Raw genomic sequence first — 58,842 nt, forward strand, 5'->3', positions numbered from 1 at the left:
CTGATGGAAAACTCACGGGGCTGGCCTAAATTGTCAGAGGTGTGGTTTTTTTCTCTGAAGGATAAAGAAAGCTGCTGTGAGAGAGGCTCCTGTTCTCTGACCCGGCAGTTCCTCTTACAGAGGTTTCCACTGACACACAGTGACAGCCCATTACCTCATCGAATCCTCACTACCAATCCAGCAGTTTCATTCCTTCGTTCAGCGTGTATTTATTGTCTGCGTCTTCCAAAGACCAGACTTTTCTAGACTCAATAGTTACCAAGCCATGGCCAACCCCACCTCTATGGAACTCACATTCTAGTAGGTTCGAATTAGTCTGATGGGATAGATTGTGTGGCAAACAATAAAGTGGAATAAGAAGGGAAAAGAGTGGGAGTCATTGGAGGGGCTCAGGGTGTCACGGGAGAGCAGAAATCCCAATAGAAATGGGGCATATGGGGGGGCTAGAGGGTCACACAAGTGCCAGGATCTGAGGCTAGGAAGTTTTCAGAGAGCCTTGTGCAGAGGGGGACACATGTTTCAAAAGGTCCCGGTGACTATGTTGGGAAAAACAGAGCTGGAAGCCGGGGGAGCAGTTCGGGCTGCTGGAATAATCCAGGCACGAGGTGATGGGGGCTTGGACCAGCCTGGTGATGCAGCTGTTGGCACGCGTGTTGATTTATGCGTGGCTGTGAGGGCAGGTCTGTTTTCAGGTTGGATGTAAGTATGAATGAAAGGAGTCCAGTGAGTCCCCCCTTTGCTGGAGGGAGAGCGGGGCTGCCATCCGCGAGACCAAGGAGGCTGTGGGAGGTCAGGCCAGGGCGTGGATGGTCCAGCGTGGTAAGATGAGGAGCACAGATGGACAGCCACTTGAGTCGGCAGGTGTATATCTAAGGCTCGCTCAGGGCCCCCGGAATCGGGGCTGGGGGCACACTTGTGGGAGCTGCCAGTGCCATGGTTTGGAAAGGTCCAGGGCAGGAGGAGATCACGTGGCAAGAGGGGAGCATGGAGATCGTGGTCTCCTGGGCCCTCCAGTGTTCAGACATCCTCAAGGAATCAAGAGCAGCACGGATGAGGCAGGAAGGGAGCAGAGGGAGAGGATGTTCTGGGCAGGAGGGAGTGGTGGCTTGGACAAGCGCCACTGATGGGTCCAAACAGTGGAGTGAGGGCTGACCGTCAGGCAGAGCCACGTCGGGGTCAGTGGCGGGTGCTTCGGAGGAAGGCCTGCAGAGAGCAGTAGGATTACTGGAGATCGGAGGGAATCCAAGACAGGAAGCAGCAACATCTACTGTAAAGGAGGAGTAGGGATCCAACTAGTCTTGGGTAGTCTCAGACGAGAGCCATGATGTCATGGAATGACCCAGGAAAGTCACACGGCACATGTTGATTCTCGTCCTGTAGACAGAAGGGCCGTGTGGCCAAGTGTTCAGTGGCCAAGCAAGGGCTCCTCCCCTAACCGGTTCTCTGCTACCTCCTCCCAGTGGGTCCATGACCTTCAGGGCAGCTCCGCGTGTGTGGAAAAGCTGGAAAAACCTCTGTTGGCTTCAGTAAGTTCGAGCAGCTCCTCACCTTCAGCGCACATCCAGACCCGGGACTCAGGTCAGGGTGGGCGCCTCTAAACATGAGGCTGCTGGTTGGGATTCGGACAGCACGCACAGAGCACAGGCCCACCACAGAATGCTAGGCAGCTGTGAAAAAGGATGTGGACGCATGCACACAGGGACAGACAGAAAGATGTTCCAGAAACAACCGGTGGAAAGAGCAGGTAAGAAAATATCTATTGCTTGAATTCATTTTATACCAAAAATGAGGATTCACACGAACACATTACCCGTGGTTATTCTGGATGGTTTTGTCTTTTGTGTTTCTCTGTGTTTTCTCCTATTTCCTGAGTTCATATTTTCACTCATGCAGTCAAACCATATTTTATTTTATTTATTTTATTTTTTTAAGATTTTATCTTTTTAAAGTTTTTTTAATTAAGATTTTATTTATTTATTTGAGAGAGAATGAGATAGAGAGAGAGCATGAGAAGGGGGAGGGTCAGAGGGAGAAGCAGACTCCCCGCTGAGCTGGAAACCCGACGCGGGACTCGATCCCAGGACTCCAGGATCATGACCTGAGCCGAAGGCAGTCGTTTGACCAACCGAGCCACCCGGGTGCCCCAAGATTTTATTTATTTATTTGACAGACAGAGACACAGCAAGAGAAGGAACACAAGTAGGAGGAGTGGGAGAGGGAGAAGCAGGCTTCCCGCGGAGCAGGGAGCCCGATGTGGGGCTCGATCCCAGGACCCTGGGATCATGACCTGAGCCGAAGGCAGACACTTAACGACTGAGCCACCCAGGCGCCCTCAAACCATATTTTATTTTATTTTTTTTAAAGACTTTATTTATTTGAGAGAGAGAATGAGAGAGAGAGAGAGAGAGAGCATGAGAGGGGGGAGGGTCAGAGGGAGAAGCAGACTCCCTGCTCAGCAGAGACCCTGATGCGGGACTCGATCCTGGGACTCCAGGATCATGACCTGAGCCAAAGGCAGTTGCTTAACCAACTGAGCCACCCAGGCGTCCTCAAACCATATTTTAAACCAACAAAGCAGGCCCTAAGCCCTGGAGCTGCTGGCTCCAAGCTCCCCCAGCACAGAACTCCCCCGAGAGGAGGCTGGACTAGCCAGCCTCAGACCCTGGTGTGCTGGAGGGGTTGCCCCGCCCGTGGAGGGAGATGGCCAGGAATAAAAGCTCCCAGAGGGCAGGGCTGCGTGGGGCATTCCCCTGCGGCACCTAGAGGAGGGCCTGGCATCTGCGAGTCCCCACTACCACAGTGAGTCGGTCCTCGCAAGCGGCGGTTGAAGAGGCCGTGTCTTGTCGGGGGCAAGGCCTCCTCCAGCCCCTTTGGGCCGGCCCTCCGTGTCACCTGGCAGGCCTGGAACTCAGTCTGTGTCCTGGCTCCTTTTTGAGCACATGATTTGGTGAAACACAGCTTCTCCCCCACAGCAGGCTCTGACTCCTCAGGTCAAGGGTGCCTGGGTGTCCCCTTGGGCAGGGACTGCACGCAGGGCCAGCGCAGAAACGGCCCTAACCATAAGGGGAGGTGGCCTGTGATAAGTGAGGCCAGACAAGCCAGCCCCAGGGTCTGGAAGTTTCCTAAGTGCTCCCTTCTCTGTGCACCCCTGCCTGCCCACTCACCTTTAACCTTCCCCGGGCTATTATTTAACTCGGGAGATTCCCCAGAGAGGTCCCTCCATGGGCCAATCCCAGGATGAGAGCAGGCACCTATCTGGTAAGACTGTCCTCCCTGCACACAGGGGAGGCTCGGGCCGAGGGGCAGGGAGAGGGAATCCCCAATATTCCCCCTCTTCTCTCTGGCCCAGCTGAACCCCAGGCGGAGCAGGCTTGACAGAGGTGCCCTCACCCATGAATCACTTTGTGCCCAGCCCCGCTGGGGTGTGGGAAGCCCGGGGATGAAACGTGCCAGGTCCCTGGCAACCCTCTGGCCGGCGGCTGAGAAGGTGAGGTGGAGAGCAGCCATGGAGCGACCAGGCCCATCTGCGAGTCCTTTGTCAGCTAAAACCGCCTCCTTCCAGGTAGGAGAGCTTCATTACCTTGGGCCTGCCTCTCCAAGCTTCCATTTCTTTCCTCTGTGTAATGTGTGTAAATATCCCTCGGGGCCCAGGGCCAACAACAGTGATAACCCCACACTTGGCAGGGCCCCAGGGGCAAACCTTGTCTTCGCTAAACCTTGCTCTACTGGCTTGGGGTGATCAGGGGCCCTGCTGCGGGCCTCAGTTCCACCTTCAAACCCAGCTGGAGGCTCCAGGGAAACCCCTGCCCACTGTGGTGATGGGGGAGCTCTTGCGGAGCGGTCTCCAGAGCAGAACTGACAGCAGGTCTGGGAGGTGCTGAGGCCCCCTCATGGGGCTTCCTGTGACCCAGGCACTGTGGACATGGTTCCTAGACTGGATTTCCCCGGATTTAACTCTGCTCCCTCAGGAAGGCTTGTTAGCTCCATTTAACTAATAATAATAGTAGAAATAATGGCAACCCTGGTCCCATGCTTCCTACCTGGTTGGCCCCATGCCCATGCTGTCCTCCTTTTATAGATCCGGAAGGTGTGGTTGTGAGCAATTAGGGACCTAGCCCGTTAAAGATTTCTTTTTTTTTTTTTTTTAAGATTTTACTTATTTATTTGACAGAGAGAGACACAGCGAGAGAGGAAACACAAGCAGGGGGAGTGGGAGAGGGAGAAGCAGGCTTCCGGCTGAGCAGGGAGCCCGATGCGGGGCTCGATCCCAGGACCCTGGGATCATGACCTGAGCTGAAGGCAGACGCTTAACGACTGGGCCACTCAGGTGCCCCCTGTTAAAGATTTCTAACCCCCATCTGGAGCTTGCTCTGGGCTCCAGGCCCAGCACCCTCTCATTCGGCCTCACCCCATCCCTCTGAGGTGGGCACGACAGCGACCCCTGCTTTGCAGATGAGGAAATGGGGCTCAGAGAGGTGAGGAGACTGGCCCAGGCCGCCTAGGCTGCCCAGTCTGGCTCCTGCGAACACTAGCAGGAGCTGGGGTAGAACCAGCCAGGCTGCAGGAGTCCAAGCGAGGAGATCAAGGTTCAGGACCCGACAGGCACTAGACCAGTCTCTTGGCCTCATCAAGCCTCAGTTTTCTCCTCTGCTGAATGGGCACACAGCGAGTCAGTGCCTCCCTCCCCCTCGGGGCTGTAGTCTGAAGCCCAGGCCAGCACTGTAAGGCTGCCATCAGCCAGTGTCCCCTGGAGCTGCATGCCAGGCCAGACCAGGCCAGGCCGCTCTTACCCAGACCGTCCTGGCCCACAGAACCTTCTGCCCAGCAGCAGAGGAGGGGTGGCCCCAGATGCCAGAGTTTGAGGTCATCCAGGCCCCCTTACCTGAGAGGCCAGGACCCTAGGGAGGTGAGGTGACTTGCCCAGGGTCACACAGTGTGGGTCCCCTCGCCAGGGGAAAGAGAACTGAGGACACCCCAAGGGCTGTGAGGTATCAGCATTTTGCATGGCTCCTGGAGGCAGTAGGGCCTCCCTCTGAAGTAAGAGCCAGCTCAAGGCCAGAGCCCCATTGTTCAAATGACCAGGTTACCTTGGCAGGACATGGGGGCGGGGAGGGTCCAGGGGGGACCTGGGGTGGAGTCTGAGGCCCAGCATGACAGACACCTGTGAGTGACTGAGCTATTTTCCCTAGAAGGCCTTCCTCTGCCTCCCCTGAGAAATGGGTCCAGGAACAGAAGCAGGGTGTAAAGATCTCTACACAGTGCTGATGTTTAGAAAGAATTCATGTTAACTATTATTTAAGAAAATCCAAGTCACCAACAACAACAACAAAAAAAAGCCAGGGATTCCCGAGCTTGATCAGAGGGTCTGAATCAGAAGCGGCTGGGTGCACCCAGCAGGCTCAGTTGGTGAAGCACGCTACTCTTGATCTTGGGGTTGTAAGTTCTAGCCCCGCACTGGGTGTAGAGAAAAAATTAAATAAATAAATAAATAAATCGGTAGCGGCTGGAATCAAATGGAGCTGGGACTGAGCCGAATCCTTGCTCTGCCACTTGTCAGCTGGTGAGCTTCACACAGGATTCTGCACCTCTGGTCCTCAGTTCCTTCCTGGTCAAAGGCGCTCAGCACAGCACCTGCCAAGGAGGAGGCTCATAAATCTCACACCCCAGGGAGGAGGTACTGAAGATATTTGTGGTTGCAGAGTGAGATAACCAATTGAAAAAAGAAAAAAATTCCAGATACTTTTTCCCCCTCTGAAGGTCAGTGAGATAGCTGTCCGTAGGTTTGAGCAGAGAAGGTGTCAGCCAGTTCAAAGAGCACTCAGACCCCTGGGGAGGAGGCTGGACTGAAACCAGCCCATCTGGGGCCTGGCCTACTGCAAGGCCTCGCGCCACACACCTGGTGCCCTCTGAGGGCTCCTCTTGGCCAGTGAGTGGGGGAATCCCAGGAACACCCCAAGAACATCCGTGGAGCCATGTCTGGTTCCAGGTCAGCTGTGGCCCCTTGCTGGGCCTTGGTGTCCCCAACTGCTGAACAAAAGGACAGATGGTGAGCACAATGTGGCAAGAGGATGACATTTGAGCAGAGACCTGGGATGACAGGGAGTCAGTCATGGGAACTTTTGGGGGAAGAATGTTTCAGGCAGAGGGAACCACCAGTGCAAAGGCCCTGAGGCTCTGTCATGCATTCGCTCTGTGTGACTTTGAGCTGGCTGAGTAACCCCTCTGTGCCTCAGTTTCCCATGTGTATAATGAGGATAATCACAGTGCTGGAAAAGCTGTTGTGAGGATGACATGAGTACCTTTAATGCTAAGGGCTCACTGGGCGTGGACCTTTGCGGGGATGATGGGTTGTGAGCCGGCGTATCTGAGGATCACAGAGAAGGCCAGCAGGGCTGGGGGTGATGGTAAGAGATGTTAAGTTCAAAAGTTTGGATGTCACCCTAAGTGCTATGGGAATTCACTGGAGGGGTTTCAGCAGAAGAGAGACAAGATCTGATCTTTGAAAATGACAAGAGAATGCTTGTTGGGATCAAGAGGAGCAGCAGCAAGACTACAGGGCAGGTCAGCGGTGGTGACATGGAGGGAAGTCTGTGGCTGCTGCAGAGTCTGTGCATTGGCGGGGTTGGGGGGCGACGGAGAGGGCAACCCAAGGTGAGAGCAGCTGGGCAGATGGTGAAGCTGTGTTCCAAGCTGCGGAGGCCCGGCTGGTTTCAGGGCGGAATGCAAGGGAACACCTGCTATGGGTGTGACCGGTTTAAGATGCCTGCTGTGGTCAAGCCTGGGGGAGATGTCAGAACTCCGCTCGTGTCCACAGCTCAGGGAAGAAGGGCATTTGAAAGTCAGACATCATCCCAGACCTGGGACCTTGGAGAGAGAGAAGCATGAGCCCTGGGCCCTCCAATATGAGGATGCTGGGGGTACAGGGGGGACGGTGCAGCCAAGCAAGAAGAAAGAAGTAGAACCAGGGAGGGAGGTGTCGGGGAAGCCCAGAGAGCAAAGGGTTTTGGGAAGGAGGGCATCATGAACCTTGGATTGTAAACCTGCCATCTAAGATGGAGGGTGATCAACACAGCCCGTGGGGCTCTGAGCACAGTTCCAACTGTTTACTTAAGGTCAGTTTTAGAAGTGGAATTGCAGAATCAGAGGGAGGTCTGTTTTTAAGGCCACAGTTGCCCTCCCAATAAACTAAAGCCATGGACACCTTAGTAGCCGGACTCGGGGTAGGGATTTGGTACAAGCCGCACCACTGAGGATATGGAATTCCGTCTAAGGCAAGTTTTCTTCCCCCAATTACAGAAAAGTGTTTTCTTATAGGCCACTGGATGTAAATAGATATTTGGTGGTGGAGGAGTCCTTATGCTTTTCAGAGGGTCAAAACCCTGGGGTGGCTGTCAGGCTTCTGCACAAACCTGCCAATGAGCTTGAACCTCCCTTGGTCTCCACAAGGGGGAAAGGGACATCTGGACCCCTCTAGTCCAGGCTCTCTGGAGTACAGTGGCCTTTGGAGACTCTTGTCCTCAGTGAAATACCCACCCATACATATCCCCAGAAATTATGGGCTGGGGCAAAGCTCATTTCAGCTCTCACGCTACGAAGGAGGAGACCAAGGGGTCAGACAAGATCAGAGAAGGCAAGCAAACTGCTCAGGGTCACATAGCGCATTGACAACAGGTGAACCTCCATTTTTCCACCTATAAAATGGGGCCACCTGCTAGTTCACACAATTTTCAAGAACTTGAAAAGAGATTGCAATGTCAAGTACAGGGATAAATGCTTAATAAATGTTTGCTGAAAGCAACCTGCCTGAAAAAGCAAAGGAGAGCTCTTTTCCGGCTGGAACCATGGAGGGTGCAGAAGAGAAGAAAAAGAAGGTTCCTGCTGTGCCAGAAACCCTTAAGAAGAAGCAAAGGAATTTCGCAGAGTTGAAGATCAAGCGTCTGAGGAAGAAGTTTGCTCAGAAGATGCTTCGAAAGGCAAGAAGGAAGCTCATCTATGAAAAAGCTAAGCACTACCACAAGGAATATAGGCAGATGTACAGAACTGAGATTCGAATGGCAAGGATGGCAAGAAAAGCTGGCAACTTCTACGTACCTGCGGAACCCAAATTGGCATTTGTCATCAGGATCAGAGGTATCAATGGTGTGAGCCCAAAGGTTCGAAAGGTGTTGCAGCTTCTTCGCCTTCGCCAGATCTTCAATGGCACCTTTGTTAAGCTCAACAAGGCTTCAGTTAACATGCTAAGGATTGTGGAACCTTATATAGCATGGGGGTGCCCAAATCTGAAGTCGGTGAATGAATTGATCTACAAGCGTGGTTATGGCAAAATCAACAAGAAGCGAATTGCCCTGACAGATAACACGTTGATTGCCCGATCTCTTGGTAAATATGGCATCATCTGCATGGAGGATCTGATTCACGAGATCTATACTGTTGGAAAACATTTCAAAGAAGCAAACAACTTTTTATGGCCCTTCAAATTATCTTCTCCGCGAAGGGGAATGAAGAAAAAGACCACCCATTTTGTAGAAGGTGGAGATGCTGGTAACAGGGAAGACCAGATCAATAGGCTTATTAGAAGGATGAACTAAGGTATCTGCCATGATTATTTTTGTAATCTGGCCAGTTAATAAATGACTACTCTCATGGAAATGTTCTGTTGTCTTGGTGACTTTTTGCTAGCCTGACTGCTGTCCCTTCACTATTAAAGCAAATCTTGGTGTGTGATAAAAGTCATCAGCCTTTGCGTGCAAAACTAGGGTCTAGTTTGTATCTTGGTGGAAAACATTCCTTGGGTTTATTAAAGACTCTTCTGTACAAAGAATATATCTTAATTTTTCACTTTTGAACTGTGCCACTGAGTTAGCCAAGATGGGTCTGTTCTAAGAAAACCTATTTCATAGGCCTTTGCATGATTTACAAATAAAAATACTGTTGCTGGAAAAAAAAAAAAAAGTAAAGGAGAAAAGCACAGGGGAAATGTATTTCAGGCAAAGGTAAATGTGAACAAAAGCTTGGAGGTGGAAGACACCAAGGCCAATTCCTACAGTCCTTGCCAGCTGCAAGGATGCTGCCCTGAGGGGTGGATGAGGTGGGAGGTGGGTAGAAGCCAGGCAACCGTGAGCTTATGAGCTTTATTAATCTGGAGGGCATGATGGGCCAAGAGAGGGGGCAGTGACTCAGGCAGATCTGAGTTTGGCAAGTCCACCCTGGGGCCCACCTGGGGCCTTTGCTGACTTGCTGTGTGACCCCAAGCTGCCTCTGTCCTTCGCTGGGCCTCAGCCTCCTGGCTCTATAGAAGTGAAGATGGCTCTGATCACGGTTATCAGGGTTTGCAAATATGTATCTTCCTTTCTGAGTTTCCTTCTTTACTGTCTTCCCACCTTGGACAGGGAGCTCTGCAAGCAGGACTTTGTCATCTGTCCCCAGAACCCAGTGTCTCCAGCACCAAGCCAAGGGTCTGGCACAGAGGTGAATGAGTGAATAGATGAATGAATGGATGGATGGATGACATCCTTTCCCTTTGGGAGGGTAGGGGTAAAGTAGAATCCCTGGCTCTTACTCCACACACACCTGCAGATCTGCCTCTAGAGGGTGGACACTGACCCACTTGCCAATTTTCTTGCACCCTTGTTTTCTTTTTTTTTGTTGTTTTTTCTCTCTCCAGACAATGGCTTTCTTTGTATTGTTATTTCTGGAGAGCAAGAACACTTTCATGCTGGCACCAAAAAGCAAACATTTGTCCTCCAGGTGTGTGATGAAGGTGCTTTTGATTTTCTCCTTTACACATTTATCTGTTTCCTTCTATGAACATCTGTGGCTTTCAAAAGAAAAAGCAATGATACAAAAGAGGTTAGAAGATTACACATACAAATGATTTTTAAACATAAGAAAAAGTGCTCAGCATCCTCCAAATAAAATAAATGCAGATGATAACTACCTTGAGAATCCATTTTTCCACCTATGCAATTGGCAAAGATCAAAGTTGGTTAAGGTCTGTGTTGGTGAGGAAATGGCTGGCTTGTGCATGCTTGGGCATGGGGGTGGAAACTAATCCTACCTATCCTTTTGGAAGACAATGTGTATGTGTATGTGGCAATATGTATGAAGGTGTTGAATGCCAATCACCTTTGACCCAGCGATTGCACTTCCTGGAATTCATCCGTCAGATGTGCTCACACATGGAAGAAATGATGAGGGTAAAATATTACCCATTGCAACATTGCTTGTGATGACAAAATACTAGAAACCTAAATGTCCATCAGTAGGAGACTGGCTAAATCCACAGTACTACTTCTACACCAGGGAGTAAATAAATTAGCCAGTGAGGCAGCTCTTATGTACCAACACAGTCCAAAATAAGATCCAGGATATAAAGGTACATGGAAAAAGTACAGTGCAGATTTGTGTATATAGTCTACTACTATCTGCAAGTATAAAAGGGAAATCTCTCTATATTTATATTTGCTTGCACATGCATAACATATCTCTGGAGCGATCATGGGAAACAACTGATTGCATTTTTTTTTTTTTTTAACTGATTGCTTTTGGAGAGGGGAATTAGGATGCTGGGAACTGGAGTGGGAGGGAAGCTTTTCATTGTACCTTTTTTTTGTACTTATATTTGAAGGATATGATGTATTATCCATTCAAAAAATATTAGGATTTATTTGATTTTGATTTTTTAAAATCTTTTTTAGAGAGTGCATGGGGTGGGGGGAGGGGCAGAGGGAGAGAGAGAGAGAGAGAGAGAGAGAGAGAATCTTTAGCAGGCTCCATGCCCAGTGCAGAGCCCGCCGAGGGGCTTGATCTCACAACACTAAGATCATGACTTGAGCTGAAATCAAGAGTCAGACATTTAACCGACTGAGCCACCCAGGCACCCCCCCATCTCCCCCCAAAATATTAGAATTTAAAAACAAAATAAAAATAGGAAAAGTTTTAATAAGGAAAAGAAGATAACTCTATTCTACCCCCACCTCTTAAATGACTCCTACAAATTTCCCAGTGTCAGTGGCTATGATGACCATTGTCCTTGGAGACCATGGAGTAGAGGTCCAGGGGAAAGGTGACATGACCTGCCCAAGGCCCCTGGGTGGCTTTGCCAAGGCCCCAGTCACCACTTATAATTTCCTGCACAACTGGGATGATACCAGGTAGATCCCTGGAATTTTCTGGGCTACTGCTTGCTTTCATGCTTGTGCATCTATTTCTGTTTCAAACTGGAGCTGAAGTCAGTAGCTCAATGATTTTCAAGATTGCAAATTCACCGGGATCTAGAGAACGCCTGAGGGGAAAATTGACACAAACTTTCTGGCTCAGGGCAAAGTGAAAGAGATTAGTTAAGATTCAGGAATGTAGACAAGCCGACCTGGGAGGAGGGAATCTCCCTCCAGGGATCTCATTTTCCCTGCCATCCCATTCTTGGAGGAAGGACCCAGAGCAGGATGTTAATACTAGTACCTCTCGGGGCGCCGGGGTGGCTCAGTCGTTGGGCGTCTGCCTTCGGCCCAGGTCATGATCCCTGGGTCCTGGGATCGAGCCCCGCATCGGGCTCCCTGCTCTGCGGGAAGCCTGCTTCTCCCTCTCCCACTCCCCCTGCTTGTGTGCCCTCTCTCACTATGTCTCTCTGTCAAATAAATAAATAAAATCTTAAAAAAAAAAGGCAGAAAATATTGTTATGTGCGTCGACAAAGTCCTATAGATGTCTAGATGTGTGTCATCTCATGTGCTTAGAAAACTGTGGGATGCATACTTGGATGTCACCAGAGGTGGAAGGTAAGGGGTGAGGGTGAGCAAAACAAAGCCATTTGTTTTTTATTTTTAAGTAATCTCTGCACCCAACATGGGGCTCTAACTTATAACCCCGATATCAAGACTTGCATGCTCTATGAACTGAGCCTGCCAGAATCCCACAAAGAAAAACATTTAAAGCTCCTTTAAAAGATCATTTGTATGCAGTTATTATGCAGTATATGCATTAGCATAGAGAACATTTCAATGATGAAGAAGAAGAGGAGGAGGAGAAGGAGAAGAAAGCCAAGAAAGAAGCACCTTCCTATTTCCCATGGAGCCAGGGTCAGGGTGCCCAGCAGTGATGTGAAGAGCAGAAGTCCAGCCAATGATGGAATCTTTCCAACATGTCATATGTTTATTTCAAAATCAAACAATCTGATAAATATTTATCCCCAATGCTGGCAGGAAAGAGGGAGGGAGGTGCTGGAATCCTATCAGTTGTTTGAAGGATTGTCTTTTGTCCGTGGGGACTTCCCTAGAGGGTTGTCTGTAGCAACCCCCTGCACCCACCCCCCAAAATCTACACACCTTTCTGACACCTGAGATATAAAAAGGGAATCTCCAAGTCAGGTCAGCTGTGGAGAGCATGGGAGCCTTTGCTGCCAGGAGCTGCCCTGCCCCCGTGCCCAGGCTGCCAGCCTTTGGTTGGGGATTCTTCACTGGTGACTGTCGCTTCAGCCTTCCTGGTGTGGCTGATAGATTGCTCTGTTTTGCTCCTTCACCTTCTCCTAAAGATGTATTCTCTTATTTCTACACTTGCACACTGAAGAATGCAACATCTTGATTAGCTTCCTTAAGGAATGTCATAAAAATCGCAGCATTCTGAAACTGCTCATTGCAATGATCTCCATCAGGGAGATGAGAAAATGCTTGAAGAATGAATACAAGGAAGAGAGGACCAAGAGCAGGAAGCATGGCAATGCCACGCGAAAGAGACTTTTTAATCCCGCAGAGGGATCTGAAAAATAAATTACAGGCATATCTTGTTATAAAAGAAAAAAAAAGGAATCTCCATGCTACTTTTTCCATGCTAGCAGTTGGGGCCAAGAAGGTCCAAGACAGGAAAAAGTCCTGGATGAGTCCTCCTCACCCATAGCTAGATTACTGTCTCCTCCCCACGTGGCTCTCCAATTCATTTCCCACACAGTAAGTCTTCCAAAGTGCAAACCTGATCTTGTCATCTTTATTTGTTTAAGATTTTTATTTATTTGAGAGAGAAAGCGAGCGAGCACAAGCAGGGGGAGCGGCAGAGGGGTGGGGCGGGGAGAAGCAGGCTCTCTGCTGAGCAGGGAGCCCGAGGGAAGAGGGCGATAGGTCCCAGGACCCATAGATCATGACCGGAGCGGAAGACAGACGCTTAAACGACTGAGCCACCCAGGCGCCCCTTGTCATTTTTCTTTAAGGCCATTTTATTGTTGTCCAAATTTAATCCAAATTTCTTAGGCTACAAGGTCCCGCTGGATCTGGCATTCTGGGGCAACTAGGCCCCACCCGGTGGAAGTGCAGTTCCCTCCGGCTAGTTAGTTTTCTTTCCCTCCTCCTTCTCTCTCTCTCTCTCCCGACCCTATTCACCCCTCCCTCTCTTCAGTCCTTTGCTTTCCAAACGCGTTCTCTTCCTTTGCCTGGAAACCTCTCCCAACCCCCAACCCGCTCCGCCACCTCGCTGACTCCGCCTCATCCCCAGGCCTCTGCCAGGATGTCGCTTCTTCCAGGACGCCTTCCCAGGCTGCCCAGGGACGGTAGTGACCCCAGTAGCGAAGGTGCTTGGGTTTGGGTCTGTTGCCAAATCGGGTTGTCAGATTCAGAAGTGCAGAGGCCCAATACCCGCAACCTGCGGTCTCTGCATTAAGCCTCGGCATTTCGGGGCTTGAATTCAATGACCTCCATACAAGTGTACGCTAGCTAGCTCCGTCTTCTATCCCGGCTCAGAGTCAGTTCTGGCGGATCACCAGAACGAGGGTTGCAAACTGGGACTATTTTGGGGGTGTGGCCAGGTCCTGGAGAAGCTGAGTGCGTGCACAGAGCGCCACGGGGAGCGTGCCCCTCACAAGCAGGGACGAAGCCCTCCACCCCGCCCCGGGGCCTGCCCCTCACAAATATGGCACCCCGTGGATTCCTATTGGTTCTGGAGGACTCCCTGGGCGGTGCTGATTGGCGGAGGGCGGAGGGCGGAGGGCGGGGGCGGGGCGGGGCGGGGCGTCTCCGGCCCGGGCCTGGCTAGTGGTAACGGGCGCTAGGAATATGTCGCAGGCACGCTGCCACCTGCGCGCCGCTCTCTTCCTGGCAGCAGTTTCTCCGCGCGGTGCAACGACCGGGGTCACGGCGCGGCGAGGGTTGAGCGCGTGGCCCGCGCCGCAGGAGCCCGGCATGGAGTATCAGGTATCCGGCGGGCGGACGGGCGGTCCTGCGACGACACGTGGGCCGGGCCTGAGCCACACAGCGTCCGGGCTCCGCGGCCTGGGGCTGGGGTGGACTGGGAACCTGGCAGTGGGGGATTCGGGGGCGGGGGCGGGGACCAGGAAGTTGGGTCTGGGCCGCCGGGTCTGGGAATGCTGAGGCTCAAGTGTCCCGCCTTAGTGGGAAGGGGCGCCCAGTGATAGGAGGTCCAGAGCCTCAACTAGCGGTTGGGGCGTGGGGGGTGGGAGGGGAAAGAGGTTTAGGAGATCAGACTTGAGAGATCCAAGAGTTGATATATGGGGTTGGAGTCTCCAGGATTCAGGAGATAGAGATCCAAGTGCCAGGAATTGGAGGCAGGCAGGAATCAGGGGTGTTGGTGGGGGTAAGAATCTGGAAAACAAAATTTCCACCTGGCTCTGTTGTAAGGGCCGGGTTTCCATAGACCACACCTGTTGCCTGCCAGGCAGATGACACAGTTTAATGGGTGTGGGGCCTCCGACCAGCTGTTGAGGCCTCTAAGGGAAAATAAATAGCATCTCCACTGTCACCCCCAGTGTAGACTCTCCTGAGGCTGCAGCTACCCACCTTCCTGTCTGGGTGACCCCGGGTATACCCTTCTTCCTTGGAGCCTCCTTCTCTTCCCCATCTGGATGCTTCAAGCAGCTCTTCTTTGGGTCAGAATGTGGAACCCCATCCTCAGGGTTGGGCATGGAAGCCTCCAGGGATACCTAGTTCGAATTCTTCCTGTTCTAAGACCCCAGCCTTCTGTGGTTCTGCTCCTGCACCCCCTCACTCCCCCCTCCCAATTTAGGGCCCAGTATAGCTGTGGACGTCATTGGAGGGAATGAGGGCAAAGGCCCGGGTGTGGGGGGGTAAAGATTGGGAAGCCCAAACTGGGAACAGGAAGCAAGGCTTCTCCTGTTAGTCACTTAACCTGCTTTGTCTGCCACTCCTGGGTGGGGCCGAGCTGCCCCAGGCTCCCATCTCTGCCAGAGCTGGAAAGATGCCACTTCTCTCTCACCAGTGCCTAACCTCAAGGCTGGGGCAACGGGGCTGGCATTGGTAGGCTTGGTGCCCTGGCTTGGCCACTGATGCCCCGGGGTCCCTCTGTTTCTCTGGACTGTTGGTGAGTCTTAACCTGCTTCCTGGGGACTGTGGTTGCCAGGATGCTGTGCGCACACTGAACACCCTGCAGACCAATGCTGGTTACCTGGAGCAGGTAAAGCGCCAGCGGGGTGACCCTCAGACACAGCTGGAAGCCATGAAGCTGTACCTGGCCCGGAGTGGGCTGCAGGTAAGGTGTGCGAGGCCTGGGACCACCCACACCCACACCCGTGAGTCTGTGGCTGAGGCATTTGTCTGTATGTCTCAGGTGGAAGACTTGGACCAGCTGAACATCATTCACGTCACTGGGACCAAGGGGAAGGTGAGGGATAGGACTCGGGTAGAGTATTCACCTGAGGGGGTGGGGGTGGGGCCCGCCCAAACAAGACCTTTTCTTTCTAGGGTTCCACGTGTGCCTTCACCGAACGTGTGCTCCGCAGCTATGGCCTGAAGACAGGATTCTTTAGGTACTGAGGTGTGGAGAAATATGGGATCTCTTAGCTCTCTGGGGGCGCCGTGGAACCAACTAGCTCCTAGGAGCTCAGCTGCCTGTCTCTTTGCCCAATGTTGATTGACTCAATAACCATTCCCTTAGCTTTTAATGTATTGGCCGAAGTTTGTGGCAGTCTTTAATTTTCGTAATGAAACAAATTCGGGAGGGGGGGCAGCAACTTGAATGTGTAAATGAAGTACATAGCTGGAGTCATCAGGTACCTTTTTATTAAATTCCATGTACAGTTTGTTTTTTTTTTTAAGATTTTATTTATTTATTTGACAGAGAGAGAGACAGCGAAAGAGGGAACACCAGCAGGGGGAGTGGGAGAGGGAGAAGCAGGCTTCCCGCCGAGCAGGGAGCCCGATGCGAGGCTCGATCCCAGGACCCTGGGATCACGACCTGAGCCGAAGGCAGACGCTTAACAACTGAGCCACCCAGGCGCCCCCCATGTACAGCTTTTATTAAGATTATTTTATTTTTAAGTAATCTCTAAACCCACTGCGGGCCTTGAACTCACAACCCCACGATCAAGTGTTGCACACTCTACCGACGGAGCTAGCCAGGCGCCCCCACATACAGCTTTAAAATCACAGAGAAATATTTATCACTTCGGATGTCTTTGCAGTAAGGAGCAGAAAATCGGGCTTGTTAGGGCTTAAGCACTGAGGTAGTTTATTATGTCGGTGTGTTGAGGCCTCTCCCACTCTGTCGGCCTCAGGTGCCGCTTTACCCTCCAGGCAGCACCTCCTCGTGCTCGCCCTCAGGCACCCAAACTCACACCAGAGGATGGGGTGTGGACCAGACGTGGGGGCCTCTTCCCTGCGCTGCACATACCTCTCCTTAGCTGGTCACCAGTAAAGCAGTGGGATTATGGTGGTGGTGAAGTGCTCAGGATTTGGTCCTTGCGGTGGAGGGACTTAAGATTTTTGCTTCCTTTTGTTTTACCAGTTCCACCAAGTGACTCATGTAACTGTCTGAAATCAGCTGACTGAGGCCCATTTCGGGCCATATTTTCTCTCAACAGTTCTTTGTTCAAAAGAAGGAAATGTAGGGAAGGACTTGTAATACAAGAGGGGCTTGGAGGATTCAAATATAAGCTGACGGACGGTCTCTCTTCTAAAATAATTTCTGGGGCGGGGCGACCTGGCTAGCTCAGTGGATGGGTGAGGCGTGCGACTCTTGATCTCTGGGGTTGTGAGTTTGAGCCCCACGTTGGGTCTGGAGATGACTAAAAAATAATGAAACCTTAACAAAAATGTTTTTAAAGATATTTTTGGGGTTTAAAAACCCAGCCTTTGACTTCGGCCCATGTAGCCTTGTGGGTCGGCCTGGGGATGCATCTTTTTTTTTTTTTTTTTTTAAGATTTTATTTATTCATTTGACAGAGAGAGACACAGTGAGAGAAGGAACACAAGCAGGGGAAGTGGGAGAGGGAGAAGCAGGCTTCCCGTCTAGCAGGGAGCCCGATGTGGGGCTCGATCCCAGGACCCTGGGATCATGACCTGAGCCAAAGGCAGACGCTTAACGACTGAGCCACCCAGGCGCTCCTGGGGATGCATCTTGAGTACCCAGACGGGGCCTTGCCCTCCAGGGCTGGAAGACACAGTGTGGGGTCAGATGTTGGCAGAGTAACTGATGCGTGTGTGACGGGTAAAGCACAGGGACCTGTTGGAGCCCAGAGCACAGTCCTGATCAGCCTGTTGGGCTACGGGGGGGCGGGACAACGCAGTTGAGACATGTGGAGTGAGCCAGGTGAGGGGGGCAGGCCAGAGGGGCTGGGGCACAGGGAACTGCTGGGATGAAGGAGGGGTGAAGCACAGAGGCCGGCAGCATCAGTCCCACCAGGACCTGGGACGCTGGAGGCCAGAGGGAGATCACAGGACGGTAAGCAGGGCAGTGGCATGGTCAGATCTGGGTTTCTGAAGACAGGTGTGAGGGGCTCGGGAAGGGAGTCCCGATGACCACAGGTCTCCCGGCAGCTCTCCCCACCTGGTGCAGGTGCGGGAGCGGATCCGCATCAACGGGCAGCCCATAAGCCCCGAGCTCTTCACCAAGCACTTCTGGCACCTCTACCACCGGCTGGAGGAGACCAAGGTGAGCGTGCAGGAGGACTGGTGGGTGGGCACGGTAGGGGGTGCTGGAGAGACCCAGAGGGTGCAGTACATCCCAGAACCCCATCTCCCCGGAGCGGAGGTGACAGGGCCCTGGGCTCTGACATGGTCTTGTCCACAGGACGGCAGCAGCTGTGTCTCCATGCCTGCCTACTTCCGCTTCCTCACACTCATGGCCTTCCACATCTTCCTCCAAGAGAAGGTACGTGCCCACTCCCCAGAGTCCCGTGTCCGAGGCCATGGGGAGGAGAATCAGCAGGCTGGGCGCGTGGGGCCCCTGACGTGCCCCCTGGTCCTCTGCAGGTGGACCTGGCAGTGGTGGAAGTGGGCATTGGTGGCGCTTACGACTGCACCAACATCATCAGGTGAGGACCACTGCTTCAGCAGAAGGACGGTGGCCATGAGCCCAGGGCAGTGCCATCATGGCCCTTCTGTCTCCTGCAGGAAGCCTGTGGTATGTGGCGTCTCCTCTCTTGGCATCGACCACACCAGCCTTCTGGGGGACACAGTGGAGGAGATCGCATGGCAGAAAGGGGGCATCTTCAAGGTACCAGGCAGTCCTGGGGAGAGGAGGTACCTGGACGGCCTGGGCCTGGCCCTCAAGGCTCAGGCAAGCAGGGCTGGGACAGGGTCATCTGTAACCTGACTCAGGATAAGATCTTGGGCATCAGCAGGGTCTGGAGCAAGTGGGGTCTGGCGTGGGGAGGCGAAGTGAGCTGCCCAGACCCGGGGATGGAGGACCCTCAGCAGCCCGTCTCCCTCCTTCCCTCCCTTTCCTCCCCAGCATGGCGTCCCTGCCTTCACGGTGCTCCAGCCTGATGGTCCCCTGGCAGTGCTGCGGGACCGTGCCCAGCAGATCTCTGTGAGTCCGGAAGCCCTGGGGCGGGGGTGGCAGCTGACTGGGGAGGCACATCATCCTTTTGGGCCTCAGTTTGCCCATCTGTGCAGTGAGGGGTAACTGCTCGTCCAGCTGGAGCACATTTTGGTTCTCGGATCTGAGTTTGGTGGGTTCTGGTTGATGTGGAAAGATGGAAGGACTAATAGCGTCAGGGAGGGCTCCCTTGACCCAATGTTGCCTGTCTCCTTGGCAGTGTCCTCTCTACCTGTGCCCACCACTGGAAGCCCTGGAGGAAGGGGGGCCACCGCTGACCCTGGGCCTGGACGGAGAGCACCAGCGGTTCAACGCCGCCTTGGCCTTGCAGCTGGCTCGCTGCTGGCTGCAGCAAAAGGGCCACCAGGGTAAGTGGGCGGCCTGTGGGGAAGGGGCACATGGAGCCTGCCTCTGAAGGTCCCCTGCACACTCAGTCCACACAGCAGCCCCTCCCCCCCCCCTTGCTCCTCAGGCCTTGGGGAGCTGAAGGTGTCTCGGCCCAGCGTCTTGCGGCAGATGCCCCTGGCACCCGTGTTCCAGCCCACGCCCCACATGCGGCATGGTGAGGCGGACCTTCCTGCCCAGCCAGGCCCCCTCAGATGGTTCTTTGGGTTTCCTGTTTGAGAGGTGGGGGCGGTTTGAGGTGGTGCCCAGGACAAAGTCCTCTGAAGTCAGTAAGCTTCCCTGGTTCGTGGACTCTGAGCGTTTGTTGTCCCACCTGCCAAATGAGGTGATGAAAGGACCCACTGTGAGGTGACATCACTAAGGGGCTGAGGCCAGGGCCTGGTGGGTTTGGGATATAGCGCCCAGTCAGTGGTTGCTGCTGTTACTGGCATTCTTTTTTTTTTTTTTTTTTTTGAGATTTTTAATTTATTTATTTGACAGAGACACAGCGAGAGAAGGAACACAAGTAGGGGGAGTGGGAGAGGGAGAAGCAGGCTTCCCGCGGAGCAGGGAGCCCGATGTGGACTCGATCCCAGGACCCTGGGATCATGACCTGAGCCAAAGGCAGATGCTTAAGGACTGAGCCCCCCAGGCACCCCTGAAAGACCATGAGATCTGGAGAGAATAGACATATCGTCAGGCTTCTTGCTTCCCCCGAAACTTTCAGCCCATAGTAGGTGCTCAGAGCAGCTAAACCCCTTTCGCCAATGATTCCAGTGCGCCCACTGTGTGCCAGGCCCCAAGTCAGGGCCATGACAGGAGCCAGGCAGATCTTGGATCACATCCGGGCACACTTGGCTCTGTGACCTAATCTCTCTGGGCTAAGGGCTCTCCGCCTACATGTAATATGGGACTAATAGATGATAGGGCTGTGGGGAAGATTCCATCAGAGGAGGCAGCCCAAGAGCTGATCCCAGTGGCTGGCGCCTAAGAGTGAGCGGCAGCTTGGCTGAGAGGGCTCAGGGTGGGCAGCCTCAGCCTCCCAGCAGCGAGCAGCAGGGGGCCCTGCGGGCAGGTTGTGTGTGTGAGTTGAGGACCAGGGTGGGAGCCGGCTGCCTTGCGCCCTGCAGGGCTTCGGGACACGGAGTGGCTGGGCCGGACGCAGGTGCTGCGGCGCGGGCCCCTCACCTGGTACCTGGACGGCGCGCACACCACCAGCAGCGTGCAGGCCTGCGTGCGCTGGTTCCGCCAGGCGCTGCACCGCGGCCAGAGGCCCAGCCGGTGAGCTTCCCGGGCGGGGCTGCGCGGGGCCTGGCTGGGGGGAAGGGGGGTTGGGATAGTGTCGGGGTCAGGACCGGGCCAGGAGGGAGGGACGGGGCCTGGGGGGGGGGCGGGTAGAGGGGCCAGATGCTGGGGGGCGCTGCTGGGACTGGACCAGGGAGGAGGAGGGGAAGCTTCTGGAGGAAGGATGGGGCAGGGCCCACAGAGAAGGGTGGGAGGTACCCCTCTCTCACCACCCCCCCACCTCCCCTCCTCTCCCCCCCCCCCCCCCGCCCCAGCGGCCCTGAGGTACGCATCTTGCTCTTCAACTCCACCGGGGACCGGGATTCCGCGGCCCTGCTGAAGCTGCTGCAGGTGAGGGGCAGCTGGGGGGTGGTCGGGTTCTGGTGGCCCTCGGTTCTGGCCTTGGGATCCCCAGAGGTGCCTTCATCCCTGGGCCTCTGACTTTAAAATGGGGCTCCCCTGAACGGTAGTGAGGATTAAATGTAAAGGCACTGGGCTCGTAGGGAGGTCTAGGCCCAGGTAGGTCACTGCCCTCACCCTGCGGGGTCAGGCTAAAGCCCAGAGTTAAAGGGAGGACCAGGTAGGGGCGTAAGGTATAGGACTCGCTTGGCATGCCCCTTCAACCACTAGCATATGACTCTAGACAAGAGATGGCATTTCAGAGATGGTTTAAGGAGTTTCTGAGTTAATAGAACATGTAGGGGCCTCTCTCTGCTCAGGGAAGTTGAGGTGCCCTTAGCTATCAGGGCCGAAGTGGGTCCTGGGGATCATTTCCTATTTCACAGACCAGGAGGCTGAAGCTGTTCATCTCTCTCATTGTGCAGACAAAGCCTTTCCCCATCCTGGATGGCTGGGTGCTCTTAAGCAAGTCCCCCTTCCCCAGCCTCAGTGTTTTCATCTGTACAGTGGGCCGTGCTGCCCAGGTCATGGGCCTGCAGGGTATACTGAGGTAGATGGGCCGCTGAGGTGCTATGGCTGGGTTTATACAGCTTCACTCCAGTTTAGCTGGGGGGGGGCCTCTCCAGATATGGGGATGGGGGGCACCCGCGGGGGTGCTGTGTGCAAGTCGGGGTGGTGGGGCATCCTCTCGGGATTTCTGACATCAAGTCTTTCCTCTTGGCCTAGCCCTGTCAGTTTGACTATGCTGTTTTCTGCCCTAACTGACAGAGGTGTCGTCTGCTGGCAATGCAGGTGAGAGGTGACAGGCATGTCCTCTGGGCACAAGCAGGGCTGGAAGGCCCTTCAGCGGGCTGCTCTGATGGTGACAGTGGGGGCTTCGGAACCGGAGGTCCAGGGAGGGAGCTAGATTTGTTTTATTGTATAGATAAACGCTCCTTTGGTACGTTTTGGATATTGGGACACGGTACCAGAACAGAATTACTGGGTTGGGGCGTGCGGGGAATGGTTTTCAAACTGCAGGCTGCAACCCACCGATGGTTTTACAATCAATTTAGTGGGTGTAAACCAGCATTTTTAAAAATGAAATAGAAAATATATGTGCCTTGCATGAAGGGTAGATGTTGTTTTATGACGATTCTGTCCCAGACACTGTATACACCTGTGGGAGTACTGAGTTGCCATCATAAAGTGTGTTTTGTGCTGTGGGTCACGTTCAAAAAAATTTGAAATAGTGTAAAAAAAAAAATGCAGATCCCCTGGTCCAACATCAGACCGTTGGGGAGAGTCCAGGAATCCGCATTTCTACTTAGGCCCACCTGTGTGCCGGACTCTGCTTTACAGTTGAAGGCAGTGAGGCTGGGGTGGGGAGATGTGTTCAGTGGGCAAAAGCCCCAGCTTTGGAGCTAAGCTGCCTGGCCCTGCTTCCCACCAGCTCTGGGACCTGCGGCAAGTCACTGTTTGCGTCTCCATTTCCTCCCATCACGGCCCGCTGGGAGGCCCGATGGTGCGGGTAAAGGGCCTGGCTTTGTTTTTGTTTTTGTTTTTTTTAAGATTTTATTCATTTGACCAAAGGACAGCGAGAGAGGGAACACAAGCAGGGGGAGTGGGGGAGGGAGAAGCAGGCTTCCCGCAGAGCAGGGAGTCTGACGCAGGGCGCGATCCCAGGACCCTGGGATCATGACCTGAGCCGAAGGCAGACACTTAACGACTGAGCCATCCAGGCGCCCCCAGGGCCTGGTGCTTTGAGCAGGTGCTCACAACGTGCCTCCCCTGCCCCCGCACCCCTGCGCCGGTCCCTCTGGCTGATGTGCCCATCCTTATGCCCGGCAGACCAGCAGACACTTCATGGTGACCCTGGACCAGGTGCTGCTCCGTTGCCTTGCACATCAACAGTACCTGGAGCCACCTGGCTGAGGCGCAGGCCAGCCCAGACCTCTGGAGCCCCCAGCCCCGGAGCCTGGTGAGCCCACATCCTCGCTGCTGGCTTCCCACCCACGCTGCACCCATAGCACCAGCTCCCTTGTCTTCAGCTGCATCTCCCACGCCCTGCAGTGGATCAGCCAAGGCGGGACCCTGTCCTTCAGCCACCCAGTCCCCCACAGGGCCTCCTTGCCCACCCTGTGGCAGGCAGCGGGGCCAGTGTGCTCCGTGAGGCTGCCGCCATCCATGTACTGGTCACGGGCAGCTTGCACCTGGTGGGCGGCGTCCTGAAGCTGCTGGAGCCTGCCCTGTCCCAGTACCCAGGCAGTGGGGGTGGAAGTGGGGGCTCTCCATGCCTGCCCTGCAGCTCTCCATGAACTCCTGTTAGGTGCCTTTTGTGGCTTTTCTGATGCTGTCCACACTGGCCCAAGGGCCTGGGCTCGGCAGCAAGATCGAGGGCTAGAGCAGGGGAGGCCAAGATAGGACATCCTCCGTCTGAGCCTAGGGTGCCTTTGGCCTCTCCTTCCTCCTGAGGCAACCCGAGGGCTTCCCTGGTTCTCCCACTGTTGTAGCAGGCCAGACTATGCAGCCCACCTCCCTTGCCACCCTTGCCTGCCTCCTGGCTCCGGCCCAGCTTACTATGCGAGCTGCCTGGCCAGGCCTAGAGTCCTGCTGGGTGCTGGTTGATAGATTACCTTAGTGGCCTTCTGGGAAGAGAGGGCTCCTGCCTGGGGCCCACCTAGAGACAGAGGATGGCTGGAGTCAATTAAAGCCTTTAACTTTTTAAAAAAAAAGGAAATGGCAGAATGTTTGAGCGACTCAATCTCTAGCTCTGTTAGCACACAGTAGGGGCATGAGGGCTGCAGTCCAGGAACTGGACAGGGGAGGAACCCCAGGCTGTAGGGCCCTGGGACAAGCCGCTGCTCCCCCCCCACCCCCCCCGGCCCCTGAGCCTCCAGGGGTCTGTCTGCAGCCAGAACACTGGACTTCAGGTCCGTGGGCCACAGGCCCAGACACGGATTTGCAGACCTCCCCCCCAGAGACCTTGTGACAGATGAGGGAATGTGGCTGGCTCAAACAAACCACGGAACCTGGCCACAGTCACATAGCCAATTCAGTGGCAGATTCAGGATTTGACCCCAGAGCTGTCACTTCCCCACCCATTTTAGGCTTCCTGCCCCTTGTCCCTGCCAGCCCAGCCTGGATTTCATGGTCTAATTTATTGGTGGTGAGTATATAGGGGTGGGTCGAGGCCAGACAGTAGGGCCACTTCCCATTAGATGCCTGCCTCGGGGGGGGGGGGGGGGGGGCGGGTGTGTGTGTGTGTGTGTGTGTGTGTGTGTGTGTGTGTGTGTGTGTGTGTGTGTGTGTGTGTGTGTGTGTGTGTGTGTGTGTGTGTGTGTGTGTGTGTGTGTGTGTGTGTGTGGCAGGGGGGGGGGTCTCCATGTGACAGTTGCGGGAGGAGCTAGGTTCCCCTCTGCCTAGGTTGGGCACCCCTAGGCTTCTGTTTCCCTTGCCAGAGTAGTGCCAGGCCAGGTGTGGAGGCCGCTGGGAGCAGATCCAGGTGGCTCTGGGCTGGCCCTCTTCTATTTCCGTGCAGGAGGCCTGGGTGAGGCTGTTTTGAGTTCTTCCCTCCCACCTAGCCCAGGTCACCAGGTGCTGGATCCAGGTGAAAACTACAGGGACTCGGTTTCTACAACAGTGTGGACTTATAGGGCAGTGGTCTCTCTCTCCATGGTCCTGGGCAGCTGTAGTCCGGGCCCACTGGGTTTGAAGGTTCAGTGGGGTGGGGTGGGGGGACCCCAAGGTGTTCCAAGCTGGTGCCTCCGCTGGCAGCAGGCCTCTGAGAGGGAGGCAGGAGGGGTGGGCGCAGAGGGCATGGTCCATCCTTGGTCGAGTGGAGGGGTTGGGGTCCCGGGATAAGTTCATGGCCAGTGGTTCCCAGCTGGTGGCTGCTCAGTCTCTCCTGCTGGGCGAGCGCTGGCTGGGGGGCCCCCAGGTCTCCGGGCCGGGTGCTACGCCATGCTGCTGGTGGAGCAGGGGGTGCTCTGGGTGCTCCCGATGCTGTGGTTGGTGCTACTGCTCTCTGAGGAGGCCGGGGCAGCCACCGCCACCACGGGCTCCCGCTTGCCAGGGGGACCTGGGGGCAGGGGCGGAGGTCAGGGCCCCGGCCAGGGCTCCCCACTCCCCCAGAGGCTCCCCCGGGCTCCCCCCTGGTGATGGTGGCAGAGGGATCCTGAGCACTCATGGTGGGGGCCTGGGATACTCACGCGTGTGCGAGTAGATGTACCAGAGTGCGGCGGTGAGCAGGGCCCCAATGAGGAAGGCGCCAAAGGTGATGCCCAGCACGGCGGGCAGGACAAGGCCTTTGTCTGTGCACGCAAGGGAAGGATGGCTGCAGTCAGTGCTGTGGCCCCCTCCCTAGGCCCCCACTTTGTTGTGCTGGCCAGGGGCACAGGTTTGGGCGTCAGTCCCAGCTCGGCCACTGACCCTGACTTCCCTGGGTCTCAGTCTTCTCATCTAGCAGATGGATTCATCACACCCATGCCTGGCACTGAGCCATGGCTGTTCTGACCATCCACCCAGCCAGGCCTTTGGGCCATGCCTCTGCCTTCCAAGGCTGATGGAGATGCACTTTTAGGGAGAATAGATGGTATAATCTGAGCTAAAAGTAAGTGGGGCCTGGGAGTGGGTAGGTAGGAATTCCTACTATGGTAGGAATGGGCCGGAGTACTTCTGAGGGCTCTTCAGCTCTGCTCTTGGGTTTTCCCAGGCCTCATTCCATCCACACTCCTGACTCCTGGGTGACTGGGGGCTTCCCTTTGGACACTGAGTTCCCATCGATGCAATGGGGTAATTGGCCCTGCTCTCTTGGTCATGGGCTGGGGTCAGGGCTCTATCCTAACCCAGGTACGGTGGCAAGGAAGCAGGTGCCCCTGACCTCTACCCCCAGTATCAGTGACCTTTTCTGTCTGCTGGGGGCCCGGGCCCACAGGGAATACAAAAGGAGGCTGGAGGGTGCTGGGCTGAAGGAGCATCCTCCACACTGGGGGCCTTAAGAAGGTGAGGCCAGCCCTGCTCCAGCGTGCCTTCTGCCTCATTTGATTCCAGGACCTCTACCCCCACCCTAAGCAAGGTAGCTAACAACTGTGGGGATTAAGGAAACCTAAATGCCTGGGATCATCTGGTCCATGAGGTAGTCAAGAGCAAAGGCTTTCTATCTAGAAGATAACAGCATGGATCCTACACTAGGCTGCTGGGGGCCCTCCTGCCCCTCCTCCCAGGGATGCTCTCTCTGGGGTCCTCCCTGCATGTGTCTGTGCTACATCCCTCTGGGCCACCCATCAGGTCCCACATCTGGCCTCAGCCGCTGGAACCCTAGAGAGACTCACCAGGCAGGCCAGGGCTGACGATGTTCAGACGCGTGGAGACAGTCCTATGGGTGTCCTGGTGGAGGAAAAGAGAGTGGTGGATAGCACAGCCTGCAGGAGGCAGTGACTGGGCTCATTCCCTGGCTCTGTGACCATGGCCTGCCACAACCCGCCCTGGGGCCTTGGCTTTGGATCCTATCCCACCACTTTCTAGCTGTGAGCCTTTGGGCAAGTCCTGGGAGATCCATGCTGAGGGAGGGTGTTGGGTGGACAACGCTTGGCTGCTACTAGATTGTTCCCTGGGAGGCTCCTGAATCCCATGAGGGTTGTAGGGGCACTCTGCACTGCATCTGTGACCCTTGTGAACACCTCAGAGAGATGAGTCAGGTTAGCCCAGAGGCCCATGCTGAGGGGGGAAGACCCACTCAGGAGTGGCCCCAAAGGCTTGCCTAGCTTCATACAACCAGAAAAGTTTCTAATCCTGGAGACCCTTGTGTGTGCCAGGACCTGGGGATGTGTGTGTCCAAGGCTGTGTGCCTGAGGACAGGGATTCCCCACTGGATGGTGAAGGAGAAAAATCAGAATTTTGCGTCCTTTATCTTAACCCTCTTTGCGGAGATCTCCTGTTGAATGCGATGACACTGGTGACCGTACCACGTGGAAAGATGGGCGGGTGCATGGATTCCTGGGTGGATGGATCAGTGGATGACTGGCTGGGATGGTAGGAGGCTGGCTGGCTGGGATGGTGGAAGGACTATGGATGAATGACTGGGTGGGATGATGAGAAGTATCAACTAATGAATGGATGACCGGGTGGAAAAGAGGGACGGTGGATAGATGGCTGGGTGGGATGGTAGAAGGCAGGGTGGATGGAGGGGGATGAATGGAAGGGTAAACGGATGGAAGGATGGATAGATGGACGAAAAGGAGGACAGATGGAAGGGGGATGAGATAAGGGTGGATGGAAGGCAGGCAGGCATGACAGATGGAAGGATGGTAGAAGGATGCATGATTGGAAGGAAGAAAGGGTGGGTGGGTGGAAGGAGGGAGGGATGGATGGATGGAAGAAACGCATGAAGGATGGAAGGATGGATGGATAGTGGAATGAAGGATGGACGGGAGGACTGATGAAAGCAAGGAAGGATGGAGAGTAGAAGGGTGGGTGGACACAGCTGCAAATCCTTCTAATGTCCGATACCCAGCAAAGCCATCAGAAGGCTGGAGGGTGGCAGAAGGAGCAGCCATGGTAACCAGAAGCCACACACCAGTCTGGTTCTGCCCCTTACCAGCTGGTCCCACATCATGGGCTGTCGCATCCCTTCCCGGAAACCCTAGACCCGAAGCCACCCTCGAAGCTGCTGCCCCACTCACCGGGGACAAACTCCTCGAACGCAAGGCTATGGTGCAGCTGAGGGTGCCAGTCGTGGGTGTGGGCACCATGTAGCCACGGAGGAGGAAGCTGAAGCGCACATCCCCACCAGGGCCTGGGGACAGCAGGCTTACACAGCTGCCCTTGGTGGTCTGGCTCTGGATGAGTTCCACGGTGTCCGTGTCAGGCCCCAAATCCAGGTGGCAGCTGTCCAGCTGGAGCATGAGCTCCGGGATTGATGGGGACATGCTCACCTACATGGGTAGGTAAGAGTGATGGGGCATGGTCAGTTACTCAATGCTGCCCTCGTGAAATACGCTAGATTCATTCTGAGGCTCCACCCTGGCGGTGGAAGGAGAGTCCTGGGTCCGCCTAGAGCAAACGAGGAGGGGACGTTCCACCCAGTGTCTCTGTGCTGTCCCTCCCCTCTGCCATGTACCCTGCCGGCTCCCTCCTTTGGGGAGTTCGGTGCACACCTCCCCTCTACTGAGGGTACAGTGAAAGGCTGAGAATCCCAAGAGTGGGCAGGCCTGAGAGGTCAAGTCCAGTACCTGCACAAAGCCCTGTTGCCCCAGCTCGATGGTGTGGGAGACCTGGAGGAAGTGTGGGCTGAGGTACAGGCCCAGCTGGAAGGAGAGGCTCTCCATGTTGATGCAGTGCACCTTCTTCTGTGGGAGATAAGGGGGCAGGGTCAGTCTGGGAGGCACCCGGCTAGAAAGGTAAGGAGTTGGGGTGGGAGCGTGAGCCATGGTCCCGAGTTGCTGCCTGACCCTCCTTTAAAACAAAGCTAATCTTTATCAAGAACTTGCTCTGTGCCAGGCCTGGGTGAATGCTTTCCCATGTGTCCTATCAGTGACTGCTCATAAGCACCCCCATGGGGGAGATCCTTTTTTAGGCCCCTGTTTACAGATACAGCCTTTGGGTCCAGAAAGCTTAACTGATTTGCACAAGGCCACACAGCCAGTATGTACTAGAACATTCTGGCTTGAGAGGCTGAGAATGGAACCCGGAACAGTGCTGCTTCCCTTGTACAAAAGGGGAGGCTGAGGCACCCTGCAGATAACATGGCCTGCCAGGATCGGGGCCTGAGTTTCCTGAGGCCTGCTTCCCTCCCAGGCCGGGAAGGGGCACCAGGACCCTGAACCAGGTGGGTTAGCATGGTAACCATCCATCTCACCCACTGTGATGATGAGCTTGACAAGAGGTTGACGACCACCTGCAGAAAAAGAGCCAAGGAACAGGTCTGAGCCAGGAAGTACCCCAGAGGGTATCCCACCCAACACACCCATTTTATGGATGGGGGCACTGAGGCAGCCAATGGCTAGTAAGCTTGTCTTCCTACTGAGCACCACAGCCCCCTCTCCCAAAGCCCCACTGGCCTGGAAGGTCAAGGAGGCACCAGCTAAGCTGGCCGATACCGTTCCCTCCCGCCCTTTTTCTTACCTCATTCCTGACCACATTTTCTGTCACTTTCATGCCACAGTTGGAGTAGGTGCTGCGCAAGACAAACTGGTCATCTCTGTCCTCAGCCTGGCAGCTGGGGTCCGAGAAGGTCAGGCTTGTGATGGTGCACCTCAGAGTCTGGGCCAGGGTTGGAGTGGAGGGGCACCGTCAGGAAGTGTGGGGCTTTCTGGAGCCTGTCCCTCACACCCCAGCACCAAGGACTGACGGAACTCAGGGCTCCCGAGTCACAGCCATTCCTCTCCTCCCCTCTTCATTTTTGTGAGATCTTATCAGACCACACCATTTAAGACAATACTTTTCCTGAACTACACTCACTTTTGTACTTAGCCTTGTCCTAAGCAATAATATCTGTGACATCATGAGCTTGATTTGCTACTTTTCTCCTAATGTGTGTAATTAGAATAAATGCAGACATACTAAAAACACTCATTTGAGTTCTACATATAATCATTGCCCACAGCCCCAGGGGCATGGAGATCCCACCAGCATAATCCAGTCTCAGAACCCTAGACTCGGGGGCGCCTGGGTGGCTCAGTCGGTTGTGTGACTGCCTTTGGCTCAGGTCACAATGCTGGAGTCCCGGGATGGAGCCCTGCATTGGGCTCCCTACTTAGCGAGGAGTCTACTTCTCCCTCTGCCCCTCAACCCACTCTCTCCCTCTCTCTCAAATAAACTAAAAAAAAAAAAAGAGCCCTAGACTCTTAGATCCAGAGTTGGCAAATTTTTCCAATAAAGGGCTGGATGGTGAATCTGTTAGGTCTTGTGGATTATGTGGTCTCTGTTGTAATTACCCAACTTTGCCACCAGAGCCTGAAAGCAGCTACAGAACATACGTAAATGAATGGGTGTGGCTGTATGCTAATAAAACTTTATTTACAAAAACACGCAGAGGGCCACAGTTTGTTATCTCCTGTCCAAGTAGAATCAATCCTAGAATTTTTCAGTCATGCTCTTAGGATCAAAGAATCTTGGCGTCTTTGAGTTGAGTGAGCTGTTGGAGTTCCCACTTGAATCCAGCTAACTCACATCTCCAGAATGCCACCCTGACTGCACTCCTCCTCAGGTAGATAACACCTTAGGAGATAACAGCCCACCAAATAAAAATGACTCTGGGTGAAGCCCCAGTGACACATACCCTGGGATCCAAATTCTGCACACTGACCCCATCTCTTAAGTCAATGAGAGGGCAGAATGTTCCGTGTTGGGGTGATTCTGTTCAGACCCTTTTCTTTTGTATTTTCTTCTATACGGATGCTGTACTCAGAGAAAATGGCAGGGTTTTGTTGTTGTTGTTGTTGTTGTTGTTTTTTAATTTGGACTGGGCAGCAGTCATGCCGACTAATGCTGCCCCTGCACTGTCTCCTCCACTTCCTGGCACCTGCCGGGCCAGAGGGAGGTAGAGGGGGAGAAGAGATGGGTAGCAGACAGGTGATATTTCATATCGCCCCTGTACCCCACAGCCCCCAAAAACGTCCATGTGCACTTAACTACAGATTTAAGTGTCATTCTAAAGATCCCTGAGGTCATGGGTGATTTGTCAAGGTTCTGGCTGAGATTTCCTGCCTCAGGCCAGGAGAAATCACACAGGGGAAGATGGGCACCTAGGATGGCCCAGTGTTTTAAAATGTCCCTAAACACAAAAATCACTGTAGCCCAACTTTAGAATTACAATAAGGATAAATTATTTCAAATTAGAATGGTGGACAAACGGTCCCAAATTTTTTTTCTTTATGTAAAATGCTTATAAAAATCATCAAGAAAAATACTGAGCTACGTTGATAAAGAGCCTTAGGTTACTATAAGTCACATGGAGTCATGCCCACACTCACTACTAATCAAAGAATTATAAACTGAAACAAGAATGGAACACCATGTCCCACCTCTCACGTTGGCAAAGGTTTTTTTAATTTTTAAAATTCTATTTTTTTTTTATTTTTATTTTTTTAAGCATGCTCTGCCGCCCAACGTGGGGCTTGAACTTCATGATCCCAAGATCAAGAGTCGCATGTTCCACCCACTGAGCCAGTCAGGCGTCCCGGCAAAGATTTTTTTTTTTTTTAAACAAAAATAATAGTCTGGAGAGAGAAATCAAAGTGCTCTCCTAAACTGGCAGTGAAAATTGGAATCCTCTTTTGGAAAGTGGGGTGGAAACATGTATCAAAACTTACAGAATATTCATGCATTCTGACCCAGCAATCTCACTAATGTGGAAATCTAGCCTAAGAAAACAATCCTACATAAAGAATGCATGATGATATTTTCTGTGTATTTATAATGTCGCACAATTGGAAGCAACCTAAATGTCTAACAAGGGAGCCAGCTGTGTACCTTCAGTACAAGTCTTTATAGCATGCCAATACCATGAAATAATTTGTGCTTATTAAAGTGACATTAAGTACTTATGTCAAAGTTCTAAAAATACAGTAGGTGAATATAGCAGGAGACAAGTGCATTGGAGATGATGACACCATATAAGAAATACACAGAGGACACATTCCAGAAAGAAAAACTAAAATATTGGTAGCCACGGTCTTTGGGCAGGAAGGTTGAGATTTTCTTTTCTAATTTTTCACATTAAAAAAAAAAACCAGCATTGGGGCATGTGGGTGGGGGTGGCTCAGTCGTTAAGTGTCTGCCTTCGGCTCAGGTCATGATCCCTGGGTCCTGGGATTGAGCCCCTCATCGGGCTCCCTGCTCTGCAGGAAGCCTGCTTCTCCCTCTCCTACTCCCCCTGCTTGTGTTCCCTCTCTCGCTGTCCCTCTCTCTGTCAAATAAGTAAAATCTTTAAAAAAAAAAACACACAGTAAGATATGAGTGGTTGGGGCGCCTGGGTGGCGCAATCAGTTGAGGGAGTGACTCTCGGTTTCGACTGAGGTCGTGATCTCAGGGTCATGAGATCAAGCCCTGTGTCAGGCTCCATGCTCAGCGTAGAGTCTGCTTGAGATTCTCTCTCCCTCTACCCCTCCTGCTTGTGCTCTCTCTCTCAAATAAATAAATCTTAAAAAAAATGAGTGGTGGATTAAATAAAACTATTAAATCAACATTAATTCCACCAAAGTTGCTAACTGTACTGTTGTTATGTAGGAGAATATCCTTATGCTTAGGAAATACACACTGGAGTCTTTATGTATAAAGAACCATGAGGTATAAAGTCGATGCTTAAATCGTTCAGAACAAGTTATATACAAGCATATATACATACCCCTGCATGTGTGAATGTTATAACATACAACACACACACATATATAACCCTACGTGACGTGTTTCTATCTATACATTCTTGCGATCTGCGTGCAAATGGATGTGTATATCTAGGGATATATATCTCCCCATGATATGAAATAATTTTATCTGAGCAAAGGGTGTACAAGTGGGCTGTTTGTACTGTTCTCATTCTTACAACTTTTCTGTGAGCTTAAAATCATTTCCAAATAAAAAGTTCAAAAAAATTGCTCTCGTTTCCTACATGACGAGTGGACTGGGGATTGCTTGGTCTGTCTGCTCCCCGAAATTATTTGGCTAAACCTCTGCCTGCCCAGCGACCCGGCAGCTCCACCTCTGGGCATGTACCTAGTTGATATGAGTGTTTATGTCAACCTAAGACTTGTACTGGAAGGTACACAGCCGTTCATTCTTAGTCGCCTCAAATGGGAAACAACCCCAATGCTCCTCAACAGTAGAATGGATAAATGAACGGTAGCTCAGTAACTCAATGGAATAAATAAAACACCACAGTTAAACCTCAAAGCTATAACACTGAGTGTAACAAGCAAGACACAGAAGAGTGCCCATTATATGGTGACTGTCTGTCAAATAAATAAATAAAACCTTTTATTTATTTGACAGAGAGAGACAGCAAGAGAGGAAACACAAGCAGGGGGACTGCGAGAGAGAGAGGCAGGCTTCCCGCTGAGCAGGGAGCCCGATGCGGGGTCGATCCCAGGACCTCAGGATCGTGACCTGAGATGAAGGCAGACGCTTAACATCTGAGCCACCCAGGCACTCCATAAATAAAATCCTTAAAAAAAATAAAAATTCAAAAAATCCAGTGTTATTCTTATAGTAAATACCCTTGTTCTTCAGTCGGGCAGAGATCATACTGTATAGATATTGTGTTGAGTGCCCAGCGGGCTCAGCCTGCATTTAGGATGAATTAATGATGACCAGTACCTGTTTGCTGAGCACTTACTGTGCACCACATCTGGCTCAGCGTGTCAGACCTCATTTAATTCTTCCTGCACGGCAGTTACCATTATCAAGCCCATTTCACAGGTGGAAAAACTGAGGCTTGTAGAGGGATGGGATTTGTCTCCCTGCCTGAGTCAGGACCCCAAGACTCTTGGCCTAAAGGAAGGACCAGCTACCCATGTCCCCAGGGGTTCCCTTACCGAGATGAGATCTTTCTTGAGCACCACAGTCATGACATCTTTGGAGCAGTTGGGCTGGATCAGGGACAGGAGCAGCTCCTGGTTGCAGCTTTCTTTGGGAGGGGTGGTCCGGACGGGTGGGGGAGAGGTCTGCGGCCCACCACCTGCCGGGCAGCAGAGGCCAGCGGGCAAGTCACTGAGTGCTCCCTGGGCACTGGGCACCAAGTGCTTCCCTAACTAACGACTTTCACTGTCCTCGCCTGCGGCTGCCGCAACAACCCTGCTCACACAGCAGTCCCAAGGCCACTGATCCCAGGAGAGGGCAAAGGAGGGGAAGAGGGTGCTCACCGCAGCTGTGGGCCTGCAGTGAGACGACACTGGCCAGAGGGAGCTCCACAAAGGATGCTACCATGCTGGCGTTGAGTCTCCGGGCCTCCCCCAGCAGGCCTTGGGGTGTATCCGGGAGCACAAAGCCACGGATGTTCTTCTCTGGAAATATCTTGAAGGAGTATTCACCAGTGGTCTAATGACAGAGCAGGGAGCCACAGACACAGTCAGGGGGGCATGCAGGCTGGCAGGGGCGCCACCAGGGCCAGCCAGGGTTATGCCAGGCCTCGGTGCCACTCTATCCTTTGCTCCTACTTGCTTCCTCCCCCTGGGCCACCTTCCGTCATCTACCGACTCCTGCTTGTCCTTCAAACCAGCTTGCAGTTCGCTTCTCCAGGAATCTTCCCTGGCCCTGTGGGTTGGGGTAGGGGCCTTCCTAGGGGATGATGGAAGGCTTCGTGAAGGAGGCACCATCTGGGTGAAGGTTTGAAGAATGGCTAGTGCACAGAGGAAGGGAGTGGGTGTGTAAGGGCTCAGGGCTGGGGGGGCTGATGCCAGGAGTTTGGGTTTTCTCTCCGGAGAGCCTTGGCAAGGCCTGCGCCCGGCTGTCTGGGTTGCAGAGCAAGACTCACCCAGATCTGCATGTTGTGGTTGGCGTCGATGAGCCAGGACACGTAGGATGGACCTTGCAGGATAAGCACAGCGTCGGGATCCCCTGAAGCACAACGCAGCTCCACCTTGACGGTCACTGTCCGGGGCCTGCGGGGAGACAGACCCTGGCGTCAGCCCGGGGCAGGAATGTGGGGTTGAGCGGGGCCTGATGGAGACTGGTCGGGAGGGGACTAGGCCTGGGTCAGGTGGGCAGCAGCTGAGCGCCTTCACCTGGTCACTGTAGGCCAGCGGGAGGGGCGCGGAAGTGGGCGGGGCTTGGCCCGCAGGGGCAGGCCCCAGAGCTAAGGTGGCGGCAACTACACTCTTACCCAGCCAGGGATGGGCCGGGCTTGATGTGGGCGGGGCTTGATGTGGGCGGGGGCGGGCACCCTTACCCGGCTTCGGTGCCCGGCAGGACCCTCACGATGTGCGCTTCCTTGTGGCCAGGCACACCTTCCAAACGGCAGCCCCGGACAGAGGCGCGAGTGAGCGGGCTCCATTCGAGAGTGTGGCCCATGTCCGTGAGGGGTTCCAGATTGCAGGAGGATGGTACCCTCTGGGCTGTGGGGACAAGCGCACCTCAGTTCCCTCCCTGAAAAGCCTGGCACTAATACAGAGGCCCACCCTCACCCACAGTAAAGGGGGGGTGGGCAGGATGGAGCAGCAAAGAAGTGGGGTGCCTGGGAGGACCTGAATTCAAATCTCCCCTCCATCACTTACTGCCATGTGACTGGGGGCAAGCCCCCTGGCCTGTTTCCTCATCTGTGGACACAGGGTTAATAAAGGCACGAACCCATGGCACGTGTTAGGTGTGCAACCCTGCGACCACCAGCACCTCACCTCACTTTTCTCTTTCCTATGGCATTTACCATGACCGGAAATTATGGAATTTTTGAAATTATGGAATTACTTTGGAATTATTATATGGAATTGCAGTTATTCAATTATTATTCAATTATGGAATTATTCATCTGTGTACATATTTACTGTCATCTCCTCACCAGTGTTGGCTCCAGAATGGCAGGATCTGGGTCTGTCTGCACAGAGTCCCCAAATACCTAGCATAGGACTGAGCACATAGTAGGGGCGCAATAAATAAAAGTGCTGCTTTCTAGGCCAAAAATTACTCTCCCCATAGAGCACTGACTTGTTATATGTGACCTGGGGCAAATCACATCCCATTTTGGAGCCTTAGTGTCCACATCTGAGAATGGGCCAGGAGAGTTCACATTTCTTCAGAGCTGAGTCCTGAGCTCAGAGAAGCTGCGGGCAAAGCTGACCTTGGTCCAGACGGAGGAGGATGCTTTGAGGGTCGTTCAGCTCAGCAATAGATGCAATGGGGCCCTTCGCTTCTGCCCAGTCGAGGAACTGCTTCTGGGTGGTGAAGGGTGGCAGCTGTGTTGTGTTGACTCCTGGGTGCCCTTGGAAGATCAGTTTGGGGTTCTAGGAAGACACAGGGAGGCTCAGGGTGCTGAGGGCCCGAGGGCCATTCAGGAGGTTGGGAGGTAATTTGGGGAGGCAGCCAGTTGGCTGAGAGGAGGCAGGGCTGAGAATGCTGAGGTTGATAGATCTGAAGTCAACCCAGAGCCCTTCCACACCTGGTGCCGGATGGAGACACATCCTTGTTCATCCAGCTGTCCAAACATCACCTCCCCACCCCTCCACAGTCTTACTCATACCACCCACACTTGTGACATCATGTGGCTAGGGTCTGTGAGACACAGCGTCTGCCCTGCCTATCCCTGCATGGTGGCGGACACATAGTAGGCACTGGGAAATACTTGACTTTCCTGACACGTCAGCTTTACCCACATACCTAGCACACAGCGGGTCCTCCCTGCACAAGGGGAGGGAGGAAGGAAGGAAAGAAGAAACAGATGAATAAATGAATGAATGAAAGACTAACGGGGATTGTCTCTGCCCTGGGGAATCTTGCCATCCAGAAACTAGTCCTGCCTCAAGTCACTTGAAACAACAGAAGACAAAGGGTGTTATTTAACAGAAGCAAGGGAACAAGACAGGCCTCTGGATGCACAGGGATGGGAATGTGGATGGCTCTAGCACCTCACCGCCTCTACTGACCCAGCCTCAAGGAGAGACCCTGGTGGAAGGAACAGGGAAGACTTCCTGAAAGAGGTGTTCTACTGGGGCCCCAGACTCAGAGTTCCTTAGCTTTCCGTCTTCAAAGCCAGGGGCATCGCTCTGAAGCAACAGCAATATAAGGGCTTCAGGCTAGATACTAAGGGGGACTGCCTGGTAGTGGCAGTAGACAAGATACCAGACAATGGTCCACCTAGAATGGAGAAGGATTTAAAAGATTTTATTTATTTATTTGACAGAGACAAAGCGAGAGAAGGAACACAAGCAGGGGGAGTGGGAGAGGGAGAAGCAGGCTTCCTGCTGAGCAGGGAGCCCGATATGGGGCTCGATCCCAGGACCCCGGGATCATGACCTGAGCTGAAGGCAGACGCTTAATGACTGAGCCACCCAGGCGCCCCTAGAATGGAGAAGGATTTAAATAAGGGGGCAAAGTGATGAGCGCCTGGGTGAGGAACTCAGACCCCACGAGGGAAGGGCTGGGCAGTGTTTTAGAGCGGGAGGAGGTTAGGGACCTTTACCCAGTCTGACTCCCAGGGTCATCATCTGTAAAATGGGGATGTAACAGGGATTAAAGGCGAGGCGTTTTGTCAGTCACCTGGTGCTGGGTCAGACATAGGCCCAAGCTGCAAACCCAACTGTGACCCCTCTGGTGGAGTCCCCGCCCCCCTTCAGGTAGCTGTAGCCTCCCCTCCTCACCCCCTGCAGCTCCGACAGTGCCCCGCCCCCATTGCCCGACTATTTTTAGCTCTGAGGAGGAGGAAGGCCTGGCCCAGACCAGAGCTGGCAGCTGCTGCGACCTTTCTGCCCTGTGTTTCACATTCCCTGCGTCACCCTGGGCCCCACCAGGGCTCAGATCCCTGCCTGCAGGGCCCAGGAACGGGAAGGGGAAGGGGGGGGCGGGAGAGTTAAGAGGGAGGAGGAGCCCTGGCAAGCCCTGGCTCCCCACGGGGCCTCAATTTATCCCCCTGGGAACAGAGGGAAGTTCCACATGGGGCTGGTCCAGTTCTGCCCTCCTGCTTGGCTTCCGTGGCTCCCTGGCCCTGTTCCTCTGTCTCTGCTGTGCCTGCTTCGAGCCTGGGTTCCTCACCCCAGCCCCAACCTCTCTCTGTCTCTGGGCCTGTCACCCAGGCAGCCCTGGATCTGGGTCTGTCTTTGGTTTCCAGCTTTCCTCCTCCTCTCTCTGTCTCTCTGAGAGTCTGTCTGTCCATCTGTCCCTCCCACAACAAGCTGGCTCTTCCTAGCTCCATTTTTTTTGTTTCTCTCCCCCCTTGTTAGCTTTGCCGTCTGCCCCCACCCCTGCCCTCTGCTTTCTCTGGCTGTAAACAGCAGCTGCTTGCATCTGGGGACCACCTCCCAGGGCCTTCCAGTGGGGAAGGCAGTGCCCACAGGCCACCCCACCTCCTCCAGCCCTGACCCCCACCCCTTGCTGTGGGTCCCAGCCTGTTGACCTCTCTCTGGTGGAACTGCCTGACACTTAAAACTGGAATTTTTGCAAAATATTTTTTCTCCAACGTAGGCTATGTTCATTAGAGCGAATCTTGCAAATTCAACGAAGTGTAAAGCACAAATAAATAAATGCCTCTCCTATTCCCATGTCCCTGCCATAACTACAATTAATACATTGTTAGGTTTCCTTTTCCTTTGTTCTTAAATATTTTCAAACATATCTTGTAACTTTTTCAAAGACAGTGACAAGATTACTTTATGGGAGGTCACTGGATCTGATTCTGCCACTGGGCAGATGGGAAGACAGCTATGCAAGAGGACTGGACTTGGCCAGGGTTGCCCATTAACCTGACTCCCACATCTGGGTTTGGACCCTTCATCCCAGACTCTGCTGCCTGAGTTCGCTCAGGCAGGGCCCCATGGGATTCACCAGGCAGGTGAATAATGTCACAGTGAATAATGTCAGAATGAAAAAGAGAAGCAGGGTTGCTGGGGCAGGAGAGCCTGGCCCACAGAGACAGACAGCAGGAGCCTCCCATGGACAGAACCTCAGCCCACAGTTGGAGGTAACACACTCACGAAGGCCAGGTTGAGTGGGATTCCTGGGGCCTGTAACCGCAGGAGCATGTTCTTGTTCGCACTGAGGACCAGAAGCACCTCTCGGGGCCGACTGTCATTTTGCTTGGACTTCTGGATAGTCAGCTCCAGCTCTGACACCTCCTAGGGTGGGGACAGGAGAAACACACACACAGACCAGTCAGGCCTGCACAGGCTGTGCCACCCGGATCAGTAGTAAAGACTCATTCCTCAGCAGCTTCCCCTCTTCTCTCCCTGCCCCACTGGGCTGCCCCTGCCTCCCAGGGCCCAGCACTGTGCCTGGCCAGCGGGAGATGCTCAAAAAATATTTGCTGAATGGATGAAGGCAATTGGTTTCATCAAATCCAAAGAGATTTTTAAAAATTGCAAGAAGCCTGAACTTTATCCAACAGTAGATCAAAGTTCGCCGGTTCTGTGGTGCACCTGCTGTATGCCAGGCCTGTGAGCATCTGCATGACTTGGACAGTACCCTGTGCCCTTTCTCTGGTCCTCAGCAACGTGTCGAGGCATCAACCCCTTCCCAGTTTCCTGCATTCCTGTTTGCCTTCCTTGTTTAAAGTACTAAAAAGCCCATGTTTTTGTTGATATAATACCATCATTTTGATATAAGACTGTGAACTTGAAATCATTACATCCTGAGAAGTACCTACCGCATGAAAAGTGTTAATTTATCATGGTGTGTGCATTTAGAACTCCTTCATAACCACCACCACCACCGCATCCACAGTAATAATAAAACCTAACACTTGCGTAGTGCTCACTATGTGCCAGGACTCCTCTGAGTGCTTTACATATTGACTCATTTAATCCTCACAACAACCTCAAGAAGCAGGCACCATTATTCTCACTTAACAGATGAGAAAATGAGGCACAGAGAGGTGAAGTCATTTGCCCAGGATCACACAGCAAGTATGCCTACAGCTAGGATGTGGATCAGGCAGGCCTCTGCTCTGACAATATAGCCCCCCAATATTTTTCTACACCTCCTCATTCCCAAGAAGGAAAAGGACACAGTGATCCCCGAGGCAAAGCTCTATTGAAAGAACAACCTCAGGGGCGCCTGGGTGGTGCAGTTGGTTAAGTGTCTAAGTCTTGGTTTGGGCTCAGGTCGCGATCCCAGGGCTGTGACATCAAGCCCTGTGTCGGGCTGTGTGCTCAGCATGGCCTCTGGCTTGAGAGTCTCTCTCTCCCTCTCCCTCTGACCCTCCCGCTGTGCTCTCTCTCAAATAAATAATTTTTTAAAAGATTTTATTTATTTATTTGAGAGACAGAGAGAGGATGCTTAACCAACCAAGCCACCCAGGAGCCCTAATAAATAAATAAATCAAAAGAAAGAAAGAGAGAGAGAGAGAGAGAGAGAGAAAGAAAGAAAGAAAGAAAGAAAGAAAGAAAGAAAGAAAGAAAGAAACAAAAAGAAAGAGAAAGAAAGAGAAAGAAAGAGAAAAAGAAAGAGAAAGAAAGAAAGAAAGAAAGAAAGAAAGAGAAAGAAAGCAAGAAAAGAAAGAAAGAAAAGAGAGAAAGAAAGAAGGAAAGAAAGAAAGAGAAAGAAAGAAAAGAGAGAAAGAGAAAGAACGAACGAACGAACAACCTCAGCTCTACTCAAAGACTTTCTGAACCAGCGGACAGGCAGGGATAGACCTCGGGAGCCCTGCCACAGACTCATGAGGACAAAGATGAATGGAAACACTCCACGGAGAGCAATGAGCTCTAGCCGCTCTCTGAAGCGGGCAGCCTCTACAACAGAGAGAAAACCTGACCCCCCAAGTCTCCTCATACTTATCAAAAAGGAGAGAGGTATTTCAAGATGAAGACATCAGTGGAAAGTTTTAGATTTCACTTCCAATGATCTCCTGGACATTTCCCCAGCTGATGTCACAGAGCCAAGAGAGAGTGTTTCAGCCACTGGAAAAATCTGCCCAGAAATATTTCCGTTAGTCAATAATGACACCGTAGTCACTCTTTGTTTGTAACTTTGCTCTTTAAAACAAAAGAGCGAATAATGTGATTTCATTTTCAATGTTTTACAAGTAACTTTTTTATTTTAGTGAGCTATTGACATTGCCTATCTTCGGATCACTATTTTTATGTGAATTTATAGAACGATAATATAGGTTTCAAATTTATGTTTTGCAAGTTCATATTTTTTATTAATTAGAGTTTTTGATGGGTTTTATAACCTTTTGGTTTTCGAAACATCTTTTTAAATCAATTTTTATCTTTTTTAATTTTTTTAAAGATTTTATTTATTCATTTGACAGAGAGAGACACAGTGAGAGAGGGAACACAAGCAGGGGGAGTGGGAGAGGGAGAAGCAGGCTTCCCGCTGAGCAGGGAGCCCGATGCGGGGCTCGATCCCAGGACCCTGGGATCATGACCTGAGCTGAAGGCAGATGCTTAACGACTAAGCCACCCAGGCGCCCCTTAAATCAATTTTTAATAACATTTATGCATCGTAGGGTTATCTGGCAGTTTGGCCAGAGGAGCGTGCAACTCTTGATCTCAGGGCTGTGAGTTCGAGTCCCATGCTAGGTGTAGAGGTTACTTGAATAAATAAAACTTAAAAAAAAGAAGAAATATTTATGCATTCTAAACACATTAAAAATTAAATACTGGATTTAATATATTTCGGTAAAACATGAAATACAAAGCTAAATGTCAGAACCGACGTTTTCTTCCAGGATTATGATCATTATCTGAAGTTTTCATTTAATTCATTAATTTATTTAAAAATTGAAGTATAGGGGCACCTTGGTGGCACAGTTGGTTAAGCGTCTGCCTTCGGCTCAGGTCATGATCCCAGGATCCTGGGATTGAGTCCCGCATCAGGCTCCTTGCTTAGCAGGGAACCTGCTTCTCCCTCTGCCTGACGCTTCCCCTGTTTGTGTGCTCTCTCTCTCTCTGATAAATAAATAAAAATCTTTAAAAAAATAATAAATAAATAAATAAATAAATAAATAAATAAAAATTGAAGTATAGTTGGCAGACTACCTGAAATTAACCTGAGCAGAGGGAGACCCACGTCCGTGGTGTTGGGAAAGGCCTGGTACAGCCGACCTGCCAGAATCCTGGAGAATGAGAATCTTTGAGAATCTCTGAGAATGGCCCTGCCCCCACCTTCTTACCCCGATTGCGTATGTACCGTTAGCTCGAACAATCGAATAGGATTGCACAACCCTGTGTATCTACTAAAAACCATTCAATTGTACACTCTAAATGGGCCAACATTATCTGGATAAAGCTGTCAAAAAAAAAAAAAAACAACAGAATATCAGTAATTTCACATGGTTCGACCTGTGAACCATGTGCCTGGCCCTGGACTGCGCGTGTTACGTGGGTTTTCACTGAAGCAGAGTTAGGTATCCTCCCAGTTTACAGATGCAGCAATTGAGGCTTAGGGAGGGAAACTACCCAGGGATCTGCTGGGGGCGAAGTCGGGGACCAGAGTGAAGCCCACAGCCCCCAGACCTCTCCTGCACCATGTCTCCCTCTCAACCCCGTTCTTCTGGACTTCCCTTCAGTTCATCACTGTCCAGCCCCACCTAGCTGTCCTCACCCAGGGGAGTGACTTCTGGGGCCCCACACACAGTGAAGAGATGGGCGCTGGGGTTTGGAGACGCTGCTGATGGGCTGCAGTGGATGAGGTCCATCCTCTGCCCCTTCGTGGGCATCCATAGGCCGAGAGCACTGCGGGTGACAGAGCAGCAGGGAGCACGGCCTCGGAGCTGACAGGAAAGAGCCTTGTGAACCTCCATTCTTGCTGCTGCTCGGCAACTGTCCCTATTCCTCTGTACCTCAGTCTCCCCACTTGGTAGGACAGGGTGGGGCTCTAGATAAAGGAAGTTAGAAAAGAGAAGTGGAGGTCAGTGTCGGGTCATGCCGAGAGTGAGGGCATGAGGAGACTGGAACTTTGTGGGGACATTTATCACGACATTCAGCTCCTCACCCATCACTCAGTCGTCACCGCGTCCCTCCTGGTAGAGTTGGGGGCAGAAAGGGGGTGGGGGCTGAGGCCCAGGGAGGGGCAGCCATGGGGTGGGGATACACAGCAAGTGAGCAGTGTGCAAGCTTGGGGAGGCAGGAAAGCTGGGCCCCCCGGGGGTCTCTGAGCTCCTAGACCTAGCTGAGGCTGGCTGGTTACCAGAAAACCCCAGTTGGGTTTCCATAGCAAACATTTCCATCCCATGGCCCTGACTCATCATCACAGTCACTCATACGCACATTGACTTCCCTCTTCCCTCCTGCCCCCCCCCACCCCGGCCCGGAGCCCAGAGGCAAAGCAAGGGGTCTGCCTTGCCCCCCACCTCTAAGTTCCCAGTCTTCCGAATGGCATCCTGTGAATTCTGGGAGCCCAGCCGAGGTAGGCTGGCTGGCCGGCCCCTCACTCCCAGCTCCGACCTAGGCCAATTCAGGCCTACCCCCGCCCCTTCCCTGAGTGGGTGGGCGGGGGAGACCGAGTTTCTATTTTTGTGCCAGTGTCCCACAGATGCCATTGTTGGCCCAGCGGTTGGTGGCGGGAAGGGGGGATTTCGGTGAGGAGGCCCTGAACACTAGTAGCCACTTATAGAAAGTTGCTTCCAGCAATTCTTCTAGGAGTGGAGCCGTGGGGCTGCCTGCAGCCCCCACCCTCCTAGGGCCAGACTGGAGCCGGCCAGATTGGAGCCAGCCGTCCCTCTGTCCACCCCAGCAGACTCAGATGATACATACAGGCCGGATGGCAGGGGCAAGGGGTCAAAGCCAGACTGACCTGAATTCAAATGTGGGCTCAGTCATTAACCTGTGACCCTGGGCAGTCACTATTCCTCTCTGGGCCTCAGTTTCCTGGTCTGGAAAATCGGCTGAGCAATATGCCCACTTCATAGACTTGTGAGGATTCAGTGAGACGCTGCCTGCAAGGTGGGGCATCCAGTGCCCAGCTAAATATACAGCAGTAGATTTGGCTCTCACGACCCGTGACTCCCTCCTTGTCCACTCACCCAGAGGAGTGCCATGGTCTGGGGGCTGGCGAGGTTGGCGTTAAAGGCGGGCAGCAGTTAGCAAGAACTGGAACATGTTGAAGCTACACCTCACTGTGGCATCCCCTCTCTGGGCCTCGGTCTCCCCATCGGGGTACCAAGGAGTTGGGCTCAGCGATGTTCTAGTATTGTGCGGCCCCTGGATTTTATCCTACCTCCTGGGGCCCCCATGTTTGGCATCCCAGAGTCATGGTCTCTAGCCAAGTGGACACCGAGTGGGCTTCCAGAACCTCCCAGAAGAGACATGCTACTTTCCCCAGCTGAGGGCCCCTGGTCAGCCCGTGTTCTTCCCCCTCCCCTGTTCATTTGTGATTATGAGAGGCCAGTGCTGGGGGCCCAGCCTGGGGTTTCTGTGCTCTTGTAGGGGCACAGGAAGTAGGCACAACTCTATCCTCCAGGAGTTTGGCAGAGAACTAACACCCCTCAACAACCAGAGATGGACAGCGAGTGCCACCACTATCCCCGCGGGGGGAGTCCCTCAGCAAATGCTCATGCGCATGTATATTTCTCCTTCCTTCCTTCCTTCCTTCCTCCCTCCCTCCCTCCCCCCCTTCCATTATCCATCCATCCACCCAACCACCCGATCGTGACTTCCAGACTGACCCTGAGCTGGACATGGGGGACACAGCAGTGAGACAGCAGACATCAGCCCTGCCCAGCCTGTTGGGCCTCCGATCCATGCCTTTCCACCAAACCTGCCCCTCATATCAGCAAGACCTGGGATAAGAATACAGATGGCAGCCCCCAGCTCCCAGCCCACCCTCCTTTCTTTTCACCTCCTTCTCTTCATGAGTACAAATGTGGGCAACCCAGCCCAAATGCCCACGCTCTGCCATGCCCGCCCCCTACATGTAGTCGCCTTGCCCAGCCTTTAGGTCTGGAGGAGCTTCCTCCAGTCATGCTATGCCCCCTCTAGGGTATGGGATGAGAAAGAGCCCCACGCAGCCCGGGGAGGAGGCTCAGCATATATGGGCAGGGAATTCTGGTGTCCAGGGACCCAGAGCATGGACTCAGGTGATAGGTGCAGGCTCCAGGTGGGCATGTCCCTCTGGCCCTGCAGATACCCTATCCCGGGGGCTGGGGCGGGGGGGAGGTGAGAAGTGCAACTGGAAGAGGGCCAGAGAAGGGCCATTAATTGTGGGGCCTGAACAGGGGCCCCCATTGCCCAGGTCTGAGAGCGACACTGCCCTCCAGAACCCTTCACAGCTTCCTAGGACAGTCTGGGGGAGCCCTGGGCCCCTCCCCCTCTTCCTCTCTGCCTGAGCCACCTTGCCTGCCCCTCTGGTCAGGAATGAGTCAGTGCAAGAGCCCAGCAGCTTCCATCTGCTTGGAGATGGGTGGGGTGTCCTTAGCTCCCCGGGGTTTGCCCAGAAGTAGGGTGAATCAGCGGTTGCCCCAGCTCTGGCCCGGCTGCCTGGGGCTTGTAAGGAAGACAGCAGACCCGTGCAGTCAGTCTGACGGGAATTGCTGAGACACCAGGCCAGTTTCCTGTCTCCGCGGGTCAGGATGTGACCCCGGGCCCCCTCCCGGAATCCAGGCTCCGGCCTGCCCTTTGGGGACCCAGCAAGATAGAGCCCCTGCCCAATGGCCCCCTCATCTGTCTGCTACGGACCTTTCTTCCCTGAGCCTCTTGGCTGCCACAGCTCATCTGCCACCCACCCACAGGAAATCTGAGGATGCGGAGGCTACGCAGGGGTGGACGGGAAAGCCGTTTCTGTGGGCCAGTGTTGGAAGACGGCGGCCACAGGTCGGGAGGGCTTGGGCTGGTTGCTGAGACAGCTGCCACACACATGCCCGCCGCCAGCTCATGTTTCTGGCCCCAGGGCTTTGCTTGTGCGGTGCCCTCTGCCTGGGATGCCCTTCACCACCCTCTCTGTCTGGCTGGACACCGAGAGCCTTTCACTAATGCCCCTTTCCCTCCCCAGCCCCGTGTGCCCCCCATTGCTAATCCCATCACGCTGTCAATGCCCACCTCTGCCTCCGCTGGCTTGGGAGTGGCTCAAGGGCAGAGGTCGGGTCTGTTTTCTCTTTGCACCATCAATACCCAGCACAGGCTGGGCACCGAGCAGGCACCTGGCCAGGACTGTTTGGTGGGGGGCACTGTCAGGCTATGGACCCGATTTCTGGGGGGGCCTATCTGGAGAGGAAGGTGCCTTCCATGTCACAGCATAGGGTCTGGGGGGCTGGGATCATGGGCCCCTGGGGCAGGGAGGCCAGGAGCTCCTGGTGGGGAGGCCCAGCTCCGTCAGGCTGGACCTCAGTGGCCCCCTCTGAAAAGAGATTCATGGCCCCTGCCTCAGCTACCTCGTAGCAATAACTTTTGGGGATCAAATTAGTGGACCGATGTGAAGATGTTCTGGAAACTATAGCATGCTTGTTAAGAGCGGGGTATTTACAGGTGAGACCCGGAGGCCAAAGATAATAACATATAATAACAAGAAGATATTGGGCGCCTGGGTGGCTCAGTTGGTTAAGCGACTGCCTTCGGCTCAGGTCATGATCCTGGAGTCCCGGGATCGAGTCCCACATCGGGCTCCCTGCTCGGCGGGGAGTCTGCTTCTCCCTCTGACCCTCTTCCCTCTCGTGCTCTCTATCTCTCATTCTCTCTCTCTAATAAATAAATAAAATCTTTAAAAAAAACAAGAAGATATTGTTGTTATATAATGTGTGTGTGTGTGTGTGTGTGTGTGTGTGTGTGTGTGTGTGTGTGTGTGTATAGAAAGATAATAACATACGAATAACAACAAGCAGAGCTACTGTAGGATGAGCAGTCACTCTGGGCAGCCCCGCACTCAATATTGGCCTGCTCTACCCCACCGGATCCTCGCAAACCCCCTGTGAGGGAGGTACTATTATCGTCCCCATATTTCCTGTGGAAAACCAAGGCCTAGAGAAGCGGCCCAAGGTCCTGCTGCTGTAAGGTGGGAAGGCAGACTTCAGTCTGCAGACGGTCCAGCTCCAGAGCCCGTGTTTGCACCTGCTGGGTCGAGGCCACCTAGCAGCGCGTTCTTGCACTCACGCCTTCAGCAAACGGTTATTTGCTATCTGCCGGGCCCTGGGCCAGATTCTAACACTGTGATTCTTCACTGAGTCCCTGAGCTCAAGAATTGTGTGGGTGTGGAAGAGTGAGGGGAAGGGGAGCCCCCTCCACGTGCCAGGTACTATATGAGGTGCTGGTCAGTGACGTATCCAAGGCTGAAGCCCCAGTCTCCTGAACCCCAGCTCTCTCTACCACCCCCTCAAACAGATATGCCTGACAGGCCTGGGGCTTGCAGCCTGGCTTCTTGGATTAAAAGCCAGATGCTCCACGGGCTGAGTCCTCCGGAAGAGACAGAGAGCGACGGGAGGTTTTGTTGTCATGAGCTCTAGGAGGACGTGAGTTACACTGGCATCGCACCGTGGCCCTAAAAACCCTCCAGTGACTCTCACTATCCACAGCAGAAAGACCAAGCTCCTTAAAATAGTGGCAGGGCCTTTGCATCTCCCCAGCCCTGCCCCAAGGTGAACTATAAGTTCCCGCCACAGTGAACCACATCTTGACCCTAACCACAGTCCACTCACCTGCCTGTGGCTCACTCTGTCCTTAGCTCTTCTCTACCACCTCTTTCACTCCTGGACATCTTACTGTTGTTCCTTCCTCCTGGAAGCCCTGTCTAATCCCACAGCAGCTGCCATACCCATGTCCTGTGCTCCCAAAGAGAACACCCATCACCCAGATCCTGGCTGGCTGTCTACACATCTGTTTCCCACAGACCTGGGCACTTGGCAGGGGGCTTTTCTCGGACTCCGGCCCCTTGTTGAGTGACTGGGGAGGGGGGGGCGGATCCCAGTCACCCAGTGACGGGTCATCAGAACAAACAAAATGAGCTTATAGAGGGCAATCTTACGTTCCGTATCATTACCAAACTGGAAAAAAATTACAATGGCTTTGGAAACCATATAACGTGTGTCTGGCACTATCTCAGTTTGGGGATTATCGAGGCCCACAGTCCTGGTGGCAGGCAGGGCGGTGGGGAGCAGGCCCCCCTCGATATTGGTGGTCTGGGCACCGTCTTATCACCACACAAACGCAGGGCAACTCAACAGTTTCAGGAGCAGCCTGGCCACAAGTTTACTGAGCTGACACCACTGAATCGCTATCAGGACCTGAGGCCACACCAGCCAGGTGTGGCCACCAGCCCAGGCAGGCCAAATGCTGCCAGGACACAGACCTCCTGAGGAGCCAGGCGACAGCCTAGTTTGGAGTCCCCCAGAATCTAGTGCGAACTCTGGCCTTGGGTGTGTGGCTTCACCTCTCTAGGCCTGCCTCAGTTTCCCCCTCCGAAAAGTGGGAGCAATAACAGATTCTGACAGATTAGGCCCTTGGGAGGCTTCAGACATGGAAGATGTTGAACCCCATTCCTGGCTCTTAGTAGGCCTCTAACAGTACCTAGCACAGAGTGAGCCTCGCACAGAATCTAGCACACGGTGAGCCTGGTGCAGAACCTAGCGCATAGCAAGCACTCCACAAGTGTGTTATTATCATTAGGAGGGACTTCGGCTAATGCTGGACCTCAGTAGGGACAGTGGTCTCCAAGGTGGCATCACTGGCTTCAGTCTCTGTGGGCTGCCTGGCCAGGTCACCGATGTTCAGTGGGGGACATTGTAGGGAGGGAGATTTGAGCTCAACTGAGGGAAGCACTTGCTCAAAACCCAAGCTGCCTGGAGGGGAGCTCAGTCTGCCGAGAAGCACCAAGCTCCCCATCACTGCAGGTGCACAGGTGACAGCTCACCTGGTCCCTTCCACCGCTCACCTGGCTCTTCTCCACTCAGTCACTGGCCACACCCAGCCCTTCCCACCTGGGACTTGTGGCTTCCAGAAGACCTCCGTGATGCTGGCCCCAGAAATGCCATTCCTTACTGGCCCTGTGAAATGCCCACGTATCCCTCCTGGCAGGGACCCTCGTGAGGACACGCCCCGCTGTTCCAGGGACAGCCACAAGGAAGGCTCCCCTCATCCCATTGGCCCTGGGCCTTTCTCTGGGACCCCAACCCCAACCCTGCCACCAAGCACTCACCCTTGAGGATTCCAGGAAGAGAATGTGAACTTCAAGGGTGGCATTGGGGACCTGAGCCACGCAGCCCTTAGAAACTTGACTCGTAATATATGTCACCTCGGCGTCCACAGGCTGTAGGTCACAATGGACTGTTTCTGCAAGACCTGTTGGGGAAGCACATCCAGAGAGAGCACCAGGTGAGAATACGGTGGTGGACAGTCATTCCCAAGTTCCGAATGCCTCGCGCTTGGCACTGGCTTAGGGCTTTCTGCATCCCCACAGCTACCCTACAAGGTGGATAGCATTATAACCATTCCACAGATGGAGAAACTAAGACTCAGGAAGGAAAAGTCTCTTGCCTGAGGTCACAGTGTGACTAGGGGTAGGGCTGACAGATAAAGTGCAGGATACCCGGTTAAATTTGCATAAATAAAAAAAAGATTAATTTTTAAAAGTATAAGTGTATCCCAGCTATTGCATGGGACATACTTACACTGAATTTTTTTTCGCTGTTTATCTGACACTCAAATTTAACTGGGCATCCTATATTTTTATTTGCTACATCCTGCAACCCTAGCTGTGGGGCTGAGCTCACAGGTACACGCATCCAAGCCTCCTGGCTGGTTCACTCCAAAGGGAGACAAGAGCTAAGATCGGGAGAGGAAAACTTCCCAAAACTTCCCCTCCTGTGCCTTGAGGAGGCTGGGAGGAATGGGGCCAAGGAGGGTTGAGTCTCCTGGCCCCAAGGGAGGGAGCGAGCCAGAAGGGCGGCCCGGGTTCAGAGGGCGGCTGTGGGAGGAGGCCTGGGCCACGGAGCCTGCTCCTGGGCTGCTCGGAAACACAGGTCCTGAGGGAAGGCAATGGAATTTCACCCTGACCCAGCAGAGGAGGAAGAGGAAATGAGGCCCCTACACCTCGTCCTAAGGAATGTGCCGAGGAAGGGGGGGCTCCGGAGGAGGGAAGGAGGACAGAGAAGGGGAGACTGTTTGGAAGTTTGTGTCTCCATCTTGTCGCGCTCACTTCCTGTTTTCTTGGAGATCAAAGATGGGCGCGGAGGGGCTGGCCGCACGTCCAGCCGTCGCCAGCTCAGAGAAGGGGGGTAGGGAGGCTTCTTCCGAATCCCAGGCTATCGGGCAGTCTTTTTCCTAAGCCAGCGTTGCTGGGCTCAGGACCCCCAGAGGTCAGAGGAGGACTTAAGATGGCCGTCCCTAGCTGCGGCCATGCCACCCGCCCCAGCACCTTGGGAGGGATAATTTCAGGACTAGGTCGTTTGGCGACTATGGGGGCCCAGACCCTGTAAATCCTTGCCCTGGCCCTTTCCTGTGTGCAAGGGTCACAGTGCAAGTGTCCTATGGCATTTTGATTCAAGGCAAGGTCCCTGGAGCCAGGCCAACCTGTGTTTGAATCTCAGGCCCGCACTTACTGGCTATGTGGCTTTGGTGAACGATTTCACCACTTTGGGCTTCAGTTTCCTCATTTGTGAAAGGACAGTTAGAACCCACAGAGGTTGTTGGGAGGACTCCATGAGAACAGGGCATATGGCGGTTCTTTGGGTTACCATTATTTGATTGACTTCAGTCATTGGAGAAGAATGGACTCTCTTAGGGGGTAGGGGTGAAGTGGTGGGATGGGGCAGTCTGCAGGTCAGTGGTGTCCCAGGCCAGCAGCCCCCCTCATCCCAGCAGACACAAGGGCTGACACCAACTCCTGCTGTCTCAGCCCCTGGTGACCCAATAAGCCCCTCAGTGTTCCCCACCCCCCCTCGCTTTCCCTACCAGCGAACACAGATTTCTTGGCTGCTACCTGGTCTAAACCCTTCCTATACAGATGGGGAGACTGAGGCCCGGAGAGGCGGGATGTGCCAGAGTCACACAGCATGTGGCTGACCAGGCTGGGCCTCAGACCCACCTCTCTCTGCATGACCCGGGGTCTGGCCTGCAGATTAGCACAGTGACTTCCTCCTTTCCTTCGGACTTTCCCTGCCCCCTCCCCAGACTTCCAGGAACCCCAGTTCCTCCTGGATTGCCTGGGCCGCCCGGGGCCACCTCCTCCATGCCGTCAGCGGGAGAGGCCACGGGCCTGGCCATTATGTAATGATCAGATAACAGGCCAGGCTGGGAGATCAGATAAGAGGTCCATTTATTTTGGGGCCTTTTCGAATCCTGGCTGCCCCCACCCCGCAGACGAGAATGGGGAGACAGGAGGGAGTATGACGCCCGGGCTTGTCTCCCGGAGCCGGAGGCGGGCCCAGACAGAGCTGAAAACAATCCCCTGGCACCAAGGGAAACGCCAGGGCCTCCCGGGACCCGGGTTGGAGGAGGCGCCGCTAGGGGCCTGGGTGACCCGGCCCGAGTGAGAAACCCAGGAGCCACCCCCCCCCACCTCTGTCCCCTTCCTCCTCCGCCCCCACCCAGGAGCATAGAGCCACCTCAGAGCTTTCTGCCTGGCCACCCCAGCACCTTGAAAGGTCACAGAGAATAACGGTCAAGGAGAGCAACTCCAGAACCAGACGGCCCGGGTCAAATCCCAGCTCTACCCCTCAAAACAACGGTCACCTTGAGCAAAAGCCCAACTTCTCTGAGTCTCAGTTTCCCCATTTGCAAAACAGCTTCCATCATGCTTACTGAGAGCCAGGTACTGTTGCAAGGCTTGACATGAGTTCATTCATTTGATTCCTGCAGCAGCCCTACAGGTGGGTACTCTTATTGGAACCATGTGATGCCTGGAGAGACAAGACCGCCCAGGTACAAGAATTTGCCCGAGGTCGCCCAGCTATTACGTCTCAGGGTCTGTATTTGCAGCTGGGCGTCTGCCTGGTACCCAGTAAGCGTTCTGAACACAGTGGCTGTGATTATTTCCTAATACAAGGGCAGAGCCTTTCCCACGGGCTTTCTCTGTTTTTTTTTCTCTTCTTCAATCACCCAGCTATCCATCCATCCTTTGCTCCTTTCAGGGTCCCATTATAGCCTCCCAGATGTCCCAGCATCCAGCTCAGCCACCCCCAGCGAGGCCTCAAGTCTCCCTCTCCAATCTTCCCCGTGGCTCCTCAGTGCCCGCAGGGTCAAGTCCACACTCCACCACCTAACATGGAATTAAAAAGTGCAGGGATCTGGGGCACCTAGGTAGCTCAGTTGGTTAAGCGTCTGCCTTTGGCTCAGGTCATGACCCCAGGGTCCTGGGATTGAGCCCCGCATCGGGCTCCCCACTCAGTGAGGGGTCTGCTTCTCCCTCTCCCTCTGCCGCTCCCTCTGCTTGTCCTCTCTCTGTCAAATAAATAAATAAAATCTTTTATTTTTAAAGATTTTATTTATTTATTTGAGAGAGAGAATGAGAGAGAGAGAGAGAGCATGAGAGGGGAGAGGGTCAGAGGGAGAAGCAGACTCCCTGCCGAGCAGGGAGCCTGATGCGGGACTCGATCCCGGGACTCCAGGATCATGACCTGAGCCGAAGGCAGTCGCTTAACCAACTGAGCCACCCAGGCGCCCCTAAATAAATAAAATCTTAAAAAAAAAAAAAAAAGTGCAGGGGCATCTGGGTGGCTCAGTCGTTAAAGCGTCTGCCTTCGGCTCAGGTCATGATCCCAGGGTCCTGGGATGGAGCCTAGCGTCGGGCTCCTTGCTCAGCGGGGAGCCTGCTTCTCCCTCTGCCTCTGCCACTTGCCCTGCTTGTGCTCTCTCTCAAATAAATGAATAAAATCTTAACAAAAGTGCAATGATCTGATGGATGCCAAGGTTCAGCTCCTGATTCTGCCACCTTCCAGCTTCCTCTCTGTGCCTCAGTGTTATTATCTGTACAATGGGGATGATGGCAATCACAATAGCTTACTCATCGAGTTGCTGCAAATGTTGGTCGGATGACACCTGCACAGCGCTCAGCAGGCTTGTGATGCATGAAGAGGCTCAGGACTGGCAACTGCTCTCATGAGAACTTATGCCCACCGGGGAGAGGTGAGCTCTTCCTCCAAACACACCTCATTCCCTGCGGCTGCCCTGCTTGCTCCCAGACCAACGGTCTTCCTTTACTTGACCTCTTGGTCAACTTCTGTTCAACCTTCAAAACCCTGTTGTGAATGTCATCTTGTCAGGACTGATCTGGTGGCACTCTAGCTGTGAGGGCCAGTGTCAGGGCAAGAAGGGGAATCAAACCTCATCTTCCCCCAGGCAGTATGATGCGATGGTTCGACCCAGGGCGCAAGCCCCAGCTGCTCCTTCCTGGGCTGTTACTTGGGCAAATTTCTTCACCTGCCTGTGCCCCAGCCTCCTCAGCTGTGCCATGGGGGAGACAGGAGTGTCTGCTTCACTGGGCTTTTGTGAAGGTTAAGGTTAAGACATTTGCCTCTTCACCTCCATCCCTACCCCACGTATGAAGCCAGCTCAGCCCTGGAGGATGGTCCTCTTCAGCCTGCAGGGCTGATGTCCCAAAGCCGGGGCTGGAGCTGGGTCTTAGTGTCACTCTCCGTCTGGCTGAGATGAGAGAGAATCTCAATGGTCATGTCCTCACCACCCCCAGGGGCTCATCTCTCCTGGCTCACACAGCTCCTCTTTTACCTCCTGGCAAATGGGAAGCTGCCCTGAAGTGCGGGCTCTAAGAGACGGGCATTTGTGGTCTCTGTCCGGTGTCACTTGTCCCCTCTCTGGAGAGGCCCAGATCCCCAGCACAGGGCTCCAAGTCCCGCCTCTGTCCCTCCAGCGAAGGCTTGTCCACACTCCGCAAACACGCTTTGATCCCAGCCACCCAACATGAGCCTCAAATCCCAGCACCCCCACTTCTGGGACTCTATCCAAGTGAAATACTCCAAAATACAGGAAGAGGTGCATGTACCAAAAACGTGCACGGTGGTGGTATTTATAACTAGCCTCAATGGGGAAACCACCTAGATATTCAACAATAAGGGATTTGTTAGACAAACGACGGGATGGCACATCTAAGGGACAGAATATTCCGGAACCACAAGGGGACAGTTATGGAGTCTACATGACAACATAGAAACTTTCTGGGTCATGAGAAGGGTCCCCCAAGACTCCCAAATGTTGATCCATCTGCATTAAAATTACCTTAAAGAGCTAGACGAAAGCTAGTACGCAACCCACCTAACAATGCCTATGTTAATGATGGAACTTGGGAAGTGATCTTTTTTTCTCCTTATCTGTTTTCTTTGAGTAGACTTAAGTGACTATATAATTAAATTGCTCTTTAAAAATCTACGTGTTTGCTCTTTAAAAAAATATCCCAACGTGGCAAAAAAAGTGTCTTTAGAGACAATTCCCTAGAGAAAGCTTGTGCTGGAGAACAGAGACCTCGGGATTGTCCCCACGTGTACCATGCACTGTTCCTTTTTTTTTTTTTTTTTTTAAGATTTTATTTATTTGACACAGAGAGAGAGAGAGAGAGATAGTGAAAGAGAGAGCACAAGCAGAGGGAGTGGCAGGCAGAGGGAGAGGGAGAAGCAGGCTTTCCACTGAGCAGGGAGCCCGACGCGGGGCTCGATCCCAGGACCCCGGGATCATGACCTGAGCTGAAGGCAGACGCTTAACCGACTGAGCCACCCGGCACCCCTGTTCCTATTTTATTCTGGCAGTAATGGAGTCACTGCTTTGGGAGCACCTAACGCTGGGTCCCAGACATCCGTGCACAATAGTATAGATCCAAATTCAGCTTTTTCTCGGTTTTGACTGGTATTTCACTGAATACCAATTCTTTTGCTAGGGCCCAGGCTGATGGACATTTGGGCGGTTTCCAGTTGGGTTTTTGTTACAGGCACCTATGGACTATATGGATCTTGACAGACTTGGGCAAGTAACTCCAAAAGGCTGAAGGTTGAGCCGGTACACAGGTTAGGGTATTAAGAGATTCTGCCAAGCTGTGTTCCCAGAAGGCTGGACCACTCTTGGACCTGTTTTGGACCCATTTTTACCCTCTCCGGCCTGACTGAGGATGCCTGGGTCACTCCCATCCCCCACCCCAGCGTGGAGATCTGGGTTCCACACCCTGACCCGGGCCTCCGTCTGCCCTCCAAGGGCCTCAGTTTCCCAGACTGTCAAAGAGTTGGGCTGGATGGTTTGGAATGTCCTTGAATCCTATGATCACTGGGATACTGGTACCCACTCCCAGGAGCAGATTGATAAATTATCAGTTTTTCCAACTGGCTATTAAACATAGCCATTATTAAAAATTAAATTTTGGGGGGCACCTGGGTGGCTCAGTAGGTTAAGGTTCTGCCTTCGGCTCAGGTCATGATCCTAGAGTCCTGGGATAGAGACCCATATTAGGCTCCCTGCTCAGTGGAGAGTCTGCTTCTTCCTCTCCCTCTGCCCCTTCCCCTGCTAGTTCTCTCTCTCTCTCTCTCTCTCTAATAACATCTTTTTAAAAAATTGAATTTGGGGGCACCTGGCTGGCTCAGTCAGTGGAACATGTGACTCTTGACCTCAGGGTTGTAGGTTCAAGCCCCACATTGGGTGTACGGATTACTTAAAAAAAATAAAATCTTGGGGCACCTGGGTGGCCCAGTTGGTTGAGCATATGCCTTCGGCTCAGGTCATGATCCCAGGGTCCTGGGATTGAGCCCCGCATCGGGCTCTCTGCTCGGCAAGAAGTCTGGTTCTCCTTCTCCCTCTGCCTGCCGCTCTGCCTACTTCTGCTCTCTCTCTGTGTCAAATAAATAAATAAAATATTAAAAAATAAATAAAATCTTAAAAAAATTAAATTGTATAAGCTTAAAAATAAAGTGTATTTTAAAAACGGTAATAAATATCAAAACTAATTACTTCCTAATTATTTTACTATATTCTATGCTCTTGAGGTCAGATGTCTGTTGCATCTGTGTGGTAGAAATATCGGGCAAAGGTCCTGGGGACACTGCATCCCAACTGCAAGCTTGGTGAGCTGGTAGCTTGAAATCAGCCATGTGGGAACATTTACACCCTGGACATTAACAAATACTATCCCCAACGCCCTCCACCCCTGTTATTCATTATTTGCCAGCACACCACTGCCTTCCATCCTATAAAACCAGACCCTAAAGATCTACAGGGATCTTCCTCTGATGATGACAAAGATGGCAGTGTTATCAAGCTAGAAATGTGGGAGAGGTGGGAGAAAGGCAGGGCAGCCTTCAGGCCTGTTGTGGAGCTCAGGTGGGCTTCTGTCTGAGCTGTGTGAACTTGGCAGATCACAGCCTCCACTTACTGTAAAATGGGGCGATACAGGCAGCCATCTTATGGGGTTGCCAGAAGTTATATGGGGGCGGGGAGGTGCACATTACACGTGGTTAGGAGCCACAAGTCTAGGGTCAAATCTGTGCTAGGTCACTTAGTGTCTGCGACAGTTTCCTGTGATCCGTGAGGCAGTCGTAGAGGTTTAGAGACCAAGGACTAGGGGCTTTAAAATGCCACAAGGTGGGATCAGGTAGGGAGGCGGCCACCGTTGTGCTCTTCCCCTATGTTCTCCCCCGACTCCCAACACCAGATTCTTTAGAGAGTTTCTGGATGTGCCATGGGTGAAGGGGTGCCCATAGGGCTGTCCTGTGGCTTTAGGTGGGTGAGGGGCAGACACAGCAAGGCCCACATGAATGGCATGAAGATATGGGAGTCCCCAGTTCCTCATGGCCTCTCATCTGGTCAGTTTCGGAAGGCTGCAGAGCCATGACTGCCTGGAAGAACCCCCAGGCTGAGCCGCCCCCACAGAACCCTTAGTCTGGGCCTGTGTCCCCATCCTGCCGCATTCTTGAAGAAGAGAGGGTGAGTCGAGGCAGAGAGCGAGAGCTAAGTTCAAGAGTGTTCTGGGTGCCACTCACAGGCCCCGGGGAAGTGAGAGGCAGGAATTTAAAGCTAATCATAAAGCCACAATAACAACACAGAATCCTCCAGCCTGCTCCGGAGCTCTACAAGCACGGCCTCACGGCCACCCCCCACAGCAGCCCCCGAAGAGTTCCATTCCCATCCCCGCTTTGCTCAGCGGCCCAAAGGCAGTCCCCCAATATCACACCGCGAGGAAGTACCCATGTGAGATTTGAACCAAGAGCCCTAGTGCGGACTGTGAATCCACACGCCCTCCTTCCCACAGGTTCCTCAGATGGGAACCTTAAGGCCCAGAGAGGGCAGGAGACCCTCCCAGGGCTGCACAGCACTCTGGGACCTGGGCTTCCTGGGGGAGAAACTGGACAGAGCTGGGAGGGCAGAGGCCGGGGTTAAGGCAAATAACTCATGCCCATTTGCTTGAGACGTTTAGGGCTGAAAGGTCTTTGTCTTGCCAAACCGGGGTGGTTGGTCACCCTACGGTGTCCACCTTGGGCTGTCCAAACCCCCCTGGACAGCCCCACTGGGCATGCGGTCAGGACCAGGGTAGAGGCCAGGAACACTTGGGGCCGAGTCTCCCCACCTGGGGTCCCTGGACACCTACTTGTGGGCCTGAGGCTGCAGACGGCCAGCAGTAGGGCAACGACCAGGGGAAGCGTGCGGCGGTCCATGCTGTCCACCAGGGGGTCTGTGCGCTGGGCCTTATCCGGTGTCCAGGGGCAGGGCTGCGGGCGGGCGTGGGGGCCGGCGTGGGCGCGAGCGGGGACCCGAGGGGAACAGGCAGCCGGAGCGACGGCGTCCCTGCTCCAGCCTTCTGAGGTGGCGGCCGAGAGGTCAGGAGAAGTGGGCACGGGGGCGCAGGGCCGGGCCGGGGGTCGCTGGCCGAAGGATGAGCGGGGAGGGGGTGCTGGGCTCCTGCGGACGGCAGCTGCGGCAGGAGTCCCGGCCTGGGGATGCGGCTGGAAGCTGGGGTATGACCGGCAGCGGTGGGGAGCTCCCGGCTCATCCAGCCTGGCCCGGGGAGGCAGGAAATGCGCTTCCTTAGAGAAGGGGCCGGGCCAGGCGGCCTGCCAGGCGGGGAGAGGAAGTGCCGCAGGCTTTGTCGCTGGGTGGGGGGCCCGGTTGGGGGGGGCAGGCAGTGGGGTGGGAGGGCCCAGGCTCCAGGCTGGTCTCCTCACACACCCCACCCTCTCCAGGGCCGGCTGGTGGGGCGCATCTGGCAGCCCCCAGGGGGCAGATGAAAACAATCACCCTACCAGCCCACCGAGGAGACCTTTCAGAGGCCAAGCCCTGACCAAGGAGGCTCAGGTGGAGCTCATAGCCCCTTGAACTCAGTTGTTCCCATTTTGCAGATGAGAAAACAGAGGCCTGATGGGGTGAGATAATTGGCCCCAAAAGATGGTGGAGCTGGGATTTGAACAGGTGTCATCAAGCACCAAAAGTGGCTTACATAAGCCTGATACTGGCTCGTCATTCCTTGCTTTGCAGGCAGGGAAACTGAGGCCCCGGACAGGGAAGGAACGCTCCCAAATGGCAGCTGGGGTTGAGGTCTCAGGGCCCAGGGAGGACAGGGGAACGTTGGGTCTGCCCCCTCCGTGGGTGGAAAATCCCCCAGGGACATAGGACAGCCCCAAATGAAAGCGGGACACTCTTTAACAGCGTTTCTGAAGTCAGATGGCCCTGGATTCAAAGCCCTGCTCTCCTTGCTCTGAGCTACGAGACCTCGAGCAAGGTTCCACAACCTTCGGGCACCCTGTTTGTAAATTGGGCACAATGGTGCTTTCTTGGCCAGGCTGCTGTGAGATTTGGGGAGGTCCGAGCACTATGGCGCTGAGCTTGGGCCCGGCCCAGGAAGCACTCCCCACATCAGTGCTTCCTCAGCCTGGGAGAAAATGCCAGAACTGCCTCTTGTTCGTTCTGCAAACAGTAAGCGCCAACTGTGTGCACATCATGGCGTTGGCCCCGGGTAGCACCTAGGGTCAGGCCAAGGGAGCTCAGAGGAAGCAGCCTGAGCTGCCTGGCCTCTGAAGGACTGGGTGAGTCGGGGGAGAGGCGTGGAAGAAGGGGGTAAAGAAGGTGCATTGGCAGGGGACCAGCCCCAGCAAAGGCGCAGAGGCAGGAAGTGGTTGGACCACTGTGGGACATGCAGGGGGTGTGGTGGGGACAGGAAGCCTGGAGAGGCAGACTCTGGCCCAGCTCTGGGGGGGCGGGGGGGTGCCTTGAATGAAGGCCAGGGGGTATCATGGAGGGTTCTGGGGCGGAAGGTGCTGGCTTTGAGAAGACAAGCCGTGCTGCACGCTGGCAGGACCCACAGACGGGATGGAGCCCGGAGGCCCTTCTCTTTATCCTTGTCCTGGGTCACAGATGGAGAAATGGCGTGCCATTTCTCCCCCGCCCAGGGAGGGAGGAGAAGGCCGGAGCCCTGGGTGCCTCTGGAGGGAGCAGAGCAGGAGTGTATTTGTCTCTGCAGGAGCTGAGAGGGGGTGGGAAGGGTGGGCGTGGCTCCTTGGGTGGGGGTTGGGGGAAGGTTCACCGCCCAGCCCTGGAGCT

At 53.7% G+C, this 58,842-nt stretch overlaps 2 protein-coding genes and 2 pseudogenes across 4 annotated transcripts; 3 read left to right on the forward strand and 1 right to left on the reverse strand.

Moving 5' to 3' along the window:
• Positions 1 to 7,832: 7,832 nt before the first annotated feature.
• On the forward strand, positions 7,833 to 8,838 carry LOC114212807 (large ribosomal subunit protein uL30 pseudogene; annotated as a pseudogene).
• Positions 8,839 to 11,019: 2,181 nt separating this feature from the next.
• On the forward strand, positions 11,020 to 12,762 carry LOC148162458 (COX assembly mitochondrial protein 2 homolog pseudogene; annotated as a pseudogene).
• Positions 12,763 to 14,011: 1,249 nt separating this feature from the next.
• On the forward strand, positions 14,012 to 21,657 carry FPGS (folylpolyglutamate synthase). Its single transcript, XM_088018843.1, is given in 15 exon segments — positions 14,012 to 14,172; positions 15,356 to 15,484; positions 15,563 to 15,616; positions 15,697 to 15,761; positions 17,770 to 17,884; positions 18,023 to 18,103; positions 18,205 to 18,266; positions 18,346 to 18,448; positions 18,686 to 18,763; positions 18,993 to 19,140; positions 19,245 to 19,334; positions 20,287 to 20,437; positions 20,716 to 20,791; positions 21,566 to 21,599; positions 21,602 to 21,657. Coding segments are annotated over 15 exon segments (1,365 nt in total). The 5' UTR covers positions 14,012 to 14,034; the 3' UTR covers positions 21,643 to 21,657.
• Positions 21,658 to 24,160: 2,503 nt separating this feature from the next.
• ENG (endoglin) lies at positions 24,161 to 57,328 on the reverse strand. Of its 3 annotated transcripts, none has more exons than XM_028107593.2 (15): positions 56,897 to 57,328; positions 48,521 to 48,663; positions 38,434 to 38,574; positions 35,589 to 35,751; positions 34,704 to 34,869; positions 34,290 to 34,416; positions 33,679 to 33,853; positions 33,352 to 33,494; positions 28,943 to 29,080; positions 28,677 to 28,715; positions 28,051 to 28,167; positions 27,502 to 27,753; positions 26,152 to 26,206; positions 25,030 to 25,131; positions 24,161 to 24,899 (listed from the first exon to the last, which is right to left on the reverse strand). In XM_028107593.2, exons 1-15 carry the CDS (start codon positions 56,961 to 56,963, stop codon positions 24,775 to 24,777), a joined length of 1,953 nt encoding a protein of 650 aa, XP_027963394.1. In that variant the 5' UTR covers positions 56,964 to 57,328; the 3' UTR covers positions 24,161 to 24,774. The 3 variants fall into 3 exon arrangements, with proteins under 3 accessions (XP_027963394.1, XP_087875279.1, XP_087875278.1); XM_088019153.1 differs by lacking the exon at positions 56,897 to 57,328 and adding an exon at positions 54,994 to 55,063 and having other exon boundaries at positions 28,051 to 28,164; XM_088019152.1 differs by lacking the exon at positions 56,897 to 57,328 and adding an exon at positions 54,994 to 55,060.
• Between the last annotated feature and the right edge of the window lie 1,514 nt (positions 57,329 to 58,842).

Source organism: Eumetopias jubatus, unplaced genomic scaffold, assembly GCF_037043125.1.
Source record: "Eumetopias jubatus isolate StellerSeaLion01/CBP00866 unplaced genomic scaffold, mEumJub1_p1.0 scaffold_15, whole genome shotgun sequence".
In the NCBI taxonomy this organism is placed as follows: domain Eukaryota; kingdom Metazoa; phylum Chordata; class Mammalia; order Carnivora; family Otariidae; genus Eumetopias; species Eumetopias jubatus.

Excerpts from the sequence above, each read along its gene's own strand:
- ENG (XM_028107593.2), bottom strand. The coding sequence starts at position 56,963 with ATGGACCGCCGCACGCTTCCCCTGGTCGTTGCCCTACTGCTGGCCGTC. Across the intron at positions 28,716-28,942 it reads AAAATGTGGTCAGGAATGAG|GTGGTCGTCAACCTCTTGTC; the intron begins GTAAGAAAAAGG and ends CTTTTTCTGCAG. Across the intron at positions 25,132-26,151 it reads CGTCAGCCCTGGCCTGCCTG|ACAAAGGCCTTGTCCTGCCC; the intron begins GTGAGTCTCTCT and ends TTGCGTGCACAG.